This window comes from Lonchura striata (assembly GCF_046129695.1).
Source record: "Lonchura striata isolate bLonStr1 chromosome 14 unlocalized genomic scaffold, bLonStr1.mat SUPER_14_unloc_2, whole genome shotgun sequence".
Lineage (NCBI taxonomy): Eukaryota > Metazoa > Chordata > Aves > Passeriformes > Estrildidae > Lonchura > Lonchura striata.
Window position 1 is genome coordinate 109,345 of NW_027461075.1, and position 70,568 is coordinate 179,912.

The 70,568-nt window shown below is 52.1% G+C and overlaps 3 protein-coding genes across 3 annotated transcripts in view; 1 reads left to right on the top strand and 2 right to left on the bottom strand.

The window, feature by feature from the left end:
* Positions 1–8,715: 8,715 nt before the first annotated feature.
* Positions 8,716–9,753, bottom strand: LOC144248390 (uncharacterized). The gene has a single exon (XM_077790551.1). It carries the CDS (start codon positions 9,751–9,753, stop codon positions 8,716–8,718), a length of 1,038 nt encoding a protein of 345 aa, XP_077646677.1.
* Positions 9,754–23,639: 13,886 nt separating this feature from the next.
* LOC144248391 (olfactory receptor 14J1-like) lies at positions 23,640–24,572 on the top strand. The gene has a single exon (XM_077790552.1). The coding sequence runs from the start codon at positions 23,640–23,642 to the stop codon at positions 24,570–24,572; it is 933 nt and encodes a 310-aa protein (XP_077646678.1).
* Positions 24,573–68,582: 44,010 nt separating this feature from the next.
* LOC110480947 (olfactory receptor 14A16-like) overlaps positions 68,583–70,568 on the bottom strand; it is a 10,374-nt gene continuing 8,388 nt past the window's right edge. The window contains exon 2 of the mRNA XM_077790553.1: positions 68,583–69,532. Within this exon, the coding sequence (XP_077646679.1) occupies positions 68,583–69,532 (950 nt within the window). The remainder of the gene's footprint in view (positions 69,533–70,568) is intronic.

The window sequence follows — 70,568 nt, forward strand, 5'->3', positions numbered from 1 at the left end:
TGGGAGCAACCCTGCCCCAGCCAGCCCCTCTCAGCAGCAGCACCTGCCCTGCTCAGGGTGGCTCCTTCCCCCCACAGCTCCTGGCCAGCGCTGGGAGCAGCTCCAGGGCCGGCTGAGAGCTGTCCCTGGCAGGCAGCAGAGTCCCTGGCCCAGCACAGCACCCTGGGCTACAGGACCCTGCTCTGTAGGACAGCCCTGGGCACCCCTGGCTGCTCTGCACAGGAGATGAGCAGAGAATGCACTCACAGGGTCTGTGGGCACTCACAGGTTCTGTGGGCATTGGGATGTTCCAGCTTTAGGAGATCTCTCCAGGAGCTGCAGCTGCATTGTCCTGCAGCCAGAGGTTCCTGTGCCAAGGGCTGGCAGTGATTCTGCCCCAGGCACTTCTCAGCCCCTTCCCAGCCCTGACTGATTGAAGCTCTCTGTGCCTCTGTGCTGTGCCTGGGCTGGCTGCAGGCAGTGCCCCAGCCCTGCTGGGCTGGGAGAAGAGCTGCTCAGCAAGAGAAATGTGCTTTTGAAGCTCTGCTTGGTTACCAGCATCACCCTCTGTGCCAGGAGCCCGGCCCAGCTCAGCAGCACAGACACAGCACAAGGACTTTAATGACCCTCTGGGGCTTTGTGCTCAGGGCCTGAACATCAGGCCCTGAGAGGCAGCTGCAGAAACCTCTCCAGAACTCCAAGTCACAATCCAACTGCAAAGTTTCTCTGACCTTTAATGGGTCCCACTGAGGGACAAGACTGAGAAAGTGTCCCCAGGACCCAGGCAGAGCAGAGAACTGGAGGCACTGATGCCAGGTGGGGACAAAGAGAAGCCAAGTCTTGGTGCCCTTGGGCACAGCAGGGTCTGTGCCACCAAAGGCTGTGAGGAGACACCTTGTCCTGAGGCCCTGGGGCCTCCTGGCACAGTCCCAGCCAGGCTGGGCACTGTCAGCCCCTGGTCCTGCCCTCAGCATCCCTCCCTAGCCCACATCCCAATGGCCTCAAGGATCTGCTGGAAGGAGTCCCTGGGGAGCCTTGGTCAGGAATGGCCCTGGGGACTCCTTCATGCTCCCAGAGACTGCAGGTTTTTCAAAGTACTTTGGCTTTTCCTTTTGCCTTGGAGTCTCTGAGAGCTTTGTGCAATCATGGCCTCCAATTATCTGCTCTAATTAGTCCCTGGAGAGGCTTTGTCAGGAACAACACTCAGTGGGGCCCATTAATGCTTCAAGGTACTTCAGTTCTTTTAAGGTACTTGGTGTTTCCCTTTTGATACAGACTTTATGAGACAGTGCAGTCTCAGCCTCAAATTATCTGTTTTAATGTGTCCCTTGTGTGCTTTGAATTGACATTCAGTGCAGCTCATTAATACCCTGAGATACTCAAATTTTGTAACGTAATTTGGATTGTCCTTTCCACACTGAGAGGTATTTGTGGCATTTTGAGTCTCAGAGAGTTTTTTGTACAAACCTGGCCTCCAGCAATCTCCTCCAAGGAGTCCATGAGGAGCCTGTGTTGGGGATGGACCTCAGTGGGCCCCATTAATGCCTCGAGACACTTTGGGTGTTTCCTCTGACTCTGAGTCCTGGAAAGGTTTGTGCAATCTCCTCTCAGGCCCTGAGGTTCCAAGGCTCAGCTCCAAATGTACCACGGAGCTCATTAGGATCAAGCAAGTCCTGACAAACCATGGCTCTGCCTCAATTTCCCTCTTGTCCTGAGCAGTTCAACAGGAAGATTTCTATGGTAGTTTTCGTTTGCCTATTTTAGATTTCTTGGCCAATGCATCAATTAGTGTGGTGGGTTCAGTGCTTGCTAATTACCAGTGCACTCACTAGAATATACTTACTCATTTCCTGCTGTGAGATAGGATTAGGAGAAAGGCATATTGGGCTCAAACTTAAGGAGTGTAAAGAAAAGTTTGTTGACAGTAACTAAAAGAAGGAGTAATAAGGATCAGAACAAAATTTCAGAATACTTCCCCTCTCCATACAACCTTTCCTTACTTACTGATTATGTAAAGGGACAAAGCAAAAAATTTTCAGTCACTTTACCACCTCTTGAATAGTCTTTCTTTAGTTTACTTAGAGAGAGGAGTCTCTCTTTCTTGCTTTGGAGACTTCTCCACAAGAAAACAGTTCTCTTGTGGCTCTCAATTTCCACAAATAGCAGCCACTTGCAAAAATGAAATCGTGAAATCCCTCCCATTTTTTCACAGCCATTCGCACAGCTGTGTTTAGGGACCATCCAACTTATGGAATATTAGTTTCAAGATGAGCAGTTTAAGAGCAAAGATTGTCTTCATCTCTTTCTGAAATCATCTTAATCTCTGCAGATATCTTCTTCTCTCCCTGAGGGCACAGGGTCTCATCACTCTGCTCTCCTCTGTTCAAACTTATGGGATCACAGCTGCTTCAACATTTGCTTACTTCAGCATGGAGGCCTTTGCTGAAACAAGTCATCTCCCCTTACTTTTCAATGCCTTATAGGGAAAAAGAGAGTCTGATGTATCAATGACATCCTTCTCCATAGTTTTACCAGAGGATTCCAGCCCCAAGATCAAGGCATCTCCTCATCCCTCCCATCTGGGACTCAACTTGCTCTTCCCTGCCCTCAGTGTATTCTGTGTGCCTGCCCTGTGTCCTTTTCTCTCACGGGAGGGAGGATGGCAGTTCTGGAAGTGTCAATATCTCCTCCTGGGCCTGCAGATGGCTACACAACCCTGGCCAGACTCAGTGGCCAATTTTAATTTTGGTCATGGTCCCTGGACATGAAGACCAGTTTTTTTCCATTGAAATGAACAACAGAGCACCACTATTTTAGGGGCAGATGAGAGGTGACCACGAGAGGACAAAGCCAGCCAGAGCTGCCAGATTTTGTTCTGAGAGAGAACCTTGAATATCAGAATTTTTTTAGGCAGAGTGTCAATTTTGGCAATGAGCATCTGAAATGACAGACGGTTCTTTTCCATACAGAGGAAAGCAGTGAGCCCCAGTGCTCCAGGAGCTGATGAGAGGCAGCCCTTGGCATTCTAACATCAGCCAGACCTGTCAGGTGGCCCTTGGGAGGCCAAGCCAGCCAGACCTGGTCCATGTTCCCTCACTTCCATGGGGCCCCACAGTGTCCCAATGGTCCCTTGCTTCCAGGAGACCCTGAGGTGTCACAATGTCCCCTTGGTGACACCAGGCCCTGAAGGGTCGGAATGGTCTCCATGGTTCCACAAGGCCCCACAGAGTCATAATGGTCTCTGGGTCCATGAAGCCCCGCAGTGTCACCATGGCCCCTTGGTTCCATGGGCTCCAGTGGTGCCACAATGATCCCCTTGGTTCCATGAGGTGCCCACAGTGTCACAGTGATTTCCATGGGAAGGAATGAACCGAGCCCCAGTGTGGCGGGGGCAGCCACCAGAGGCCAAGACCAGACAGACTAGACAGTAGTGGGAAATTTTGCCTGGGAGTAACCCTTGGATATAGGGACTTTTAGAGGTGGAATCCCAATTTCAGACATGGACACCTGGAGTAGAAGGACTGTTCTTTTCCAAAGGAAGAAAAGGAAGGATCATTGCTGTTTCAAGGGCAGATGAAGTGTGGCCACCTGAGGCCAAGGCTAGCCAGACCTCTCTGTCCTGGTAGCTTTTGTCTGAAAGCAACTCTTGGATATAGGGAATCTGGAAGGTTGAATCCCAATTTTGGCCATTTCTGCATAGATAAGAAGGACAGTTCTTTTCCATAGGAAGGAAAGCCCAGAGCCCCAGTGTTTCAAAGGCAGAAGAAGAAAGAGGTGGCTCCTGGGTGTCTCAGCCAACCAGACCTCTTCTTCCTGGCAGCTTTTTTTATGGAGGAATCATTGGCTATATGGAATTTGGGATAAGGAATTTCAGTTTTGACCATGAACACCTTGAGAAGAGGGATGGTTCTTTTCACTGGAAGGAAAGCACCAAGCTCCAGTGCTTTGAAAGCAGATGAGAGGCAGCCTCCAAGAGGCCAAAGGAAGCCAGACCTGTCTGTCCTAGCAGGTTTCACTTGGGAGCAATCCTTGGATGTATGGAGTTTTGGAGGTGGAATCCCAAATTTGGCCATGGGTGCCTGGTCAGGATGAGCAGTTTTTTCGTATAGAAAAGAGAAGTGAAAACTCCAAGTGTTCTGAAAAAAGATGAGATGTGGCCACCCTTAGGCCAAGTCAGCCAGACCTGTCTCTCCTGGCACCTTTCGTCTAGGGGCTATCCTTGGACAAAGGGCATTTTGGAGGTGGAATCTCAATTTTGGCCGTGGTTGCCTAGACAGGAAGATGAATTATTTTCATTAGAAGAAAAGCACAGAGCCACATGTTTCAGAGGTAGGATGAGTGCCAGCCCTCAGGAAGCCAAGGCCAGCCAGACTTGTCAGGCCTGGCAGCTTCTGTCTGGGAGCTATCCTTGGATATAGGGAATTATGGAGGCAGATGCTGCATTGTGGCCATGGGTGCATAGTTGAGATGGGTGGGTTTTCTCCTAAAAGAAAAAGCACACAGTCCCAGTGTTGAAAGGCAGATGAGAGGTGGCCTCTGGGTGGCCAAGGCAGCCAGACCTGTTTCTCCTGGCAGATTTCATCTGAGAACAATCTTTTGCAATATAAGGAAATTTGGAGGAGGAATCCCGGCTTTGGCCATGGCCCCTGGGGAAGAAGGACAGTTCCCTCCCATAAGAAGGAAATCCCAGAGCCCCAGTGCTTCTGGGGCATATGAGAAGCAGCCCTTGACATGCCAGGGTCAGCCAGACCTGTCAGGTGGTCCCCAGGAGGCCCAGCCAGCCAGACCTGTTCCATGTTCCCTTGGTTTCCTGGGACCCCACAGTGTCACAATGGTCTCCTTGGTTCCATGAGACCCTGGAATGTCACAATGTTCCTCTTGCTTCTGCAGTGTCACAATGGCCCCGTGCTTCCATGAGGCCTTGCAATGTCACAATGCCTTTGTGGTTCCACAAAGCCCTGATGTGTCACAATGGCCCCTCAGCTCCATGTGCCCTCGCTGTGTCACAACGGCTCCTCTGTGACACTGCGGCTGCACAAGGTCACCATGGATCCTTGGTTCCTTGGGGTCTCTGAGTTCACAATGGTCTCCTTGATTCCATGAGGCAGCACAGTGTCACCCTGGCCCCTTGGTTTCATGAGGTTCCCCAGTGTCACCGTGGTGTCCTTGGACCTGCATTGTCACAACTGACCTGTGGAAATCACATATCCTCCGAACAGAGAGAGACCTCTCCCAGGATTTTCCTGGGAAGCTGTGAGAAAGCTCAAAGAAAAAAATGAGAAACAATTCTTATCTTCACTTGCTGCACCTGTTATTGTGTACGTGTGGAATGTGTTATGGAGATTTATTTACCAAAGGGTGATTTCTAAATTGGCCAATGGTGACAGTGTTTGGATTTCAATTAACCAGTCTGGTCTGTCTGTATCGGACTGTCTGCAAGAGCCATGAGTGTTTTTTCGCAGTATAGTACAGTATAATGTAATAAAGTGATTGATCAGTTTTCTGAAATCATGGAGTCAGTGCTAATTATTACCAGTCAGGGATGCCCTGCTACAATAATTATCCAAGTCAATCTTCCCTTACCTCTGAATGTTAAATAGAATAGGTTTAACAGGTATATCAGCAACACCAACCACTGTAGACCCAAAGAGCAGGCTGAGGGGTTGGGAGAAAATTTCCCTGGTGTCATTTCCTCACAGTGGGTACCATTATTAAAATCATTCCAAACACATACAGTCAGTGTGTGGTAGCCTCGAATGCATGTGCTCACTGTCCAGAGGAAATTAAAAACCCCTAAATTCCTCACCATATTAACCCATCAAACAAATTGGATAGCAGTCACAGTAGCCATAGGTATAGGATGGGAAAAATGTAGCCACAACCATGTGCCACCCAAACCAGGGTCAGCTAGACCACATTGTGACATCTAACAAGGTTTCTATATCCAGTACACACACACACACACAAAAAAAAAAATGTTACTCAAGAATTGTTATTTTCATTTCACCATTTTCCTCTTGACACCCTTGGGCTGCTCATTGGATGCCAAAATTGGTCTTGGTTTACAAGACAGGTCTGCCAGGGAAGGTGGAAAAAGCCTCCTGTGGAGGTGCCTCCAGCAGGACTCGAGAAAGCAGCAAGCTGGGCTGGCAGGATGTCTTAGCAGGCAGGGGGTGAGGGGCTCCAAGCAGGGCAGGGAGAGCCCAGCTCAGGATCCTGGGCACCCGAGCAGACAGGGATAGGTCTCTCGTTTAGTGGGGCAGGTGTTAATAAGGTCCCAGTTTAGTGGCTGTTCTCACAAGCAGAGGCTCACCCCATGACAGAAGAAGCAGCTCTGGTATGGGCTTTGGCAGCAGCAGTGAAAACTCCCTTCTCCAAGAGCAGTGTCTCTGATCATCCTCCCAAAATAAGGGATCAGCAGAAAATCATCAGCCAATGATAAGGAATGAACAGAAAGGAAAAACCCAACACTGGTTTGCTATTCTTAATCCTGTGGGACAAATTCTATAAAGGTTTAATTCCACCTTTATAATTGTTTACATATGAGCTCTTGAAAAGCTTTGGGCAGGGATTGGAACCTGCTGCTCCAAGGCTCCTCTCACAAAAGGAGTTCAGAAAGGCTGGAGGTCCTTGGAGGTATTTGGGGATCTGTAGGGGCTATTGGGGGTCCTTTCTGCACCTCCTGATGTGACAGGAGCTTCTCTAATGAACTTTGCCTAAAGCTCCCAGTCTGCCCATGACAGGAGCCCCTGTGAGTGCCTGTGACATCCCGGCTCTTTGGCAGCCTGGAGACACTTAGAAAGTCTCCATGGAACCCCTCTGAGTGCATGTCAAAAAATCTGATCCTTACTAGGCAAACTGTTGGCTGTTAACTGAAAGGTTGGTAGTTCAAGCCCAGCCAGGGATGCCATTTATGTCAGAATCTGTGGTATTTAAATGATCCCAAAATTATAGAAAGTTGCTGTCTTTCAGCCCCGCTGCCAAAGAAGTTGTAATTCATTTGTGCTGGTTTTCAAGGTTGTTTTTTCTTGCTTATCTATAACATGTTCTGCTGCCCTGCCCAGCTCTGTCCTGCAGGACAGCATTCGGGGCTCTGCCCTCAGTGAGATGTTACAAACATTAAATACCGGAAACTACGTGTGCTATATTTACAATAACGTGCCAATACCTATCACCTATGTTGCACAGTGTGTCCCCAGCCTAAACCAATAGAAAAATGCAAACACTACAGTGGAACATGGAAGGAATGAAGAAGAAAAAGGACAAGGCACACCCAATTTCCCCCATCTTGTCCCCTTTGAACCCCTTACCTACAATCCTAAAATTCTACTTTTGCACACATGTCACGCTAATTATTACTTAAAACAAACACTCAGAGCTTGTAATTCATCCTGTAACATTGAAAACTTTTTCCCATGGACAGAGATCACAGACAGTGTCTCTCGGGGCTCTGTACAGGGGGGTTCTTGAGCCCCTTCCCAGGGTCCCAGGTCTTCCAGGGCAGCCAGAGGGATTCCCTGGATTACCACAGCAAACCTCATCAGGACCCATTGCTATGGTCAGTTTCCATGGCAACCATCCCCACCCCTGTTGCTATGGTCAGTTTCCATGGCAACCATCCCCAGCCCCTGTTGCTATGGTCAGTTTCCATCATAACCATCCCCAGCCCCTCTTGCTGTGGTCAGTCCCTGGGCAGCTCCATGGAGACCCCATGCCAGGGGTGGTTGCCATGGACACCAGCTCAGGCCTGGAGCCAGAATCTGTTTCCATGGCAACTACTGACACTCCATCCCCAGGCTCATGGGATCCCAGAACCACAGAACTGGCTGAGCTGGGAGGGACCCATCAGGATCCTTGAGTCCAACTGCTGGCCCTGCACAGGACACCCCAACACTGCCAGCCTGGGCCTGGCAGCGCTGTCCAAACGCTGCTGGAGCTCAGAGAGCCCTGGAGCTGTGACCCTTCCCTGGGGAGCCTGGGCAGTGCTCCAGCAGCCTCTGGGCAAAAACCTTTTCCTGAGATCCAACCTCAGCCTGCCCTGACTCAGCTGCAGCTGCTCCCTCCACTCCTGTCCCTGGGCACCAGAGTGAAGAGGTTCCCTCAGCCCCAGCCAGGGACCCGCTCCCAAGGCTGCTGCCTTGGCTACCAGGGCTGGCACCAGCTGGGATGCTCGGTTTCCACAGGCTGGGGTTCAGGAATGGGATTCCTCAATTTCCTGCTCCTGCTAAAACCGCCCTGCCATTTGTTGCCCTCCCACTTACCATAGAAAGCACAAAAGGCAAAGATTCCAGGCTGGAATAAGAACAATTTACTGGCAACAGCAACAAGATGAAGAACAAACAGGAACAGAAAAAATATTGACAACAGAAGGGATAAGAAAAACTAATTACAGGGAAAACTACATCACTATCACTTGTATCTTCCTGGCCACGTGTTTCCTCCTGCATGGAAAGGACACCCTTCTCCTCAGGGAAAGACAGAGTCCCTTTCCTGCCCCTGGCAATGACCTGAGGTGGGAGTGAATGTAGTGACAGGGCCATGGCCAGACCCTCATGTCCTTCAATCCCACATAAGGTCATTGGCAGGGGCAGGAAAAGGGACAGGTGTCTTCCCAGCATGGATCACAGGGAACATGGATCACCAGGGCTCTTCCCAACAGGGTCTCCTCCAATGGGGGATGAAGCTGGAGCAGTGCACAAAGCTCTTCCTGCAGCTGGGGCATTTTCAGGACTTCCCTTACTGGTGGCTCCGTTGGTGTTTGGTCAAGTGAGAGCTCCAGGTGAAGCTCTTCCCACACTGGGCACACAAGTATGGCCTCTCCCCAGTGTGGATGCGTTGGTGGCTGACAAGATGGGAGTTGTGCTTGAAGCCCTTGCCACAGTCGGGGCAGAGGAAGCGCCTCTCCTCAGTGTGAATCCGCTCATGCAGGAGGAGATTTGAGCTGCTCTGAAACCTCTTCCCACAAGTGGGACATATGTAGGGCCTGTCCCAGGTGTGGATTCGCTGGTGCCTGATGAGGTGGGAGTTCCGCTTGAAGCCCTTCCTGCAGTAAGGGCAGCAGAAGGGCCTCTCATCCATGTGAATGCGCTGGTGCACAAGGAGATTGGAGCTGGTCTGAAAACTCTTACAACACTTGGGACACTCGTAGGGCCTCTCCCCAGTGTGGATGCGTTGGTGGATGATGAGGTCGGAGCTCCATCTGAAGCCCTTCCCACATTCCCCACACTTGTAGGGCCTCTCCCCAGTGTGGATGCATTGGTGGCTGACAAGGTGAGAGTTGGAACTGAATCCCTTCCCACACTCCCCACACTTGTAGGGCCTCTCCCCAGTGTGGATGTGTAAGTGCCTGACAAGGTTGGAGCTGCAGCTGAATCCCTTCCCACACTCCCCACACTCGTAGGGCCTCTCCCCAGTGTGGATGTGTAAGTGCCTGACAAGGTGGGAGTTGCAGCTGAAGCCCTTCCCACACTCCCCACACTCATAGGCCCATTCCCCTGTGTGGATCATCTGGTGTAGTTTCAGATTTTTGCTCTGGCTGAAGCTCTTCCCACACTCCAAGCACTTGTAGGGCTTCTCCCCATCAGGAAGCTGCTCAGGGACCACCAGCTCCGAGCTCTGGCTGAAGCTCTGCCCACCTTCCTGGCCCAGAGTGGGTCTTTCCTCCTCAGAGCATCCTGGGCTGGGCTTGCAGCCCCTCCTCCTGTCAGATCTCCAGGGATTTTCCTCCCTGGTGGATTCTTGCGCTGTGGAGTTGCTCACAATGGCCTCTTCCATGAGGTTCTGCTGCAGGGATTTGTCTTTCCTGGTTTCCATCCTCAGCTCCTGCTCTGGGGGAGGAAGGACAAGGAGAGGATGGGATTAGCCTCCATGCCACAGGGAAGGACAAGGAGATCCCCCCAGAGGATCCCTGGCAGGAGGGCATCGGCAGCGGGGCTGTCCTGCAGCCGGGGGCCAGGCTGGGCTGGGAGATGGAGCAGGAGAGAGGGGGAAAGGGGCACTGACTTCCTCCTCACCTGCCTTGGTGTCCCAGGGCATCTTCCTCTTCCTTGCAACCTTCTTCTCCATCTGGCGAATGTTTGGGCATGGGAAATCCTGTTTTGGGAGGAAAACAAGGGATGAGCACAGTGAGTTTTGTACTGGTTTGAACACAAACCAGGGGGAGAGTTTTAAGCCAGAATGACAATTGAATAAGAAAATTAAGATCACGGCAATGATACAGAAACACTGGCTTAATCTGACAGAGTCAGGATATAACCTGACACCCCGTTGGTCAGGGTGGTGGTAGCTGTCTGATGAAATGGTGGCTGCAGTCCAGCTGGAGTGATAAACGTGATTCTGTCAAAGCCGTGATCCTGGTCTTCCTCTGAAGGTCCAGTGGTGGTTATGGAGCTCTTGTCCTCTGGGAATCCAGTAGTCAAGGTGGTTGTGGTGTTGCAAATGGTGAGATTATATCCAGGCAGGAATTCTTGGTTCCTCCCCCTGGGCGGAGCATCCCACAATGGGATGATGTAATTTTATCAGTGCTGCAGTGACACTCAGTGGCCCATTAACAGAAGATGGCCCCTGGAGGGCGTTATCAGGGCTGAGCCATGGAAGAGATAAAGAACACTGTCCCACATGTTGATAACAGTTTATGGAGATGGTGACTGAAAACACTTTTGGTTACATCTGACACTGTAACCTGAAACAGTGAGGCAATCCCTGCTCGGGGTGGGGGGTGAACACCACCCCCCTTACCCAAACTGGCTCCGGTGTAAAACCCCCACCCTGGGAGGGCAACGCACACAGGGGACAATATCACACTTGCCCTGTCCCAGGGGAGATCTTTGTCCCTGTCATTCCCTTGCTCTCTCCCCTTTTCTCTTTCTTTCCATCTCTCTCTTATGTTTGTTAAAATCACTGGAAGAAAGGGAGCAAATGATACCAGCGAGACTGACAAGGATCATTCACCCCAAAGTGAAGAACACAATGCCACTAAAGTCCTACAAGATGCCCAGCTGAAGTACCTAAATTCCCAAATAACTCTTGAATTCAGGGGCTTGGGGGGAGAATCATTACTTTCTTGGTCCCTGTCAGCTTTGTGACAGCTGCACAGAACTTTCCCTTCCTTTTAATAATCTGTATTGGGACAAATTTCCATGTTTCTTTTTTTGCAACCTGTCAGCATCTGAGCTGGAACTGTGCTGGAACTGATGAAATTTGGAATTGCCACAGAATTCCTTCTGTTGTTGGTTTATTAATGTTTGGGATTTGTTTGAGTTTCAATCACAAGTGACTTGTGGAAAGAACAAATCTTCCTCAAGGCATTTTATGTAGGGTTAAGTTTAATTTCTGCTGAGTTTGTTTTGTCCAGTGCCCAGGGGATGCTCAAGGGGTCTCTGGTTTTGGTTTGGACCTAATTTTCTTCTGAATTGTCTTTATCACTTAAAAACACCTGAAAAATGACTAAAACGAGTATTGACCAGAGATGTCAAAAGTCCCACCATTTAAGAGGTATTTAAGGTGGAATTTACGGTTTGGGAACATATTGTGCAGGATTTCTGTGTTCTTGGGGGATATATGGGAGTATTCTCCATATTTTTGCACTCCAAAAGCCAAGGTGGATTTGTCTGTCACCGCAAAATGACTCAATCCCACCTCAAAATGGCTGGTTCCCATCTCAGTCACATGCCAAAATTAGTCGATTCCAGAGCCTCCAGCGTTATATGGGGTTGGAAGGAGATTGGGAGAAGTGAGATCCAAATCTCAAGTTGTGGGGTCAGGATTGTGTGGGGCTGAGTGGGTGTGATTTATTTTGATAGTAAATAAAACGATCAGAATGATTGATTTCTGTTCCATTCATTTTCTGTCAGTTCTGGTTTGCTTTTCAGAGTGCTGCCTTCTCACCTGATTTTGTTTATGACCTCCTGTCCCTGACTGAAAAGCAAGATGTGTTCTTTTTGCCATGTGTATGGCAGTTGTCCTGTGTTAAGTGGGCAGTTTTTCCTTATCTCTTCCACAATCAATCCTCCCTCAGGGGAGAAATCTGCTGATAATGAACCATTGAATGTCACAGCATGACTGATAAGAACTGTAACATCCCATTGTGAGATTCTCCACCCAGAGGGAGGAGCCAAGCATTCCTACCTGCATCTAGTCTTGAGATCCTGGCCCACCAACACAGCTTTTTCTGCGCTGGATTTCCCAGAAGAACAGCTGCCTCTTGCACTGCCTCGTCTGGAGAAGACACCTTTCTCTATAGGATCACTACTCCAACAGAACCACACCTATCACTCCAGGAGGACTGCAGCCACAATTCCAATTGGACTGTGACCAACAACCTGTTCAACAGAGTGTCAGGTTGTATTCTGGCTCTCTCAGTGTTGTTCTGGTTCACTGCATTGTTCATATTTTCATCTTCTTCCCTCATAAAAAACTGTTATTCCTCCTCCCATATTTTTACCTGAGAGCCCCCCTTAATTTCAAATTTATAACAATTCAGAAAGAAAGAGCCTACATTATTTCATTTCAGGGGAGGCTCCTGCCTTCCTTAGAAGACACCTGTCTTTCCAAACCCAAACACCTCCTTTCTCTCCTGCCTTCCTTTGCCTGCTCTGTTTCTCTCTCAGTGTCTCCCTTGAGCCAGGGAAGCTCCCACCAAAGACCCTGCCCTGATTTAATTCCCAGTGCAGGAGCTGCAACAACCATGGGTGAAGTTATGAAGGCTGGTAGTGAAATGTCACTGTAGGATCTTGCTCCACTTGGATTGTGGCTCCTAGTTAAGAGCTTTGCCTTCAAGAGCAGGAACATCTTTTCCTGTCTGGGAACTGGAATTCCAGCCCCTGGGAGTGTGTGCCATGGATCCCAGAGGGGCATTCCCGAGGCTCCCAGTGTGCTGCTCCTGCCGTGCCTCCCAAGGAGCTGTGTAGGGCAGGGGACAAGGTGCAGCAGCTGTGTTGGTGCTCAAGTGCCACAACAGCCCCTGGTTCCAGGAGTTTCTGCACTGCCAACAGCGGTTCTTGGGTTCCCATGATGCCCTGCTGTGTCCCCATGGATATTTGGTGTCATGAAGTTCTTCAGAGTCACAATGGCACCTCGCTCCATCAGCTTCTGCAGTGTACAAATGCCCTCCTTGGACGAGGAGTGTCACCATGGACCATTGGCTCCATGCAGCCCCGCTGGGTCACCATGGACTCCTTGGTTCCATGAGGTTCTGGGGGTGTCTCCATGGTCTCCTTGGATCCACAGTGTCACAATGGACCACTGGATCCACGTGGCCCTGCTGTGTCACCATGGCCCCTTGGTTTCATGGGTCCCCAGGGTCACAATTGACTCCTTGCTTCCATGTCACCCCCTCAGTGCCAAAATGGCCCCTTCGTTCCATGGGGAACACAAAAGATTTATAGAAACATTGAGCAAATCCTGCTTAACACAGCTGGGAACATCTGTTTGCATTCCAAAGAGAGGTTAAAGGTGAGGCTGGCACCAGCAGCTTACATCTGCAACAGAGATCCAGGGAAAGGACAGGGACAGATAATTCAGCTGGGAGACTCAGAGAATTCTGCTTCCAGAGATCAGCTCTGGTCACACTGTCCCTTGTAGAAAGGTGACACCATTCCAGGCAGCCTGTACTGAGCAGGTGGCTCCTGAGTGGGGTTTGTTGTTTAGGAAACCTGCTCAAGCTTTTCCATTCTTTCTTTCCCAACAGGAAAACTTCTCCTGGGCCTGTGTGCAGGCAGAGCCCTGAGGAGAGCAGGTGGGACACAGTGCAATGGGCTGGGACATGGAGCTGCAGAGCTCAGGGACAAGGTTCTGCTGCAGGGCACAGGGATGTCAGTGCCAGGTGGGCGATGTCAGACATGGTGAGGCTGGGGGTGAGGAGCAGCTTGTCCAAACAGGGTCAGCCCTCAGGGGGCTCATTCTTCTACATGCCCAGACCTCCTAAGGAGACAGTGAGCATCAAAATCACTTCTATCAGCTCTTCTCTGAACTGGAAAATAAAAAATACTCTGTTAAAATAAATAATTAATGTTCCATTAAATCTCTTTTCTTAAAGGATCTTTAAACTGACTCCAATCTGCTGTACAGGGCCTGAAAACTTGTAGACAATTGCAGGAAGAGGAAGCCCGCCCCACCGAGGGCTTTGTGTACTTTAATGAGCCCTACAATGGATCTTCAGCTGAGTCCAGGACCCTCAGGCACATAGAGAAGGCTGAAGAAGCTGCTCAAGGAGTCAGAAGCAAAACGCCAAGTCCCTTGGAGCATCACTGGGCTCCACTGAGGGCAGGGACTGCCAAAGGCTCCCAGGTGAGAGCAGGTCCTTGAGGCCAGGATTGCAGGGAGCCCAAGGCTCAGAGCAGGGAACTGCAATGCTGAGCAAGGCCTGGGCTGGCTGGGGGAAGCAGAAAGGCCAAGCCCTGAGCCCAGCCTGGCACAGCAGGGCCTGTCCCTCACGGGTGGCTCGGGGCTGTTTGTGGGGCAGGGGGGATGTGAGGGGCAGCAAGGACAAATGCCAAAAATCTGCAACCCCTGCCAGTCTCCTCAGGGAGGGGCACGGGAGAACCAAGGTGCAGCCCCTCTGTCGTGGTTTGACACGGAAAGAGAATTTTTTTCCCGAAGGAAGAGGTCAATTTAGATATTGACCAATTGAAGTTGAACACGCCTCTGAGAACACAGAGGAGTTAAAAGCAGAATTCCCAGGGGAACTCGCTCTCTTTGGTTCTGGTCAGCGTGCAGTGCAAACTCTCCCCTCCCCAGCCACGAGCTGGGTGGGAGAGGGGAAGGCCCATGGCCTGACTGAGGTAGGCCCAAGGGTGGTGGAAAGACTGGAACCGGGCTGGCCCCTGCAGATGGAAGGGTGGAAGAAATCTGGGATGTCTCCATTCCCCCCCCCACCCCAGAGTTTCTCTCCCGAGAGGGAGAGAGAAAAGAGACAGCGGCAGTCAGTGGCGGGGGGAAGCTGCAAGGTGCCCAGTTGCGTGGGAGTTGCTGGATGTCCGGGCATCGAGCCATCCCTGGGAGTTCGGACTTTTAACCCTTCCTTGAGAAATGAAAGCTTGTGAATTTTTCCTTCCCCTCCTCGGTTTGAAAGAGAGGAAGAGGGACACCTTGGACCCTGGGATGTTAGAAGGAGGAATTCTAGATGGGAGGGGGACAAGGAGTGGCTTTTGGCTGGACTTTTCCGTGTTAGCCACAACCTGAACCAATCTTCTCCTTCAAGAGGGACTGTGTTTTGGGAGGATGCCAGTGAGTCAAGAGACCTGCTTCGGCTGGGAAAAAGACAAAAGTGAACAGAGAAAAGGTTAGGGGGTTTGTGGTGTCGCCCCCTTGTCCTGGAAAGGAAAGAGAAGAGAAGAAGATCTCTGCTCTCGAGCCCTCGGCCCCAGGGGAAAATGGGGGGGACTGTGGTCCCAAACAATGAAAAACTGAACTGTTGTTTTCTCCCCTCTTGGCAGGGCATCCTTGAAAGGAAAAATCCTAAAAGCAGTCTGTCCATCCATGCATTGGTAGTGAGAGCACTGTGCATGGAAAGGAGAAGGGTCACCATGGCAAACTTTTCTCCGGGCGGTGCCATGTGTGACATGGAAACACAGCATGTGGAGTGTGTTTCTTGGGGGGTCTGTAGCACAGGGGAGACTCTGTTCCCTCGATGGACTGAGTATCGATTGTTTGGAGGGTGGAAACCTGATTGGGGTCCAGATTGTGTCTCACTGTGGTTTGTTGGAGTTGGGTGGTGGGGGGAGGAATGTTTTGCAAGGTTTTCATTTTATCTTTGTGTGGTTTTTTTTTTCCCTTCTTTAGTTTTCTCTTTTCTTTTGTAGTAGTAGTTTAATAAAGTTTTTTTTCTGTTATTAAGCTTGGGCCTGCTTTGCTCTGTTTAGATTCCACTTCACAGCATTCAAGGGAGGGATCACATTTTCATGGGGGCACTGGCATTGTGCCAGTGTCAAACCATGACAGCCTCCGAGGAAAGTTCCTTCTATGGGCCCTCCAGAGGTGCTGCCCGAGCCCAGGGACAAAGGCCTGGGTGCCTCTGGCCCTGCCAGCCCTGCCCAGCCCTGCCCAGCCCTGCCCAGCCCTGCCCATCTGTCCTGCGGGCTGTGCCCCCTGTGCGCTCTGCTCCTCTGCCCTGGCCGGCTGCACTCGACCATCTCGCTGTGCCCCAGCATTTCTCACCCAGCGTTTCTGTGCCCTCCCTGGGCTCCCTGCACTCAGCGCTGCCGGCTCCTGGCACACAGAGCCAGGCCAGGAGCCCACCCTGCCAAGGGTGCTTTGGAGCTGGGCAGTGGCTGCGATGGCTTCTGAGCTCAGCAGCTGCTTCTGGGATGGCTCCATGGAGACCCAGCCCAGCAACGCTGCTGTGCATATTCCCTGCTGAGGGTCACACACTGGCGGGGCACATTCCCTGGCTGCAGGATTCGTGCCCAACCCAAGCACTGCTCTTATGGCTCCAGCACTGCTTTCCAGCAGACACAGGGGAAGGCAAACTGTGTGTAGCTCATGGTATGTTAGAGTGTCTAAAACTCGCTAAGTCATTGATCTTAGAGGTGAGATGCATTTGGAATTTATGAGATGGAGAACAAGATGGAAAAGGGGAGCATAGATATAAATAGGGGAAAACATTTCAGATTGTTTCTTTTCATCTTCATTTCACTTCTGGAAAGCTGTTTCAGTTTTTCAGGAATCTTCTCCACAGTCCTGTTTCCTCTTCTCAAGAACCCTTCCTGGAGAACGAGGTCGAGCTCTTGTCACAAGATGTGCCACCAACTGCAGCTTCTCTTGGCTTTCCACACCCTGTGTGCTGCTGGACTCTTGCAGCAGAGCAGGACAAAGGTTTGGAGAAGTTGACAGCTTGTCCTTTCTTTAACTGGTGGTCTGGGGAGTTGTGCTGGGGGTAAGGTTTTCATTGTTACTGTTCTAGGCTAAAAAACCAGGAGGTGGTACCAGGAATTGTTAGAGAATACAAACCTGTCTGAATTCAGAGAAATAATCTCCAGAGCCTGCAGCCCAAAGTGGAGAGTTGTGTAATAATAATCATTCCAGCCTGTCAGTGGACATCTTGAAAATGATCTGGAATGTGAAAATGCTCTGACAGAGGGAGTTTGTTTCTGAATTCAGTGTAGATGATTCCACATCTGGTGCATTGATGCATAAATCAAGAGTACAATCAGTTCCTGATAAGCACTAGAACAAGCTGGACCTCTCAGAGTAGCCAACTGAAAGAATCTGAAAAGGAGAAATGCAGGCAATGACTTGGTGAACCTTGCCTGGAAGAAAGGTGTTTTTCTTCTAATAATTACTAGTCCATTCCCATGGCTTTTGGCTTTATTAACAAGCACATTTCCATCCCAGATTCACCATGAAATGAGAAGCCTGAGCTTGTGGAAGTGCCTGAAAGATGCCCTGTTCCTCTGCAGGGACACTCAGGCTGGAGCAGGAGCCAGAGCCCTCTCTGGGGAAGCCTCCTCTGAGCTGGAATTTGTGCCGTGCAGGGAGAGGAAGAGGAGGAGGGGAGAAGGCTGGGTGCTGTGTGGCAGGAGCAGGAGGTTTGGGCCGCAGGACATTCCGTCTGCGCCGCTGCCCCGCAATGGGCGGCCGTGCCCGGGGCTCTGGGCCTGGCCCCGCGTGCGCTGAGCTCCCTGGGCTGGGCTCAGGCTCCCGCTGGGACTGGGCACAGGCTGGGCTCTCACTGTGCTCACCAGCAGGAAAAACACCTCTGGGCATCTACAGTTCCTGCTGCTGGGAAGAATAAATGAAGCAAATTGAGAAGTTCTGGTTTCTGTTTCTTTTGGTGGATGTTTAAATTTAGTTCCACACTGCAGAGGCAATTTCTGTAATGGCCTCTGTCAGTTTATTCTATTTCATCAGCACCAGCAACAGGGCTGTGTTTGAGTACTGCAAATGTGACCTGTGTGGCTTTAATTCCCCTCACCTTAGTGCTCAGGAACTGGTGGGCATTCCAGTATCTGCTGATCTTTATGCCTGCAACAAAAATACTGACTTTGCTGTCATGAAAGCACTGTGGGTAGCACCAACTGAAAGAGGCACTTGCAGTTTTATGGATAAAATTCAGGTGGTAAGTAGCAGGGCAAGAGCAGCCGTGCTCTGCAATTCCCAAGGCGAAGGCAGCAGCAGCCTCCTGCTGTCAGCTCAGGGTGAGTAAAACAGCACTGAAAACAGCGCTGGAACCCGATCCTTCCTTCCCCTGGGGGCTGGCTCGGGGCAGCACAGGCGGGCCCTGGGGAGCCAGGGCTGTGTGCGGGTGCTTGTTGCTCTGCTCCAGAGTCCATCTGGAAAAGCCCTCGGCAGCCGAGGCAGGAGCAGGCGGGAAGGGGCCGGCGCTGCTGCTGCTCCTGCCGGGAGCCCCGGCCGGGCCGGGCCGGCGCCCGCTGCGCTGCGGCTGCTGCTGCTGCCAGAGCCGGGCGGGGTCGGGACAGGGACGGACACGGCACAGCAAAGGCCGGGGCTGCAGGGCTGCTGGTGCTCGGCCAGCGCCGGCACAGAGCTTCAGCCCGCAGCCAGCCCAGAGCGAAAGGCTGGGAAAGGCTCCATTCCAGCCGTTCTTTGCTCGGCACTGGGAAGGGACTGAAATTAAAGGAGAACAGCAGGGCCCGACCCCTTCTCCTTGGGGAGGAGCCCCACGGCTGGGGCTGTGAGGGGCCATGAGGGGCTGTGAGGGGCCATGAGGGGCTGTGAGGGGTCATGAGGGGCTGTGAGGGGCCATGAGGGGCTGTGAGGGGCTGTGAGGGACCATGAGAGCTGTGAGGGGCTGTGGGAGGCCAGGCACATCATGGAACCAAGGGTCCATTGTGACACTGCAGAACCAAGGAGATCATTGTGACACTACACAACCTCGTGGAATCAGGGCGCCCATGTTACGCTACTGAACCTCACAGAAGCAAGGGTCCCTTGTGACACTGTGAAACAAAGGAGACTGCTGTTGGCAGTACGAAAGCTTGTGGAACCAAAAGTCCATTGCTACACTGTGGGGCCTCATGGAACCATGGAGACCATTATGACATTTCAGGACTCATTGGAGCCAAAGGGGCCATTGTGACACTGCAGGGCCTTGTATAACCAAGGGGCCATTGTAGCACAACACAGCCTCATGGATTCAAGGGGATCACAGTGACAATGTGGGATTCCACAAGGGCCCGTGGGGCTCCATAAGGGGCTATGGGGCTCTATAAGGGGCTGTGGGGCTCTATAAGGGGCTGTGGGGCACCATGACACCACGGGGCCATTCCGACTGTGGAACCAATGACACCATTGTTACACTATGGGGCATCATGGTACCAAGGAGGCCATTGTGAACCAGTGGGGGAACCCGCTGAGACTATGGTGACACTTCAAGGGACACTGTGGAACTGCAGGGCCTCATGGAACCAATGAGACCATTGTGACATGCCCCAGCCTCATGGGAGCAAGGGGCCCTTGTGACACTGTGGGGCTTTGTAGAACTGAGGGGCCCTTGAGACCCTGTGTGGCACCATGGAACCCAGGAGAGCTCTGTGACACTGCAGGGCTCCGTGGCACTGAGGACTCATGTAACAGTGAGGAGCCCAATGGAGCCAAGGATCCATTCTGTACTGCAGGGCTTCACAGAACCAAGGTGCCAGTGTGACACTGCCAGGTCTCATGGATCAAGCGGACATTGTGACATTGCAGGTCCCCATGGAAGCAAGGGGCCAGTGCAACACATCCAGGCCTGGTGGAACCAAGGGGCCATTGTGATCCTGGGGAACCCAACAGAACCAAGGGACCATTTTGAGACTCCGTGACCTCATGGAACCAATGGACATTGCCCCATGGAAACAAGGAAACCATTTTGACACTGCAAGGCCTCATGGAAGCAAGGGGCCATTGTGCCACTGTGGAGCCAAGGAGACCATTGTGATATCACTGGGCCTCATGGGAACAAAGATCTACAAAGCTCTGTTGTGATCCTACAGGCCTCAAGGAACCAAGGAGCAATTGTGATGCTGCAGGGCACCAAGAATACAAGAGCATGGAACAGGTCTGGCTGGCTGAGCCTCCTGGGGGCCACCTGACTGGTCCAGGTGACCTTTGAATGTTGAGGGTTGTTTCTCATCAGCTCCTGAAACCCTGGAGTTCCATGCTTTCCTTCCTGTGGGAAAGAATTGTCCTTCTCCTCCAGGGGTTTATGGCCGAAATTGGGATGACTCCACCAAATTTTATTATATCCAAGGATTATTCCCATATGAAACTTGCCAGGGCTCACATCTCTGGCTGACCATGACCTCTTGGGAGCCACCTCTCATCTGCCTTCAAAATACTGGGGGCTGTGCTTTTCTTGCCATTTTAAAAAAAAAAACCAAACATCATTTACATCCTGGCACCCATGGCCAAGATTGAGAATCTGCCTCCAAAATTCCTTATATGCAAGGATTGCTCCCAGACAAAACCTGCCAGGACTGTCCAGGCTCCCTTGGGCCAGCTCTCATCTGCCTTTGAAACACTGGAGCTCTGTACTCTCCTTCCTATGGAAAAGAACTGTCCTTCTCATCCAGATGTCCATAAACAAAAGTGGGGTTTGGCCTCCCAAATTCTTTCTGCCCAAGGATTCTTCCCTGGTCTGGCTGGCAGGTCTGGCTGCCTTGCCCTCCTTGGGGCTGCCTCTAATCAGCCTTTGAAACACTGGGACTCCACCCTTTCCTTCCCATGACAGCTGTCATTCAAGCCCAGGAACCCACAGCTGAAATGGAATTCCAACCCCAAATCTCCCCATATATCCAAAGGCTGCTTTCAGACAAAAGCTGCAGGTACAGACAGGTCAGACTTGCCTTAGCCTCTGGTGACAGCTTCTCATCTGCCTTCAAAGCCCTGGGGCTCTGTGGTTTCCTTCCTGTGGAAAAGAACTGTCCCTCTTGTCTGGGTACTCTTGGCCTCGGGCACTTGACCACTCTATAAGGACAAAGGAGCTCTGTGCTCAGTGGGGTGGAGACTAAGGACAGCAGAGCAGAGCCCTGGGAGGGACTGAAGGGTGATTTCAGAGATGGCGGAGCCTTCTGACATAGAAGAGAGCAGCCAGAAAAAGAAAGAATTAATGCCAAGGGCAGCTGGTGAGGTCCAGACTGGACACAAGAGGAGAGGAATTTCCCTCCCAGGGCAGGGCTGTGGTGCAACACGTCCCCAGAAGGAGCCTGGAGCAGCCCAAGGTTTAGTGTGGCCAGGCAGGGACAGCAGGAGGCAGAGCTGCCAGCAAAGGAAGGGCCAGCGAGGTGGGGCAGCCGGGGGTGACGACAGCCTGCAGGGACAGAGGCGCAGGGCAGGGACACTGTGGGACAGCCTGGGCTGCAGAGGGATCAGGGATGTGCAGCAGCTGCAAGGCCCTGACAGAGCCAACCTGTGCAGCCCTTTGGCCATGGCTGCTGGCCCTGGGCCTGAGGCCACGAGGGGACAAGTGACCCTTGCAGCCCTGGGGCCTCAGTGCCTCCTTGTCCCTGCTCAGCAGCCTGGCAGGGGCCGCCCCATGGTCCTGCCCTTGGCACTGCACAGCCCCACATGCCAGTGCCCATCCCGGGAAGAGCCCTGAGCAATGAGGGAGGGACAGGATCTGCCTTGCCAGGGGCTGGGGCTCTGGCCTGGGCCCTTTGCATTCCTGAAACACATCCAGGTTTGCTCAGCACCAGAGACACCTTCCCCTTGCTTGTCCCTTGCTGTCATCTCTGCTCCAGCATTATGCTCTACTTGGGGACACTTTCTCAGTCGTTTCCCTCAGTGGGACCCATTAAAAGTCCAAGAAACTTCAGTGTTTCAATCACACTTTGAGTTCTTGAGAAGTTTTTTGAGCACACTCTCTGGGAATGAGACTAATGAAAACAACAGCAGCCCCTGAGAGGGTAATTAAAATCCTTGTGCTGTGTCTGTGCTGGTAAGCTGGGCTGGGCTCCTGGCACAGAGGGTGATGCTGGTAACCAAGCAGAGCTTCAAAAGCACATTCCACTTGCTGAGCAGCTCTTCTGCCAGCCCAGCAGGGCTGGGGCACTGCCTGCAGCCAGCCTGAGCACAGCACAGAGGCACAGAGAGCTTCAATCAGTCAGGGCTGGGAAGGGGCTGAGAAGTGCCTGGGGCAGAATCACTGCCAGCCCTTGGCACAGGAACCTCTGGCTGCAGGACAATGCAGCTGCAGCTCCTGCAGTGATCTCCTAAAGCTGGAACATCCCAATGCCCACAGATCCTGTGAGTACTGAGTATTTCTGGTGCAGGGGAGGTGAAATGCTCATGAAGCTCTGACATACTGAGGGCTTCTGATTAGTCACAGAATATTTCCAAGACAAGGATTTTGATAAAAATGTGGAAATTTCCTAAGAATTTGTAGTCAGCTGTCTACTATTGAAGAGTGGCAGGGAAAGAAGGATAAATATTAAAGGTTGACTATGAATATTGACAAGTGCATGAGACATCTGAACTGCTACTTTTAGTGATCTGTAGGTTCACAGGAGATCCCTAATGTGCTTTCAGCCACTCTGTCCATGGACAGCACCAGCATCACCTTTGCTGGAGCCATCAGGCTCAGTCTGAGCTGTCCTTTCTCCAAGCTGCAAACAGAACCTGCCCCCAGCCCGTGCCCTGCAAACAGGCAGGGTTCTGTCAGGCCAAGGAGAGTGCACAGAGATTTGGGGTCTGGAAGTGCTGGCAGGGAGATTTCAGGCACAGGGAAACAGCTGCAGGTGGAAAATCTCCAGGAAGCAGAGAGAAGATCAGGGAAGGAGAGAAAACAAATCCCAGAAATGCTGAGGCAGGGAGAGTTTAGAGATGCCCAGAGGATCCCCTCCAGTGCAGCCCCTCCCTCTGCACAAGCCCCCTCCCTCCTGTGCCCCAGCCAAGCCTCTGCCCTCAGGGCCGGGGCTCCAAGGCGTGCAGCAGAGCCGTGGGGCAGCTCTGCAGCCCCGGGCCCAGTTCCCTCTGCAGAGCACAGGGCTGGGAGCAGCTGCCCGGCACTGGGGGCTCTGGCAGGGGTCACAGCTGGCTCAGGGTGACACAGCTGTCCCCAGTGCCCGGCTCTGGGCAATGCTGGCAGTGCAGCCAGGGAAGAAGCTGCACCTCCCTTCATCCAGTGCCATCAGAAGGACACTTGGAAGTGTCCCTGAGATTTCAGTCCAAGCTGGGAGCTTCAATGCTGGGTGCCAACCTGTCCTAGAGAATCTCTGATTTATGAGATTTATGGGGAAAGGTAAAGGTGTTGTGACACTGAAAATGCTGCTGGGTTGGTGAAATGTGCAAGGTCAGTCCTTGGCTACAAATGTGGAGCTGGGCTGTGGTGGATCCATCTGCTCTTACCTGTACCTGAGGGTTTATAAGAGAAACATGGGAGTGTGAACATCCTTCATGTGAGAAAAATGAAAGCCAAGAGAAGCTCCAAACAGAATGAATAATCATCTCCTCTTAGTCTCCACTCATCATCTTTCTTCAGAAAACTCACTGTATTCATCAATGGGATGGAGATATGCAGAGGGTTTCTGATATCCAGTAATACCAGGAGAAACATGGAGACAGCATAAAAAGAAAATCACAAAACTCTCAAATACAGAAGTGTATACATCTGTGTTACAGAGGAGGGTGTATGGGAAATGGCTTTAACTTTCGTTACAGGCATCTCCTCTAACTCTTCACTGTCCCTTTCTCCATGAACAGGTGCCCATGTGCAGCCACAGCAAATGTCCAACAGCAGCTCCATCAGCCACTTCCTCCTGCTGGCACTGGCAGACACACGGCAGCTGCAGCTCCTGCACTTCTGCCTCTTCCTGGGCATCTCCCTGGCTGCCCTCCTGGGCAACGGCCTCATCATCAGCGCCGTAGCCTGCGGCCACCACCTGCACACGCCCATGTTCTTCTTCCTGCTCAACCTGGCCCTCAGCGACCTGGGCTCCATCTGCACCACTGTCCCCAAAGCCATGCACAATTCCCTCTGGGACACCAGCACCATCTCCTACACAGGATGTGCTGCTCAGATCTTTTTCTTTATGTTCTTCTTTGGAGCAGAGATTTCCATCCTGACCATCATGTGCTACGACCGCTACGTGTCCATCTGCAAACCCCTGCACTACGGGACCCTCCTGGGCAGCAGAGCTTGTGCCCACATGGCAGCAGCTGCCTGGGCCAGTGCCTTTCTCAATGCTCTGCTGCACACAGCCAATACATTTTCCCTGCCCCTGTGCCATGGCAATGACCTGGGCCAGTTCTTCTGTGAAATCCCCCAGATCCTCAAGCTCTCCTGCTCCAAATCCTATCTCAGGGAACTTTTGCTCATTGCAGTTAGTGCCTGTTTGGTATTTGGTTGCTTTGTGTTCATTGTTTTTTCCTATGTGCAGATCTTCAGGGCTGTGCTGAGGATCCCCTCTGAGCAGGGACGGCACAAAACCTTTTCCACCTGCCTCCCTCACCTGGCTGTGGTCTCCCTGTTCTTCACTACTGGTATATTTTATTATCTGAAGCCTCCCTCCGTGTCCTCCCCATCTCTGGATCTGGCCCTGTCAGTTCTGTACTCGGTGGTGCCTCCAGCCCTGAACCCCCTCATCTACAGCCTGAGGAACCAGGAGCTCAAGGCTGCACTGAGGAGACTGATGGTTGGTTGCTTTAAGGGACATTAAACTGCTAGTCAATTTATGCAAAGCACTTGTAGTAAAAGTCATCTTTGGTACTTCTTCTTGGTTTAGTTATGGGGATTTTTTTCCTCTGTTTTTCTTTTTTCATATTTTCTACAATAAATGTCATTTTTTTGTGCCATTTCTCATTTTGTTTTTCTACACCTTCCCTGTGCCAGACTGTGTCAATGAGGGGCTGCACTACTGGTGGCTTTCAAGGAACTAAAGAATCTCCCAGCAGTTTTCTCCAGAGAGACCCGTTTATTGCCTTCTCTGGAGCTGCAGCAGCAATGTTTGTGTGCAGAGCTGGGGGCAGATCAGTGCTGGCACAGCAACTCTGTTCCTGCTGGCCACAAAATTCCTGATCCAGGCCAGGAGCCATTGGCCTTCTTGGCCACCTGGGCACACTGCTGGCTCATGTCCAGCCTGCTGTCCATCAGTCTCTGCAAGTCACTTTCTGCCTGGCTGCTGTCCAGCCCCTCTGTCCCCAGCCTGTAGCACTGCAGGGGTTGTTGTGGCCAAAGTGCAGGACCCGGCACTTGGACTTGTTAAACCTCACCTTGTTGGATTTGGGCCCTGGGTCCAGCCTGTCCAGGTCCCTCTGCAGAGCCCTCCTACCCTCCAGCAGATCCACACTCACACCCAGCTTGGTGTCATCTGCAAAGCTGTCCTTGGTTCCATGGGCCCCTCAGTGTCACAATGTCCCTTTGGTTACACCAGGCCCTGCACTGTCACACTGGTCTCCTTGGTTCCGTGGAGCCCCAAAATTTGACAATGGACTCCTTGGTCCCATGGGGCTCCACAGTGTCACAATGTTCTCGTTGGTGCCGCAGTTTCACAGGGGCCCCTTGGTTCCATGGGGCCCCAGGGTGTCACAAAGGCCCCATGGTCACACGAGGTCCCACACTGTCACAATGCTCTCTGTGGTTCCACAAGTCCCGTCAGTGTCACAATGGACTCCTTGTTTCCACGAGGCCCCCCAGTGTCACCATGGCTTCTGTGGTTCCACCAGGACCCAGTGTCACAGGGACTCCCTGGTTCCATTTGGCCCCAGACCACCCAATGGAGCCCTGGTTCTATGGGGCTGCACAGTGTCACCATGGTCCTCTTTGTTCCATGAGGCCCTGCAGGTTCACAATGGCCCCAGAGTGTCCCAATCATCACAGAATGACAGAATCAAATAGGCTGGAAAATACCTTTGGGATCACCAAGTCCAACCAATGCCCTAATACTGCCTTGTCACCCAGACCATGCCACTGAGTGCCACTGGAGAGGGACAGTGACTCTGCCACCTCCCCCCTGGCCTGCCCATTCCAATGCCCACTCACCCTTTCTGAGAAGAAAAGACTCTTGAGTGCCAGGGGTAGTATGAGGGAAATGGTGGGGAGTTGGTGCGGACAAAGTCTGATTGATTGTCAGCCATGAAGTGTCTTGATTTTCATATCTGTTCAGACTGCATTAGAAGATGCTGGGGTTCAATATCAATTGGACATTGCTGATATCAGTCCATAAACAGGAAAAACAGGAAAAGAAAACAGGACAAAACTGTTCTCTCTGCATTGTTTTCAATACAGTATATTCACTTTGAATACACTTCCGAAATCTGTTTCATTTACCACAGAAGTATTGAAAACTTAATATATTCCCAGCAGCTTTTTTTTTTTTTTTTTTTTTTTTTTTTTTTGCATTTTGAACAATTATTTATGGGCTTTTCTCACTGAATTCTGTAACTGAAGAGCTCAAGAAAGAAGAGGCCGCTGGAGCAGTAAAATTCATCAGCAACCTCCAGGAGGCTGAGGATGCATCCCCATCAGAGCAGCAATGAGCAGAAATGGGCACAGCTCTGTGGCTGCCCCAGCTCTGGGATGGGCCCTGGGCCTGGAGCAGGAGCAGCTCTGGAGGGCCCCAGGGCCGGGGCTCTTGTGCTGGCCTGGGCAGATGGGATGGCAGGAGGGGCTGCAGAGCTCTCAGCACCTCAGGCAGAGGGGAGCAGGGCAGCCAGGGAGCTCCTTTGGCCTTGGCCAAGCCCCTTCCCCCATGGTGGGGCTGAGTCCTGGCTGAGCTGCAGCTGCTGCTGTGCCCTTGGCAGGGGCTGAGGCCGTGGGGCAGTGCCCAGAGCAGCCTGGGCTGAGCAGAGCTGTGGGGCCAGAGCCGGCTGGGCTGTGCTGGGGAGAGGCCCTTGGTGCTGCCCAGAGCTCAGGGCAGCTGGCAGAGCTGGCAGGGAGCTGGGCTGGGCTGGGAGAGCCTGGCACAGAAACCATCAGTGTCCATCTCAGCCCGGCTGAGCGGGCAGGGGCAGGACTCAGCCCAGGCCTTGTGGGGCAGGGCCAGCGCCTGGGCAGGCATTGAAAACAGGCAAGAGCCCCAGAGAGGAGGCTGCTCTGTGCCCTTGGGCCATGGACAGAGCAGGGAGGGGCCCAGGACATTTGTCAGCGCCAGCCTCTGTCTGTGCCAGCCCTGGGCAGCCCTGGCTGCTGAGCCCAGCTCTGCCCTGGGCTGAGTTTGGCTGTGGCCCAGCTCCATCCTCCTGCGGGGCTCAGGGCCTGTTCCCGGCCATGGCCAGCCCTGGCCGCCTCTCTGCTGGCCCCGAGGCCGGCAGAGCCCGGGCAGGGCTGTCTGTGCAGCCCCACAGGTGCCACGGGCTCTGCAGGAGCTGGCAGAGGCTGCCCAGCAGGGAGGCCATGGGGCACAGAGCCCCAAGGCTGCCCAGGGCCCCACGGCACAGGGGCTGTTCCCAGCCCCAATGCTCCTGTCCTGGGCTGGGCTGCACAGGGGCTGTGGCACCATGGCTGGGCCAGCACAGGGCCACCGAGGGGCCACGCAGCCGCTGCCGGGGCTGGCAGCAAGGCCGGGCACAGACAAGGAATTGCTGAGCATGGCCTGCGCTGGCCAGGGCTGCCTGTGCCCAAGGCAGAGCTCAGCTGCCCTTGGGGGCTGCAGGAACACTCAGGAGCCCAAAGAGCCTCCATGGCTGTGCTGGAGACCAAGGCTGGAGCAGGGAAATGCAGGGCTGCTGTGCCATGGGGAGGGCATGGAATTCCAGCACACACCTCAGCTCTCTGATGGTCCCGGCACCGTGCTGGGCCCTGTTCCAGACTGGAGCAGAGCAGATGTTGATGGCACAAGAGCCCTGCGGGGCTGGCAGGGACCTGCAGCTTGCAAGGTGCTCTGCTCTCCCTCAGCTCCTCTCTGAGAGATCCAATCCCAGCTCGGCACCTCAGGGCACAAGTGGCACTGCCTGTTCATGGGCACACAGCTGATGTCTGTCTGGAAAGGGACACAGGTTTAATACTTGTACTTTTCATATTATGGAAGCAAATTTTTATTATCTAGGTTACTTCAGTGCTTTTAAGAAATGGCAAAGTTTTCCCACCTTGAGCAGGAATTTTCTTCAAGTGTACTAATGGCAGGAGGAGAAATTACTGACATTGCCTTCTACTTTTGTCACCAATTTTATGTTTATTCTTTCCTCTCCCTCTTCCTTCAGGTGTTTCCATCTCTCCTATTGAAATAGCCATGTCTAAGGACATCTCTTAACTAGTTCATCTGGATCTATGTCCTTCCTGCTGCTCCCAGATTTCCTCCACCTGATGCTATCTGGTCATTCAAGTACCTCTCAATTGACTGTTTTCATGCTTTGAGCTTCAGGGAGTTGCCGAATCTTCCCGAAATTAATATAAATATTATATAAGTCAACATCCTTATTGTTCTTAAATCTATCTAAGAACTACCTTTTTTTATGTCTTTATCTGAAGCTGTTCCTGTATGGAAATCCCTTGGGGTGGGGGACATGTCAGATGCTGCTGGGACATCCCAGAGAGCTGAGGGAAGAGCTGTGATGGTTATTAAACTGTTCAAATGTTCAACTTGTGTTTGTTGGCAAGAAACCTTTCTGTGCCTCTGAGTGTCACCATCCCTGAGCCCAAAGGACACAAACCTGATGAGTTGTGGTTCCCACTGCAGGGGCACTTGGACCTTGGCTCTGCACAGGAGAGCTCTTCATCCGATTTCCCTCTTTTCCCCCCTCTGGGCATGGAGGGAGCTCCTGACTTCAGCCTGTGACTCGTGTGTGCAAAGAGCAAAGCTGGGCAGAATCGGGGCAGGGAGGGTCTGGGGGGGCCTTGGGATCAGTGCTGGGCACAGAAGGTGTTTTCCATTGCTCTGAGACTGTCTGCTGTGCAAAGTGGATTTAATAGTCAGCAGAGGAATTACTTTTGCATTTGATGGAACTGTGCCTTCCCTTGGCTTTGTTGGCTGGCAATAAATGAACATCCCTCTTTGTCTGTGGCAGCTCCTTCTCCAAGGAAAGCAGGTGGGAGTTGGAGCCCAGGAGCTGAAACCTGCAGGTGCAGCCTGGGCTGGAGGGAGCTCAGATTTGCACAAGGCTTCTCTGAGTGCCAGGGCTTGGATGGGGGAAATGGTGGGGTGGGGGTAGGGACAGAGTCTGATGGATTGTCAGCCACAAAGGGTCTTGATTTTCATATCTATTCAAACTGCATGAGGAGGTACTTGGATTCAATGTCAATTGGAGATTGCACATATCAATGTATTAACTAAAAAATCAAACAGGGACCTGAAAAATGGTTTCGCACTCCCTGTGTAAATAAAATTCATTCATTTCAACTACACTAATGGAATCCGCCTAACCAACCACAAAGGATTTGGAAACTTAAATCAAATTATTCCCAGAGGTTTGGCTTGTTAAGGTGTTCTGAATGTTAATGAGCCCTGGGGCACTGAATTCCTGAACTGAAGAGCTGAAGGCTGAAGAAGCCTGTGGAGCAGGAAAATTCAGCAGCAGCCTCCAAGTTGCTGAGGATGTCAGCAGCCCCCACTGAGGCCATCCCTGCCCAGAGGCCCTGGGGGAATGGGAAGACAAGGAGAGTGTCCCTGGGGCTGGGGCAGCAGAACTCAGAGGCACCAGCAGCTCCAGGTGGGAAATGGAGTGTGGGATGGGGCTGTGAAAGCCCTGCCTGGGCTGTGCCAAGCAGGACACACAAGCCCTGACCCCCATCCACTAAAAAAACTCTCTCAAGGAGATATTTGAAAGGAATGACAATTGTTTGTGTCCTCTGAGTTGGATGCACTGGAGAAATACCAACAAGAGATTATCAGGAGCTCAAAACAACAAAACAGCCATTACTGGCAACATAGAAGATCTGAGAAACTTTGAGAAAAGGTTTAATAGCATATTCAGTCAACAAAAAACACTTCTCAAAGCATTGAATTGGCCCATTCAACATCACTAACTATAAGCCATTTATGTTACTCAAATTTGGCAAGGGTACAGAAATAGATGAAGAAGACACAGAAGGAGAGAAAGACATAAAAGGTGTAGAGAAGTACACACAGAGCTACCATCTCCTGGATTCCAGCAGTGTTCAGATAGAAATTCCAAGAGGAGGTAGGGTCAAGATGTGTGCTTGCCTTGTGGTCAGCCTTAAATACCCCTTGGTCTTCCTGGGACCTTCCCCCAGGTGGGACTTGGGGTGATTTGGTCACTCAGGAGCTGGGCTGGGGATCCAGAGGTGGCTGTGGAGCATTGCCTGTGCTGTGCCAGGGACTGGCAGACACTGCTGGGCTGGGATAGAGGCTCTGGGGGGATTGGGGTTCCAGGGCAGGGCAGTGCTGGGGTTCCAGGGCAGGGCAAGGCTGGACCTGCCCCTTCCTCCCCCACACATGAAATGTTTCCAGCCAACAATCTACTCCAGTCTGTCACAACAGGCAGTGCTGGAGGTGAAATCCCAATATGGCCATTGGCACCTGCAGGAGAAGGACAGTTCTTTTCCATAGGAAGGAAAGCACAGAGCCCCACTGTTTGGAAGGCAGGTGAGAGCATTTCTAGGCCAAGGCCAGTCAGATTTGTCAGGAATGGCAGATTTTGTCTGGAGGCAGCCTTTGGATATAGGGAATTTTGGAGACAGAATCCCAGTTTCACCCATGGGCACCTGGAGAAGCAGGACAGATTTTTCCCATAGGAGGGAAAGCATGGAGCCTTCCCCAGTGTTTTGTGGACAGATGGGAGGTGACACTCATGAAACCATTGCCAGCCAGACTTGTCCTTGCAATATTCTTATGGGAACAATCCATGCATATAAGGAAATTTGGAAATAAAATCTGAATTCTGGCCACGGGTGCCTGATGGAGAAGCAGAGTCCTTTTCCATAGGAAGGAAAGACCTGAGCTGCAGTGTTCCAGTAGGAGATGAGAAGATATCCTCAACATGCCCAGGTAAGCTGGATCAGTCAAGTCGTCCTCCGGAAGCCAAACCATCCAGACCTGTTCCGTGTTTCTTTGGTTTTATGGTGCTCCATAGTGTCACAATGGCACCTTGCATCCATGGGGCACCACAGTGTCATAATGGTGCTTTGGTTCCATGGGGTCCCACAGTGTCACAATTGACCCTATGTTCCACAAGGCCCTGCAGTGTCCCAGTGGTCTCCGTGGCTCCCCAGGCCCCACAATTTCATGGGACTCCTCTGTTCCATGAGCCCTGTAGGGTCACAATGGACATTTGGACCATGGTGGTTTGCTGTGTCACATTGGTCTCCTTTGGATCCACAGTGTCACAATGGACCACTGATGACACGAGGCCCTCCAGTGTCACCCTGTAGTTTTTTGTTCCATGCAGCCTTGCAGTGCCACAAAGACACTTGGTTTCATAAGGCCCCACAGTGTCACAATGGTCCCTTGGTCCCACAGGCCCCACAGTGTCACAATGCTCCCTTGGTTCCATGGTTCCTGTGCTGGTGCATTCCCCCTCCCCTTCTCAGGCCGCCCTGCCAGATGAGAAATGCTCGCTGGCCTCGGCCTTGGCCAGCAGCCCCTGGGCTCAGTTCCTCTGGAGCTCAGCACAAACACGCTCTGCTCCAGGCACTGCTGCTGCCCAGCCAGCTCCTGGCTGCTTTAGGAGCAGCCCTGGGAACTGTTTGTGTTCCCTCAGTGGCACAACATCCCTGTTCTCACCCTGCCAAAGAAAGCTGCTGATGCCAAGTGTGGCCAGGGTGAAACATGGCTGGGACTGCAGCCCCTCTCTTGGGGCCCTACAAACAGCGCTCCAAAAGGAGCCCTTGGAGCTCTCCTGGGCCAGCGACTCCCTCTGAGTGGGGCCTCTCCAAGCCGGGAACTCTCCCGTTTGCTGCACTCGGGGATCCCCAACAACGAGGGAGCCTGGGCCGATCCCCCCACTCCTCCAGGCTCAACCCTTCCCTGCTGGGGAGATGCCAAAGCATCCCCAGGGAGCATTTCCCTGCCCTCAGGGGAATTTCTCACAGGTGCCTTGCACTGACTCTCTGTGTCTGTGTGCACACAGGAGTGCCTGTGCTAGGGAAATGTGGCAGAAATGCTGCTCTCTGAGGGGTCTGAGTGCCTTGGATAGCTGAGCCAGTCAGTCCTGTAATAAGTTCAAGTCATGAGGAATAACCTAAATTAAATGCTTCTAAGAGTTTTTCTTTTGCTAAGTTGTTAGGTTTAATATAAGTTATAAGCTAAGTTGAATATTGTTAAATGTTATTCCTCTGTTAAATTGCAAAGTTATAGGTAATTAGTTAGGTTAAATACTGTTAAGTGTTGTTCTATTGCTAAATTGTGAAATTAAAGGTAGAAGTTAACCTTAAGGGATGTTAAGTCCTGTTAAATTTGAGCCCAGTAAAGCTTTGAGGCTGAATTCACTCCATCCTTGTCCTCACTGTCCATGTGTATCACACACACACAGGGATGGTTCTCAGTTAATTTCTGGTTTGATTGCCTGGATTTGGTTTGGTTTTGTTGTTGCTTTGTTTCCTTGCTGTGCCTGAAGTGTCCAGTCAGGAGCAGAGTGACTCTTGCCAAGGAACTTTGTGCTGCTGTCACTTTAATATTAAATCTGGTTTTTGCTGGGGATTTTTTCAGCGCTCTCAATCCCTCGTTGGTCACAGGGTGAAGGAGCCCTGGCCCAGGCTCTGGCCCTGGGGGACACGGGGATGCTGCTGGGGGGTCCCTGTCCCCCTGTCCCACCCCCCATGGCTCCAGCCCCCGTCCCCGTGTCAGGCTCTGGGGTCGATCTCGTGGAACATCATCTGGGGGAGGCTGCGGCGCCGGGGGCAGGGGGACCCGGGAGGACAGGGGACCCCGCTGTGCACGAGCAGCGTTGGACTTCTCTGGGGGAACTGGGAGGGGAATGGGGCAGAGTGACCTCCCCAGTGAGCTCACACAGCCCCTGTGATGTCACACAGCCCTGAGATGTCACACAGCCCCTGTGATGTCACACTGCTGCACTAGGACACAAAATAACTCACGCACTGATTTTAAAATTAAAAAGAGTAAAAGGAAGTAACTTTTATTTTTGATTTATGTAATATCTGATTTTTTTAAAAGAGGCAGTGATTTGGAGGATGTAATTGCTACTTCTCTAACTTCACAGGTTAAACTCACAGTCCACCAATACTCTCTTCTTATAAAGAAGAATGTACAACAATTATTATTTACATAAACAGTGCATGAGAATTCTAGTAGAAATATGTAAACATTAGGAGACATAGAAAACATTAAAAAGTACGTTAAAGCATTCAAATAAGCATGGTGATATTACACAACCTTCCTTTGCTGTCACACAGACATCTCTGTGATGTCACACAGCTCCTGTGATGTCACACAGCCACAGTGAGGTCACACAGCTTTTTGTGATGTCACACAGACCTCTCTGTGATGTCACAGTGACACCTCTGTGATGTCACACAGCTCTCTGCAATGTCACATGGAAATCTCTGTGATGTCACAGCGCTCACTGTGATGTCATATGGCCATCTCTATGATGTCAGAGAGCTCACTATGACATCACACTGACATCTCTATGATGTCACCCTGACTTATCTGTGATGTCACACAGCTCTCTGTGATGTCACATGGACATCTCTGTGATGTCACAAAGCTTCCTATGACATCACAATGACATCTCTATGATGTCACACTGACATCATTGTGACATCACACAGCTCTCTGAGATGTCACATAGGCATCTCTGTGATGTCACAGAGATAACTGTGATGTCACATGGACATTTCTGTGACGTCACAGAGCTCACTGTGATGTCACATTGAGATGTCTGTGAAGTCACACTGACCCTGTGAGGTCACAGAGCTTATTGTGATGTCACACAGACATCTCTGTGATGTCACGATAACATCTGTGTTATGTCACACAGCTCTCTGTGATGTCACACAGACATCTCTGTGATGTAACACAACCTCCTGTGTTGTAATCCAGACATTTCTGTGATGTCACACAGCTCTCTGTGACATCACTTGCACCTGTAAGTGACGTCACACAGCTCCCTGTGATGTCACATGGACATTCTGTGATGTCACAGTGACATCTCTGTTATGTCACACTGACCTTGTGAGGTCACATGGCTTTTTGTGATGTCACACAATCAACTCTGTCACTTCACATTGATATCTCAGTGATGTCACACTGACATCTTCATGATGTCACACAACCTCCTGTGATGTCACATTAACATCTTTGTGATGTCACACAGCTCTCTGTGATGTCACACTGAGATATCTGTGAAGTCACACTGACCCTGTGAGGTCACACAGCTTTTTGTGATGTCACACAGACATCTATGTGATGTATCACAAACTGCTGTGTTGTCACCTAGACATTTATGTGATGTCACACAGACTTCACTCTGATGTCACAAGGCTCTCTGTGACGTCACACGGACATCTTTGTGATGTCACACAAACTTCTGTGATGTCACACAGCTCTATGTGATGTCACACTGACACCCCTGTGATGTCTCACAGCTCTCTGTGACATCACACTGAGATTTCTGTGATGTCATAATGGCGCTGTGAGGTCACACGGACATGTCTGTGATATCACAGTGACCTTGTGAGGTCAATGGCTTTTTGTGATGCCACACAATCAGCTCTGTGACTTCACATTGACATCTCTGTGATGTCACACAACCTCCTGTGATGTCATATTAACATCTCTATGATGTCATACAACTCTCTGTGATGTCACACAGACAGCTGTCTGTGATGTCACACTGACATGTCTCTGATGTCACACTGACATCACAGCCTGGAGTGGAGCCCGCGCGGCCTCGGGCTGCAGCAGCGGGCAGGGGCACAGCTGCCAGCCCGCACACCGAGCACCGCGCTCAGGGGCTGCTCCAGGCTGGGGCTGTGGCTTCCCGGCCCTCCTTACCAGGATCTCAATGAACCTCCACAGTTTCTCCTTCTTTACAGACTTTTCAAGATCTCTCCTGTTCAGGAATTTGGCCACACAAAGCAGGGTTTCCCGAGAAGCCTGGAGAGCAATAGAGACATGGAAATGTCCCCGCAGCCCAGAGCCCAGGTTCAGCATGCCTGTGCCAGGGCCAGGAGGAGGCTGCAGCCCGCCAGGCGCCAAGGCAGGAGGCAGCCGAGCCCCCTCGCAGGGGGACAGCAGCAGCCCATGAGTCCTCACCTCTGCCACACACTGATTCTCCTCATGGCAGTGGAAGAAGAGTGGCAGCAGGCTCTGACACACTTGTGTCATCAGGGGCTTTTTTCCTTCTTCTGCTACAGCAGACAGCAAGGTTCGAAAGACAAACATGGAGAGCTGCTGCACGTGGCTATCATCCTGTGGAACAGGAAGGAAATAAGACCTTGGCATCAGCTGATTCTGGCCCACGTGGGTGCAGGCCTGCATCTCCACAGGGCACCAAGTGTCTGGGCAGCAGCCAGTGGCCGTGGCTGAGGGCACAGAGCCTTACGTGTTCAAAGAGTGGCAGGAGCACCTTAGCCAGCTGCAGGGCGATGGGGCTGGGTATTGGGGCGTCATTATCCAGGAACAAATCACTAAGTAGAACAATGGCCATCCTGACCACATCACTATCATTTTCCTGCAGGAGCTCCCCGAGGCTTTCGGTCAGGCTCCACATTCTTTTGGCCTGTGCAGAGCAAAGGTGTGTGAAAGGCCACCCTGCTGCCACAGGGCCCAGAGGCCAAAGGCCTGTCCCGCAGCACTCGGGCAGCTGAAGTGGGAGGCAGGAGAGCTGGGAGCGGCTGCCCCAGTGCCTGAAGCCCAGCCAAGTTCCAGCGACTGCGTTCCCCAGCCCCACGCTGCCTGCACGGCTTCAGCTGATGCCCCTCCTTACCAGCGAGGGATTATCCCTGAGCAAGAGGAGGGCCCTCAGAACCTGGCGGCGCATCTCTGTGCACTCACTCAGCAAGTGCCTCGACAAGAGATCCATGATGCTGTCACTGCATGCAACCAAGACCAGGCAATGCAGGACCTGAAAGGCACAGGGCAGTGACAGGGGACCCGGCCGGCAGGAGCCCAGAACCGCACAGGGCGGGGACCAGGCAGCAGCACAGGGCGTGGGCACCGTCCCAGGCAGCTGCGGCTACGAGAGGGCAGAGAGCCGGGAGGCAGTGCCGGCCTTCAAACTCACCTCCACAAGGAATGCCAGGGCAGGGAAGTTCCAGTATGGCATCTCTTTGCTGAGCAACTGAAGGAGACAGCCTGAGATGCTTTTACACAAATCGATGGATTCATTGTGCATCTCCCTGGAAGGCGGAAAATGGCACTAAGATGTGGCAGCAGCTCTCTGGCCTCAGAGAGAAACAGACAACTTTCCCAGGCATCACCTGAGAAAGTCTGAGAAGATCAGAGGAAAGAATGAAAAAACATTCTTATCTTAACATGCTGCACCTGGTATTTTGAACACGTGGAATATGTTACGGAGATTTGTCTACCAAAGTGTTAGGAAAATAAGGCCTTTTTGTTCATATAGAGTCTCTCATATTCACAGAATAGAGTTTTAATTAGAGCTTGTACTTGTCTGAACATGTTCTCATCTTGTCAGGCATTCCAGTGTCTATCTCATGCATTCCAGTGTCTATCTCATGCATTCCAGTGACTATCTTTCAAGGTTGACTTCGTTACGAAGTTTTTAGGGAGTTAGAACTGTTTTGAAAAGGCTGCTACTAGACACCCAAACACCTAAGCAAATAGATATGTTTCAAGGATAGTTCCGTTACAGACTTGGCAAAGCATGTAAACGTGCCTCGAGATAACATTTCTTGTTTTTGAGGGAATTTCCAGGTCGCAGAGACAACCTTAAAGAAGACCACTGGCGCCATCAAGAGGCAGAGAACGACCACCTAACAACAGGGTGCGCCTGTGCAGAAGAGACACTGGAGCGTCACCAGAGCGTCACACACCCGGAAGAGACAACCCAATAAGTGGGGGGGAAACGGGGAGCTAGGCGCGGTAGTTGAAACGACTGCCGCCCAGCGCGCGCTGGTTTGCTTTCGCTTTCTGCTATTAATAAATCCTTTTAATTGGATTTGACAGCTATTGTGCTCGTTTATAACAAAAGGGTGCTTTCTTAATTAACTAATGGTGATAGTGTTTAGACTAGAAAACCAATTCAATCAACCTATATCATAACTATCTAAAAGAACAATGGGTTTCTTAATAAAGATTATTATTAATCAGACTTCTGCAATACATGGAGTCAGTGATAATGATTACCCTGCTGGGGGCCTGCTCCTACAACACTAAGACCCTGAGCTGGGGGGGGAAGCCCCTCCCAGGACAGACTGATGCAGTTCTTGTCTTTACCCCCCACCCTGCAGGGGGACCTGGGCCCTTTGAGATGTGGCTGCTACTGGGCACCTTCCTCTCCCAGCCTTTCCCAGTCTGCTTGGCCATCCCTCGTGCCTCTGGCCCACAGCCACAGGGACTGAGTGGAATACCCCAGACACAGAGCACAAATGCCGGGAGCAATGGGGAGAAGGGGGTCTCACCTGGCCAGCAGACCCACGGCATAAATGTGGGTGTCAGCACAGAGCAGCGTGTCCCAGCCACGCTTGCGTTCCATTGACACCACCACATCCTCATAGTCCATTCGGCACAGCAGGGACTTCAGGGTCCTCACTGCAAACCTGAGTGCAGAGCAAAGCCCGGATCACACTGGGAACACTGGCTCCTGCCCTGGCTGTGTGGCAGGGACAGAAGGACTGGGATGGAGCACCTGTTGGGGCTGGTGGCAAGGCCGTGTTCTTCCTGGCATCCCTTCCAGAAAGTATCAACCGCCTCTGGCATCTCCTTGGTGCTGAAGAACACTTGGAAGAGCAGATGCACAAATAACTGTGGAAAATGCTCCATCACTATATCTGGGACACAGGGCTCCTGGAGGATCTTCCACATCACCACAGTTGCCTGCAAAGGACAAAGCCCCCCAATACAGTGCTCAGTGCCGAGGTGTCCGTGTGACAGGGCCCGAGCGTGGCAGGGAGAGGCCCAGAGAGACACAGGGGAAGCAGCGGGCCTGGTGGCCCTGCAGCTGTCCCTAGGCCAGCTTTCAGGCCAGTGCCTGAGGCAGGGAGATGCAGTGGGGGAAGGAGGATGGAGAGCTGCTGGACAGGTGACCTTGGGGCCAGCAGAGGCCACTGGCAGAAACTCACAGTCAGGACAAAGACACCCATTTTGTCCCCATCGGAGGTGCACGTGCTGTGCTCTGGCCAGCTCCCCAGCACATCCAGGAGTATCTGCTGTGCCAGCTCTGCAGTCCAGGGCGTGCACATGATGGTCTTCCACATGGCCATGGCAGCTCTGTGGGGTTAGAGCTCTGTCTCAGGGGATCTCAGACACAGCACCATGGCCTGGGCATCTCTAGGGGCCTGGGTTGACCGATGGCTCTGCCTCTGCCCACTGCCCCTCTCCAGCAGCAGCCAGGCAGCCCAGCCCTGTGGGGACAGGCCCCTGTGGGGCAGCGAGGGAGAATGGCAGCAGGCTCAGGGGCTGACGTGCCAGGGCTGGCAGAGGGAGCAGCCAGAGGGCCCTGGGACTCTCTGTGGGTCAGACACCTGGGACAGGCTGTACAGGGCGATGGGTTGGGGTGAGCCCTGAGCCCTCTGGGCAGGTGGGCCCCGTACCTGTCACAGGATGGGGCCACAGGCAGGAGTGTCATTACTGCGTCATTTGGCTGCGCTTCTGTGAGATACAGCAGGGCGTTGTCCAGCCTGTGCTCTGCAGAATCATTGGCCATGAGCCACTGGTGGATGTACCTCACCATGGCGGGCACCTGGAGAAGGCACAGGGAGACTTGGAAAGCTGCCAGAGGGAGCAGTGTTCCCAGGGTCCCCAGAGAAGTGCTTCCCTTCCCACCGCACTGTGATGGCCTCAAAGGCTCACAGGGGCCAGCACTTTGGCTTGGGAAGCCGTGTGACTCATGGGGGAATTGAAGCCTGGCCACAGCTGCCTACATGCTCTGCTCTGGAAACACCCCTCTGCACAAGCAAATCCAGCAGGGCGGCACTGGTCTCATGTCCGAGGAGCTCTGAGTATGCTCTGAGCCCAGGGCCCATGGCGCTGCTCTCTTCCTGCCGAATTCTCTTGATGAATTTGCAAACGAGCTGTAGAAGGGCAAGAAGCCATGGAGTGCTGCAGGCGTGCTGCTGGGCTGAGCAGTGCCAGCAGGCCCAGCCCAGGTGGGGATGGCGGCAGGTACCTGCGCTGTTCTGCGGAAGCGGCCACGGGTGCGTTCCTGCTCTCGTGTGCGCTGCACGGCTGCACCTGGCAAAGAGCGAGTGCAGCCCGAGCTGAGGGGCTGCGGGAGAGGCCGGAGAACACAGCCCAGCCCTGCGCTGCCCAGGCAGGGACAGCCCCGCGACGGCCCAGGGCACGGAGCACGGCTGTGGGGTGTCTGCCCGGCCCCAATTCCATCCTGTCCATGGGCATGGCCCCAGGGGATGGGATGGGGTGGGATGGGATGGGATGGGATGGGATGGGATGGGATGGGATGGGATGGGATGGGATGGGATGGGATGGGGGGGGGGGCAAGCTGGCTGCAGGCACCAGCCCTGTGGCCCAGCTCTGCCACTCACCCTTCTACGGTGGCTGGAACTGGTCCACCTCTTCAGGCTGCTGTGCTGGGGCAGCTCCAGGGCCTTCTTTCTCCTCCTTCCCCCAGGCCAGCTTGGGCACGCTCGCAGGTCTGTGCTCTACGTCACTGCCTGGATTCATGGCTGCTTGCAGAAGGTGTAAAGGAAAAGGTCCGAGTCAGCAAGTGCTGCAGTCGTGCCTTGAGGGCACCTGCAAGAGTGAAGTCTTGGCAAGGCTACAGGACAGCAAGTCCTGCATTCTGGTCCTGGGGGCTCCAGCCAAAAGGACAGGGGAGTCCTTGTCAAGGACCATGCTAATCAAATTCCATGGTTTGCCCTCGAGGGCAGCTGCAGAAGAGATGCCTTGGGAAGGCCAGGGGTCACCAAGTGCTCTGGTCTGCCCACGAGGTCACCTGCAGGAGTAACACCTCGGGAATGCCTCGGAGTCAGCAAGGAACGAGTGGCTGTGCGAGGGCTCCTCACAGCACCGCTCTCTCCCGTCCTGTCCCGTCATGTGCACTGAGCACTCTGGCGTGGCCTCGTCACTGCCAACACCTCTGCCAGAGCGTGTCACCAAGGGCCCTTGGAATCCCCTGTCCCGTTCCATTCCATGGTGACCATGCTGCACCGTGTCACCAAGGGCCCTTGGATCCCCTGTCCCGTTCCATTCCACGGTGACCATGCTGCACCGTGTCACAAAGGGCCCTTGCACGCACTGCCACCTGCCCTGGGGCCACCCCCAGCCCCCCAGAGTGGCCCAGGTTGGAAGGAATGCCTTGCCCCAGGTGTGTCAGACAGCCCAACAGGATCTTTAGGAAGGGCTCAGCCCATCAGCAAACGCTGCCCTGCTCTGCGGGCTCAGAGCAGCAGGAGCCCCCGCAGCTGCCGACGCAGCCGTGGCGGGAAGGGCACGGGGCCTCCACAGAAGCTGGCACGGCCTCCTCGGGACACGTCCCACATGGTGGCCATCCTAAGCACAGCCGTGGGACACAGACCGGGAACGTGTGGGCCAGGGCAGGAATGCTGCTCTGAGCCCTGGGGCCCGGGCAGCGCTGACAGCAGCAGGTGAGGCACAGTCCCCGCCCAAGCAGAGTTCCCCCGAGCCCTGGCTGCACCAGTGCCCATCTCCAGAAACCCGTGCCCCAAAAGGGCTTCTCTGCCAGAAGGCAGCCAAACCTGGTTTCTGTTGGAGCAGTGGTCCTGTAGAAAAGGTGTAGTCAGTCCAGTGGAAAACCCCAGCTGTGTCCTCTTGGAAACCTGTGGGAAGGCTGCCTGTCTGTGTAGAAATCGCAGGATATATCTAGGTCGGAATGTTTAGCTCTTCCCCCTGGGTGGAGCATTTCACCATGGGCTGATGTCATTCTGAGTAACACAGTGGGTCCTTGATAAAAGCCAGGGACATCAAAAAACGGGAAAGCTGGCAGACAGAACGCACATCTAACCAATATTATTAATGCCACGTTCTCCGCTTATTTGAGAGAAGATGGCAGTTTTTATACACATCTACATAGTTTACAATTTACAAAGGCACTCTGATTGGCAAGCTAACGTTGTTTATCTTTGTCTTAAGGTGGCTGAAAACTTACACTATAAACCTCTACTACTTCACACCCAGACAGCCCAGTGCTCCCCATCACACCTTAATACAATTTCTAACTGCGCCAGAAACTCTTAATTTCTAACTGTGTCAGAGGCTGGAAGGCCTCACAAGGCCCAAATCTGAGGCCCAGACTGGAGTAGCTAAAATCTCATTCCAAACATAAATCATGACCTCTGTCTCAGAAATGCTTCAACACTTGATCCCCTGTTAAACAGAAATGGCTCTGGAGGGAGTTATCTCTGAGCCATGTGGGGAGACATTGATGGGCCCATTCACAGGAGATAAGGAAAACAGTCCAGAGGCAGCTGCTACACAGATGGCAATAGAAAACATCTGGACTCTCAATCTCAGACAAGAAACGAACTGTAGGTTTACTGATAAATGAAATTGGATATTGAAAGATTAAATAAACGATGGGGAAAAAACATAGATTCCATGAAAATTAAAATCTAAAAGTGAGTGTCATACATTAGAGGGGAATCTTTGGTATCAGACATATCAGGAAGTCTGTACCACTTAAGTACCTCATCCAGTGTGGAAAGACAGAAGGGAAATTAGGATAAAAAGGAGACTGTGTCCTCCAAAAATTGGAAAGACCTCAAGAGAATGCCCCATGGCCTCTCCCTTTATTTGAATAAAATAAAAGGACTCCTCTGTCTCTGTTTAGGACATAAACCTGTGGCAGCAGCTCTCTGGCCACAGAGAGAAACAACTTTCCCAGGCATTGTCCTGGGGGCAGGCTGTGAGAAGATCATAGAAAAGAATGAGAAACAATTCTTATCTTCACTTGCTGCACCTGCTGTTGTGAACATGTGGAATGTGTTATGGAGATTTGTTTGCCAAAGGGTGTTTTTTTAATTAGCGAATGGTGGTGGTGTTTGGATTAGTGGACCAATTAGGTCCAGGTGTATTATAACTGTATAAAAGCAATGGGTTTCTTAATAATTATATATAATATAATGAAGAGGTTGATCAGCCTTCTGTGAATCATGGGGTCAATGCTAATTATTACCCAGCTGGGGGCCTGTGACAATGACATAAACCTCTGGTGTTTGTGGATTAATTTTCCTGACAAGTTCTTCCCAAACTGTTCCAATGGGGATCACTCTTCCACACAGCACAGTCCTTCAAGGACAGCCTGCTCCAGCTCGGGTCCCCCCAGGATCACACGTCCAACCAGGAAACCTCCTCTGGGGTGGGCTCCTCTCTCCACAGGTCTGCAGGTCCCTGCCAGCAATCTGTTCCAGCACAGGCCTTGCACGGGCTCACAGCCTCCTCTCAGGCATCTTCCTGCTGGGGCATGTGCTCCTGAAGGGCTGCAGGGCAATCTCAGCATCCCCGTGCCCTCCCTGTGCTCAGGGCTCAGCTGCCTCCCCAGGGCTGCCCCAGGGCTGCAGGGCAATCTCAGCATCCCCGTGCCTGGAGCACCTCCTGCCCCTCCTGCACGGACCTGGCTGTCTGCAGGGCTGCTCCTCTCACACATCCTCGCTCCTTTCTGGACACAATTCCTTTGCTGCACTTGCTTTTCCCTTCTTCAGTGAGTTTACATATTCACAGCAATAACAGAGGCATCAGCACATCCCTGACGGGCCCAGCCCAGGCCAGTGGGCCTCTCCTGGAGCCGGCTGGCATTTGCTCTGTGGGCATGGGGGAGCTTCCAACAGCTTCTTACAGAAACCATTACTTCACCTACCAAAACCTGGCCATGCAAACCCAACAGACTTTCTTATCTATTTTCCACCTCCTCACTACACTAAGAATTTAATTCTAGTGACGATAATCATCAAGTGGTGACGGAAGAGGGAAATTTAATATGTACGTCTGCAGGCACTGAAGTTCACACTACAGACTAAATGAAAAAATGCCTCAAACCTACTCATCAAAGAGTCTAACTGCTGGCACATTTGTACATGTGCATCTATTCAATAAAACTCATAATTAGTTGTAATGATTAGGCTGAATACTAATTTCGCACCAAGATCCTCCTGCTTTTGGACCCAATTCCAATTGAAAAATATTACAATAAGCATTACATTTTTGGTAAAGACACATGCCTAATCCACAACCCACTGGAGCCACTGGTGGCACTGAATTTTAATGTTAAGAGGGAGCATACTACATTCTTTATAATGATTTACATTGACAGTTCACCCTTACTGCTTATGTCACAGCCCTCAGGTATCCATCTGACACTACAGACTGCCTTTCTCAGGTTCAACACCTACACAAACAGAGAGATGGCCTCCCAACACATCTGCATAGGTAAGATGGGAAAAACGAGAGAAAAATTTCCTTTTCTGATTGTCCAAGATTGGAGCACCAAGATGTTTCTTATTACCATCTGAGTAGGAGCTGCCTCTGGGCAGTTTTCCTTATCTCCTGTTAATGGCCCATCAATGTCTTGCCACATGGCTCAGAGACACTCTCCAGGAGCCAGTTCTGTTCAACAGGTGATCAAGGACACACCTCGTGACTCAGAATAACATCAGCCAATTGTGAGATGCTCCGGCCAGGGGGGAGGAGCTAGGCATTCCCACCTGGATAAAACCGGGACTTTCTAGACAGAGAGGCAGCCTTTCCACAGGTTTCCAAGAAGACACAGCAACCACATCTGCAATTCCAAGAGGACTGCAGCCACTCCAATTTGGACTGCACCAGCATGCTGGCCAGAGGGGTGTTAGGTTGTATTCTGACTTTGTCAGTGGTTTTCCTTTTGTAGTATTGCACGTATTTTTGGGTTTTTTCTCTTTTCCCAATAAATTGTATTTCTGACTTAGAGTCTCTCAATGGTTTTGCTTTCAAATCAGAACATTGATACAAAATAAAGAGGAAAGCTGGCAGTCCTCACCCAGAGCTCTGCAGAAGGTTCTGTGGGGAGCACACCTGACGTTATTGAAGCTGTGTGTTCAGCCCAGAGCCCTGGAAAGATGGGATTGGCCTGGCTGCCTCAGCCTGTTTGGCGCTGGCTCTTGCACCGTTCTGGCCGTGCTGGTACAGCACTCACTGCTTGCCCAGCTTCCCTGCCATGTGTAGTACATGTTCCTGACCCATAAATCCTGTGAGACTATTGCTGATGGAATAGGGAGGAGTCACACTTTGAAAGAACCCTCTCCAGTTCCCTTGTGTTTGAACAGAGGTAATTCAACAAATCTATCCACAAATGCTGGAAGATATCCTCCAGTTCTGCCCATGGAGATACAAATGGCCCTGAGCAGCCCAAGGGCTTTGTCAGGAAGGCCACTCCTTTCCAGGCTTTCCCAAGAAGCCCCGGGTCAGTTTTTCTTCTCTGTGCTCCCCTCTGGCTCCATTCCTACGCTGCCTCCAGATCATGAACGTGGCAGGGACAGCCAAGCAAACCACTGTGCATGTGTGCCATTGGATCTTTCCTCCAGTTCCCACAAAGGCCATGCCAAACACTCCTGTCTGGCTTCCAGGTCTGCAATTTCCTTCTCCGAGTGCAGCTGGTGCTGCCAAAGGATCACCTCCTGCTCCTTCATAATCTGGACAATTCCTTTATCATCCTCAGGAGAAATCCCATTCTTTCCAGAGGGCTGGTTGATGCTGACAATGTCCATCAACACCAGGTACCTACGGAAAATCCCTTCAGCCATGGCTGATCCTTCCCTGAAAGAGAAAGGAGGACAGAGCCAAGATCCAGACTATATTGCCTCGGGAGGAGAGAGGAAAGAGGCTCGCCCCTGGCAGGAAGGCTCTGGCCAGCCCTGCAGAAAGGCTGGAGGCCAGAGGTGCTCCTCAGGGCTCGCCTGCTGCCGCCAGTTCCAGTCCAGCTGCCCAAAGAGGCTCCATGAGCACGTGGTGAGGAGGAAGAGGAGGAAGGTGTGAGACACAGGGACATGAATCTGAGCAGCCAGGTTTGAGGAGAGAGAAGCTCAGCATTGCAGATGGCAGAAGAAACCAAGCCCAGTCCCCCAAGCAGGAGGAGGAGAGGAAGGGCCCCCCAAGCTGGCTGCAGGCAGACAATGGAGACCTTTCCCAGATGTTCCCAAATGGGCTGGGGGGAGGGAATACACAGCCCTGTTTTCCAGCTGCTCCCACCACTTCTGACCCTGCTACTGTCGTGAGACAAAGCCCGATGAAATCCTGCCCAGCATGGGCATCTGAGCCCTTGAAGGACTTAGTGTCAGGTCAAGGCTTGCTTTCCCTCCCAAAGCCTTCCCTTGGCAGACTTGGGCAGGGGATTCATCTTCCCTCCCTCCTCCTTCCCACAGACCTGCTTGGAACCACTCTGTGGGCACTTTCCATTCTCTGTGTCTGTTCTCAAGTGCATTGCCAACCTGGGTCAGTCCTGGCTCTGTCCTGAGCTCCCAGGAGCTCCCAGGCTGAGATGGCAACGCTCAGCCACACCAGGGCCCTGCCCCTGCCAGCAGCACCCCCACAAGCAGCAGCAGCAGCAGCAGCAGCAGCAGCAGCAGCAGCAGCAGAAGCAGCAGCAGCAGCTGCAGTCGCCTCTCAGCTGTTGGTGCCCCTGCACTGCAGCCCCTCCCGCTGGCACCAACGTTCAATTGTGGCCTTGGAGACAGTCCTGAATCCATCCATGGGGTCACAGAGCCATGGAATCCCAGAGTTCCAGGTTCCTGTAATCCTAGAGTCATTGAATCCTGAGAACCTCACTCAGAGGAGGAGGAGGAGGAGGAGGATGAGGAGGTGGAGGATGAGGAGGAGGACGAGGAGGAGGAGGACAAGGACGAGGACGAGGACGAGGAGGAGGAGGAGGAAGAGGAGGAGGAAGAGGATGAGAATGAGGATGATGAGGAGGACGATGAGGAGGAGGAGGAGAAGGATAAGGATGTGGAAGATAAGGAGGAGGAGGAGGAGGAGGACGAGGATGAGGATGAGGATGAGGATGAGGAAAAGGATGAGGATGAGGAGGACAAGCAGGACGAGGAGGAATAGGAGGAGGAAGAGGATGAGAATGAGGATGTGGAGGAGGACAAGGAGGAGGAGGAGGAGAAGTATAAGGATGTGGAAGATAAGGAGGAGGAGGAGGAGGAGGACGAGGATGAGGATGAGGATGAGGAAAAGGATGAGGATGAGGAGGACAAGCAGGACGAGGAGGAATAGGAGGAGGAAGAGGATGAGAATGAGGATGTGGAGGAGGACGAGGAGGAGGAGGAGGATAAGGATGAGCAGGACAAGGAGGAGGAGGGGGAGTAGGAGGACAAGTAAATGGAGGAGGAGGACAAGGAGGAGCAAGAGGATAAGGAGGAAGAAGAAGACCAGTAGCAGGAGGAAGAGGAGGAGGAAGAGAAGGAGGACGAGGAGGAGGAGGCGGAGAATGGGTTGTTAAAAGAGCAGTTAAATAATGAGTGCTGGGAACCTGTCCCCATGGAGAACCCATCTCCCAGATGTGCTCCATGCCCTTAACAATGGCCCCTGGGGAAATGGAAACCCCCTGGCTGTGCACGGCTGCTCCCAGTGTGCAAATACAGCCCTGGGCAGTGAGACTGGGACTGCCTGGGAAATTGTTCTGGGTGTGATGGCCCTGGCAGGGCCAGCCCAGAGGCTGCAGGGCTGGACCTTCATGCACTGGAATTAGTTAGGATAAATCAGAAGCAAAGGAGAGTTAACAATAGAGGAAGAGGAATCCAGATTCCTCCAGGACACTTTGGTTTGGTAACTGCTCACTGGAGCTTGGCCTTGCAAAGTGCTCATGTCATGGGAGGAGGAACTGATGCAGATTATCAAGGGGAAAATGAAGTAATTTGGTTAAAGAATAGTGAACAACATTGCATTATTCAAACCCATGTCAGGGTAGCACAAGTATTGACACTGTCAGTGTTTAAAACAATTGGGGAAAAAAGGAGATCCACCTCAAATCACTGCTGTTGGTAGAGATAAAGGGTTTGGATCCAGCAGTGCTAATATTGGAGCCAGAGTGTGGGTCCAGAGGCCAAAAGGCCTCCCGAGGCAGCTGAAGGAACAGCTCCTGGGAAGGACAGCACTGTTTGAATCCTGAAACCTGGGCAGGAACGATGGGAATGTGTCCCTGCAGCCAAGTGCTCTGTGTGAGAACAGGTAGATATTACAGGGGATTGTTTTACACATCCTGCCAGACCAAATCTCCCTGTTTGCCCCAGTGAAAACTCGTGACCTGGACTCCATTTAGGATGGAGCCAGGGCCAGGCTCTTGTACTGCCCAAGGTGTATCCCTTGAAGGTCTTTTAATGAATACCTGCTTTATTCCTTTAACACTGCCTAGCTCTGTTCTAGGCAGCCTCTCAAGGCATCACCACCAAACCAAGGGAACATGGACCAGGTCTGGCTGGCTGGGCCTCCTGGAGACCACCTGACCACCTTGGCATGTCGGGCTGCTTCTCACCTGCCCTGAGGCACTGGGGCTCTGGACTCTCCTTCCTATGGGAGAGAACTCTCCTTCTCCTCCATGGGCCATGGCCAAAATTGGGATTCCTCCTCCAAAACTCTGTACATCCAAGGATTGCTCCCAAGTGAAAGCTGCCAGGACAGACAGGTCTGGCTGCCCTTGGCCTCCTGGGAGCTGCCTCTCATCTGCTTTTGAAACACTGGGGCTTGGTGATTTCCCTCCAGTGGAAATAACTGTCCTTTATCTCAAGATGACTGTTGTCAAAATTGAGATTCCTCCTCCCAAATTCCATCTATCCAAGGATTCCTCCATGACAAATGATGCCAGAAAGAACAGGTCTGTTTGGCTGAGCCTCCCAGGAGCCACCCCTTTCTTCTTCTGCCTTTGAAACACTCGGGCTCTGTGCTTTCCTTCCTATGGAAAAAACTGTCCTCCAGGTGTCCATATCTGAAACTGGGATCCCACCTCTAAAATTCCCTATATCCAAGGGTTGCTCCCAGCCAAAATCTGCCCGTACCATCAAGTCTGGATGGCTTTGGTCTCTGGTGGCTGCCCCTGCCACACTGGGGCTTGGTTCTTTCCTTCCCATGGAGATCACTGTGACATTGTGGGCACCTCATGGAACCAAGGGGATCATTGTGGCACCACTGGAGCCCATGGAACCAAGGGGACATGGTGACACCACGGGGCTTCATGGGCCCAGAGACCATTATGACTCTGTGGGGCAGATGGAACCATGGAGACCATTCTGACCCTTCAGGGCCTGGGGTCACCAAAGGGGCATTGTGACACCTCAGGGCCTCCTGGAAGCCAGGGACCATTGGGACACTGTGGGGCCACATGGAACCAAGGGAACATGGAACAGGTCTGGCTGGCTTGGCCTTCCAGTGGCCATCTGACAGGTCTGGCTGATGCTGGGATGTCAAGGGCTGCCCCTCATCAACTCCTGGTGCAATGGGGCTCCTTTGTTTCCTTTGTATGGAAAAGAACCATCCGTCTTTTCAGATGCCCATTGCCAAAACTGACACTCTGCCTAAAATCTTTCCTATATTCAAGGGTATCTCTAAGAACAAAATCTGGCATCTCTGGCTGGCCTTTGCCGCTTGTGGTCACTTCTCATTTGCCCCAAAAGCAGTGGGGCTCTGTTCCTTCATTCCTATAGAAAAGAACTGGTCTTCATGTCCAGGGACCATGGCCAAAACAAGAATTGGCTACCGAGCCCGGCTGGGCTCACGGAACCATCTGCAGCCCCAGGCAGATATTGACTCTGCCAGTGCTGCCATCCTCCCTCCAGTGAGAGAAAAGGACACAGGGCAGGCACACAGAGGAGCAACATGAACACACCGAGGTCAGTGAAGAGGAAGTTGAGTCCCAGATGGGAGGGATGAGGAGATGCCTTGATCTTGGGGCAGAAATCCTCTGCTAAAGCTATGGAGAAGGATATCATGGATACATCAGACTCTCTTTTTCCCTATAATGCATTGAAAAGTATGGGGAGATGACTTGTTTCAGCAAAGGCCTCCATGCTAAAGTAAGCAAATGTTGAAGTAGCTGTGATCCCATGAGAAGTTTGAACAGAGAAGGAGAGCAGAGTGATGAGACCCTGTGTCCTCAGGGAGAGAAGATCTCTGTTCCCAGAGATGATGATTTCAGAAATAGATGAAGAGAACCTTTGCTCTTAAACAGCTCATGTTTATACTAATACCCCATAAGCTGACATGGCCCATAAACACAACTGTGGGAAAAGCTGTGAAAAAATGGGAGGGACTTCATGACTGCAGATTTTTCCAGTCAGCTGTTATTCACGGAAATGAAAAGCCATGAGATAACAGTTTTCTTGTGGAGAAGTCTTCATAACATTAACAAGAGGTACTTCTCTCCCTAAGTGAAGTGAAGAAAGACTATTTTAGAGGTGGTAAACTGACTGAAAATTTTGGGTTTTGTCTCTTTACATTGTCAAGTTGTATGGAGAGAGGAAGTGTTCTGAAAGTTTTGTTCTAATTCTTATTACTCTTTCTTTAGTTATTGTAAATACAATTTATTTATACCCTTTTAATATTTTTTGACTACTTTGCCTTTCTCCTAATCCTATGTCACAGCAGGAAATAGTAAGTATATTCTAGTGAGTGCACTGGTAATTAGCCACCAAACTATTGAAGCATTGGCCGAGAAATCTCAAAATGATGACCCAAAATCACTACAGAAACTTAATGACAAGCTGCACGAGAGCAGAGAGAAATTGAGGCAGACCCGTGGTTTGTCAGGACATACTTGATCCTAATGAGCCCCGTGGTGCATTTGGAGCTGAGCCCTGGAACCTCAGGGCCTGAGAGGAGATTGCAAAAACTTTTCCCAGAGTCAAAGTCAGAAGAAAACCCCAAAGTGGTTGGGGTCTAAAGCATTAATGGGAACCACAAAGGTTCATCTATACCACATTCTCTTCATGGAGTCCTTGGAGGAGAGAACTGGAGGCCAGGATGGCACAAAAACCTCTCAGAGACTCAAAATGGCACAAAGAACTGTCAATGTGGAAAGGAAAATCCAAAGTACCTTACAAAAGCTAAGAATCTCAAAGTATTAATGAGCCCCACTGAGTGCCTGTTCAAAGCTCTCAAGGGACTCATTAAAGCAGATAATTGGGGCCATGATTGCACAAACCTCTCACAGAGTCTGTATAAAAAGGCAAACACCAAGTACCTTAATAAAACTGAAGTACCTTGAAGCATTAATGGGCCCCACTGAGTGTTGTTCCTGACAAAGCCTCTCCAGGGACTAATTACAGCAGATAATTGGAGGCCATGATTGCATAAACCTCTCAGAGACTCCAAGGCAAAAGCAAAAGCCAAAGTCCTTTGAAAAACCTGCAGTCATGAAGGAGCCCCCAGGGCCATTCCTGACCAAGGCTCCCCAGGGACTCCTTCCAGCAGATCCTTGAGGCCACTGGGATGTGGGCAAGGGGGGGATGCTGAGGGCAGGAGCAGGGGCTGACAGTGCCCAGCCTGGCTGGGGCTGTGCCAGGAGGCCCCAGGGCCTCAGGACAAGGTGTCTCCTCACAGCCCTTGGTGGCACAGACCCTGCTGTGCCCCAGGGCACCAAGACTTGTCTTCTCTTTGTCCCCACCTGGCATCAGTGCCTCCAGTTCTCTGCTCTGCCTGGGGCCTGGGGACACTTTCTCAGTCGTGTCCCTCAGTGGGACCCATTAAAAGTCCCAGAAAATTTGGAGCTGGATTGCGACTTGGAGTTCTGCAGAGGTTTCTGCAGCTCCCTCTCAGGGCCTGATGTTCAGGCCCTGAGCACAAAGCCCCAGAGGGTCATTAAAGTCCTTGTGCTGTGTCTGTGCTGCTGAGCTGGGCCGGGCTCCTGGCACAGAGGGTGATGCTGGTAACCAAGCAGAGCTTCAAAAGCACATTTCTCTTGCTGAGCAGCTCTTCTCCCAGCCCAGCAGGGCTGGGGCACTGCCTGCAGCCAGCCCGGGCACAGCACAGAGGCACAGAGAGCTTCAATCAGTCAGGGCTGGGAAGGGGCTGAGAAGTGCCTGGGGCAGAATCACTGCCAGCCCTTGGCACAGGAACCTCTGGCTGCAGGACAATGCAGCTGCAGCTCCTGGAGAGATCTCCTAAAGCTGGAACATCCCAATGCCCACAGACCCTGTGAGTGCATTCTCTGCTCATCTCCTGTGCAGAGCAGCCAGGGGTGCCCAGGGCTGTCCTGCAGAGCAGGGTCCTGCAGCCCAGGGCGCTGTGCTGGGCCAGGGACTCTGCTGCCTGCCAGGGACAGCTCTCAGCCGGCCCTGGAGCTGCTCCCAGCGCTGGCCAGGAGCTGTGGGGGGAAGGAGCCACCCTGAGCAGGGCAGGTGCTGCTGCTGAGAGGGGCTGGCTGGGGCAGGGCTGCTCCCAGCTCCAGACCAGCCTGGGCACAGCTCCGGAGGACACTTCCCAAAGAAGGTAAGCCTGGGATTGCTGTAAAGATCAGGAGCTTTCCTGAGAGTGTTTTCAATTTCCTGCTTGGAGCAGGATGGGACAGTTGGTTCGGTGACAAAAAGATTTTTGCTTTTCATATATTTTTCACATATTTTTAGTTCTGGAACTTACTATGAAATTGTTATAAAACTATAGTTCTTACCTAACTCTATTAAACTCTTAATTAACTCTAACAACTATTATAGAGATAATATAATAATAATCCTTAAATAACTGTAGTACGTTTCCTTACCTTTCTCCCAGATTTAAGAACAATAAGCTGATTTTCTAAATACATTTTTAAAATACTAGATTGTCTTACTATCAGGAAGTGGACGTACAAGAAAAGCATTTTGGTTTTAGAATGTGAGCAGTGATAACAAAAAGCTGGGCAAAGAAGCCTTGGACCTACTCCAATGGGTTGAGCCAGGGGTGTGTAACTGGGGCAACTGAATCTCTTCTTGGATGGTCCTATTAAATATCCTAATTAATCAACCATAATAAATTGTTTAAATAAGAGTTTGAATGTTCCTCATCCCCGCTGGGACACCTGGAAGCTTTCAATAAAGGTCTGGTTTTTACTTTACTGCTCTAACACTATTACAAAGATCCTTTTTTTCTGTTTTGATTATAGACAACAGGGGGATGAGAGAAGCAAAACAGGAATTGTAATCCCAGAATCACAGAACATTCTGGGTTGAAGGGATCATCAAAGGAATGTTTGAACATTTACAGAGACTCCAGAACTGTGACTTTGGGTGGTCAGTGTCTCTGCTGGGAGCCTCCCAAAGGGCCTTCAGCCACTCCTCAGCCCTGGGCAGCAGCAGCATCACCTCTGCAGGTGGGGTAACAAGCCCATCCAGCCCGTCACCTTCTCTCAGCCACAAGGAATCCTTTGCCTCTCACATCTCTCAGTGCCAAACTCTGAGTGCAGCAGGAATATTGGGGATTTCTGACCTCAGAGAGCCAGCAATGTTGTGTGGGTAGGAAAAACATTCCCTACATATTTTCCCTGCTGTCCATGTCCTCCAGACATGGTAGTGCAGATGGTACCAAACCCTTCTGCAGTATGAGCAATTCCCCTGACAACTCCTGAATATCCAGCCTTGTCCCTCTGCCACATGGCCACAAACCCACGGCAGTAGGGCAGGGATGGCTCCTTGAGTGCCCCCACACACAGCCCTGCCTGCTCCTGGCACACTCAGCCAGCACAACTGGAGCTCAGGCAGGGACCTGGGTGAAGGTTTTCCCAGAGCAGGAACAAGGGTGGGTGAGTCCCAGCAGGACAGCCTGCAGGGAATGGCCCAGGTTTGGCTCCAAGCAGCCTCTCCTGACTTGTCCCTGTCCTTTCTCCATGAACAGGTGCCCATGTGCAGCCAGAGCAAATGTCCAACAGCAGCTCCATCAGCCACTTCCTCCTGCTGGCACTGGCAGACACGCGGCAGCTGCAGCTCCTGCACTTCTGCCTCTCCCTGGGCATCTCCCTGGCTGCCCTCCTGGGCAACGGCCTCATCATCAGCGCCGTAGCCTGCGGCCACCACTTGCACATGCCCATGTTCTTCTTCCTGCTCAACCTGGCCCTCAGCGACCTGGGCTCCATCTGCACCACTGTCCCCAAAGCCATGCACAATTCCCTCTGGGACACCAGGAACATCTCCTACACAGGATGTGCTGCACAGGTCTTGTTCTTCATGTTCTTCATCTCAGCAGAGTATTTCCTCCTGACCATCATGTGCTATGACCGCTACATGTCCATCTGCAAACCCCTGCACTATGGGACCCTCCTGGGCAGCAGAGCTTGTGCCCACATGGCAGCAGCTGCCTGGGCCAGTGCCTTTCTCAATGCTCTGCTGCACACAGCCAATACATTTTCCCTGCCCCTGTGCCATGGCAATGACCTGGGCCAGTTCTTCTGTGAAATACCCCAGATCCTCAAGCTCTCCTGCTCTAAATACTACCTCAGGGAACTTGGGCTTCTTGCTGTTACTATGTCTTTTGGATTTGGTTGTTTTGTATTCATTGTTTTCTCCTATGTGCAGATCTTCAGGGCTGTGCTGAGGATCCCCTCTGAGCAGGGACGGCACAAAGCCTTTTCCACCTGCCTCCCTCACCTGGCTGTGGTCTCCTTGTTCCTCAGCACTGCAGCGTTTGGCAATCTCAAGCCCCCCTCGATGTCCTCCCCATCCCTGGATCTGGCCCTGTCAGTTCTTTACTCAGTGATGCCTCCAGCCCTGAACCCCCTCATCTACAGCCTGAGGAACCAGGAGCTCAAGGCTGCACTATGGAGACTGATGAGAGGAAGGTTTCAGGAACATTAAACTGCTGGCCAATTTCTGCAAATAACCTGTAATAAAAGTAATCTGTGATGCTTCTTATTGGTTTCATTTTGGAGGTTCTTTTTCTTTGTTTTATTTCTTAATCTTGTCCACAAAGGAAAGCCATTCCATGTGCCATTTCTCATTTTGCTTCTTTCCACCTTCCTTGTGCCCACAGACTGTGTCAATGAGGGGCTGCGCTCTCAGTGGCTTTAAAGGAACTAAAGGATCTCTCAGCAGAGTTTTCTGCAGAGATGTGCTTTTGTTGACTTCTCTGGAGCTGCAGCAGCATTGCCTGTGTGCAGAGCTGGGGCAGATCAGTGCTGGCACAGCAGCTCTGCTTCTGCTGGCCACACCATTCCTGATCCAGGCCAGGAGCCATTGGCCTTCTTGGTCACCTGGGCACACTGCTGGCTCATGTCCAGCCTGCTGTCCATCAGTCCCTGCAGGTCCCTTTCTGCCTGGCTGCTGTCCAGCCACTCTGTCCCCAGCCTGTAGCACTGCAGGGGTTGTTGTGGCCAAAGTGCAGGACCCGGCACTTGGACTTGTTAAACCTCACCTTGTTGGATTTGGGCCCTGGATCCAGCCTGGCCAGGGCCCTGTGCAGAGCCCTCCTACCCTCCAGCAGACCAACACTCCCAGACAACTTGGTGTCCCCAGGGTTCTATGAGGCCCCAGAGTGTCCCAATGGTCTCCATGATTCCATGAGGCCTCCCAGTGTCACAATGTCCCTTTGATTCCATGGGACCTCTTGGTGTCACAAGGTCTCTTGGATCCTTGGGCCCTGCAGTGTCACAATGTCACCGTGGTCCCCCAAGGCCCTGCAGTGTCACAGTGGATCCTTGGTTCCATGATGTCTGGCAGGTCAGCAATGCTCTCCTTGCTCCCAGAGTGTCACAAAGGCCTCTTGGTCCCAAGGGACACTGTCAGTCTGTGGTGGTGGCGGGCACAACTTTCCCTGGGAGTGTTTTGTGCTCACGGGTAGGAGCCACGGGAGCCCAGCACACACACAAACACACACACACACACACGGAGCTGCTCAGCAGTGAGGACACGGGAGGGTCCAGGCATGGAGCTCCAGCGAGGGTTTATCTGGCGGTCAAGGGGTCTGGGGGTTAAAGACAAAAGAGGGTTTAGGGTATAAATACAGGAACAGAGGGGGTTGAGGAGAGCATCAGGGATGTCAGGGTTTAGGGGTGGTACACAGGAAAAGGGACTAATAGGGAATGCCAGGGTGGATAGGCGGGGACATAAAGCAATGAGAAGACAGGGAAGGGAGAACTTGCTAGAACATGAACATATGAGGGTAAAAAGGTTAGGAAAGGCCAACAGGCCAATTTGGAGGACAGATCTGGGACAAATTAACACAGTGCTGCAGAGTACCATGGGGGAAGCTTCTGTCCTCACCCTGAGCTGTGAGGAATGCCCAGAGCCTAAGGTGCATCTCTCCAGGGCATTGCTGTTGTCCTCTCCTGTTGAGGCGCGGCATGCGCTCCTCGCCGCGGCACCCCGAGCGGTGCCAGGCTGGGCGGTGAGGGAAGAGAACGGGCGGCCGCTTTCCCCCGCAAGCTCTGCAGTTTCAGTTCGTGGCGCGCAGGGACAGACGAAGGCGACACGGGACTTGGGGGGGGAACGAGATGGTTTTATTCCATGAGCCCCAAGACCCCGGCGGGCGGGGGGGCAAAGGTTTTATACAGAACTCAGGAGGACGGGTGTAGGAACAGTAACCAATGAGGGAATAGCAGGGGAGGAGTTTAGGGCAGAACTAACATCTGGAAGCTGAGGAGGGGGCTAGAATGAATGACAGGGAAGGTTCTAGGGAAAGGGGCAGGGAAAGGGGGGTTGGGGGGGGGGAAACAGATATTAAACAAATATCAAATGAAAGAAAAACACACCACCGCATCTCCCTCTTTTTCTTTACAAAAAGAAGGAGAATTTTGTGGTTTAAGCAAATTAATAAAACATGCAAATAATATAAAATCATATGATAACATTGTAAATTACTTAAAGGACATGAAAGACACATTATTGCATTTATAGGGCAGGAAGAGTAGTAATATTTTAAATTAGACATAAGACTGTATAAAACTTGCCGTTTTGCTGCTTTGAGTAACAATCTAAAATAATGTAAATAATGTAAATAATTGAAATAGAATGAAATAATTGACAGAAATTAAACTAAAAAATTTAATTAGAATGATTAAAATTACAACTATCTAATTTGAATAAAATAATTAAATGGAATTATTGGAATTAAATATAATAAAAGATTAACTAAATATAACTAATAAATTTTTTAAATTTCGCAGCAATGCAGCAAGCCTGAAGCGATATAGTAGCTGAGTGATTCCTGTAGCAATAATGGTTAAACACAGCCTTTAAGTTAAAAAATATCAGAAAAGACTGAATTAATTATAATTACAACAAAACAACTTAATATAAAATCAAATTGTAACATTACATATTATTAAAAAAACATAAATTGAAAGACATTAAAAAATGATAAACTAATTGTGATTACAACATATGAAACATATAAAAACTTTATCTGGAATATATAAAATTGTCCTAAATTAAAGTCCAAATTAAGGGTACAAAGCACAGCAGGATTTGTGACTTCATTTGATTTAGAATTTGCTTCGTCGCGGCGCTTGCGATGTTTAGCTTCTCAAATTCTTAAAGCAGAGTCAGCGGATAACGGCGCTTGTCTTAAAGCAGAGTCAGCGGACAGCGATGTGGTTTGTTCAATTTGAATGTCCGTTTGAGAGGTGGGCATAATATCTTGAGTAATAATTAACTGGGATGATTTTTTTTTCTATAAAATATAACTCAACAAACAGATTATTCAAAAATAATCAAAAGCAAAAAGAGGAATTTGTAGTTAAATAAAAAGGAATATTGGGTAGGGTACATTAAGGAATAGGATAGGGGAATCAGACAATCACTTAATTAGTGATTGCCATGATTAACAGGGGGTATCGGTAAGGGGTGGACCGGGGTGCCGCCATTTCAGGGGGAAGACAAAATGACGGATCCCCAGACCCGGGTTTCGGCTCCATTTCCTCGGGAGAAGATCCCTCCCGACCTTCCCCCCGGAGGACGAGCCCGAAGAAGGATGGGGGAATATCCAACCCCGCCTCCCCACAATAGGGACTAGCCTCGTGCAGGGACGGTGCAGGGCTATTGGGAGAGAAATGGGACTGGCGGGAAGCCAGGGGCGGAAAAGAAGGGTCAAGGCGGGAAATGGGTCCCGAGCGGCGTGGCCAGCGCCATCTTGGGAGGGGGTGCTAGATACACTGCACTTGGCCTGAGCAGTGTCCGGCAGGGCACTTGGGGCGGCTCGGCCACAGCAATCCCCAAGGGAGGATAGGAAAGGGTTTTAGGAAAGTCCGAGGGGATGGGGATATAGGGAGCTTCACAGAAGCAAAAAGGGGAAATTTATAGGAGGGGGGGGGGCCGCCCGACGCAGCTGGATGTCGGCGCAATGCGTGGGTGTAAAGGGCCCCTTTTAACAACTCTCCTATAGCTAACGTGTCGTCTTCTTAGCTGATCCCTACTGGTGTCTTTTCTACCCCCTCCGTCCAGCCCAGAATGGGGAGGGGAGGATAGAGAAGACAACTTTTTCGAGGAGAAGAAAAAGCGATCCAATCTAGGTCCCCACAGAAGACTAGGCGAAGGATAGCACTCAGTGCTAGCTTCCCCCAGAAAAAGAAAACCCACCCGCTTGCCAGGGACATGCACGGCTACAGCCCCAGTCTGGGCGCAGACGGGGGTTAAAACGCGAGAAAAAAAAAAGGTGGCAGACCCAGCCGTCCGTCGGGGCGACCCCGCACCCGTATAGCCCACCTTACCTTGCAGGCTCGGACGGAGATGGCTTGAATCTTCTCTTCGACTCGATGGAAAAGTCGCGCTAAAAACTGGGGATGTTCCTTCCCGGTTTTGGCCCTTCCGGAAGCCTGGGTGTTCCCGTTAAACCAAGACTCGTCCCCGAAGCCTTGGTTTCGGCCACTATCAGCCTCCGGTGGTCTCGCTGCAGATGCTGACCGAGGAATGAACCTCTTCTCGGTCAGCCCCTCTTCAAGCTCCCCCGAGCCGCTGCCAAAACCGCCCTCTGTGTTCTCGGGTAAGTCTGCCCGCCAAAAAGCTCTGCAGCCCGGCTGCCCGTGCAGCGCGGCTGCTCCCGGGCGGGAAGATGGCGAGAACAAAGAGGGTCCTGGAGCCTCAATCTTTTTCGCTCGGCGCTCAGCTCCTCATAGCATCAGGCAGAGCTTTTACGGCCGTAGATGTTCCTCTTCCCTCCTTCTTCTTCTGTGAGGCGGGCGCCCCCACAAATTTGCCCGTTTTTTTTACAAGACGAAGGAGGGAACCATCCTCTGCTACCATATGTTGAGGCGCGGCATGCGCTCCTCGCCGCGGCACCCCGAGCGGTGCCAGGCTGGGCGGTGAGGGAAGAGAACGGGCGGCCGCTTTCCCCCGCAAGCTCTGCAGTTTCAGTTCGTGGCGCGCAGGGACAGACGAAGGCGACACGGGACTTGGGGGGGGAACGAGATGGTTTTATTCCATGAGCCCCAAGACCCCGGCGGGCGGGGGGGCAAAGGTTTTATACAGAACTCAGGAGGACGGGTGTAGGAACAGTAACCAATGAGGGAATAGCAGGGGAGGAGTTTAGGGCAGAACTAACATCTGGAAGCTGAGGAGGGGGCTAGAATGAATGACAGGGAAGGTTCTAGGGAAAGGGGCAGGGAAAGGGGGGTTGGGGGGGGGGAAACAGATATTAAACAAATATCAAATGAAAGAAAAACACACCACCGCACTCTCCCCAGTAAGCTCACAGGCCTCCACACACACACACTGGAGATGTCTGGGGCCATTCATCATTTCTCTGCTCTCAGCACCGAGGCAATGGACTCTGGCACAGCACTGAGCTCATGCCTGTGGCAACCACCCCTGGCCATGGGGCTCCATGGAACTGCTTTCAGGAAACCCCCCAAGAGTTTGGAAGTGCCCCAAAACTGCTTCAGGAATGTGAGATACCCCAGCATCTTTTCATGAATGTAGACTATTCAAAAACTCACTCAGTAACGGGTTCCCCCTATCTTAATCATCCCCAAACTTTGGCTGTCTATTCCAGACCCCACCTCACCTCCCCAATGCCAACCCCAACTCACCCCAGCCATCCTGGACATCAAGACCTCTTCCCAGGCTGTACTTCCCCCATTTCACACCTCCCAAACCCCATCCCACCCATCCCGCCCCACCCAATGCCCATCCTGATTTGCATCCCACTTTGCCCAATCTCCTTGCAACCTAATTTCACCCTGAGATGCAGTGGAAGCAAGTAGTTTTGGGGTGGGATTCAGTAGTTTTTAGTGGCACTGAGTGGTTTTGAGCTGACAGATCTGTCCCTCTCACCTTTGGAGTGCCAAGAAATAAAGACAACTAAACCAAATACGCTCAACACCCCCATTTCCTCACAGATATCTCCTGGAATCGAAGATTCCCCAAAACACAAGTAAAATGTGAGGCTTTAGATGCCTTTGATGAATTTGTTGATTTTTACCACAATTTTCTGTGTTTTGAATGGAGGAAGAGAAAAGATAACTGGAGCAAAAATAAAAGGAACACCAGCCAATTCCCTCTGTGTATCACAGGGAATGTGGTCACCAGGGCTCTGACCAGGGCGGGTCCTCTGATGGGGATGGAGCTGGAGCAGCACACGAAGCTCTTCCTGTAGGCGGGGTTCTCGCAGGGCTTCCTTTACTGGTGCCTCCGCTGGTGCTGGGTAAAGAACGAGCAGTCTGAGAAGCTCTTCCCACACAGGAGACACTCGTAGGGCCTCTCCCCAGTGTGGATGGGCCAGTGGGTTACAAGGGCAGAGCTGCAGCTGAAGCCCTTCCCACACTCCCTACACTGTGAGGCCTGTGAGACCAAGGGACCATTGTGACACTGTGAGGTCTCATGGAATCCTGGAGAGCACTGTGACATTGCTGGGCCTCATGGAACCAAGGAGACTGTAGTGACACTGTGTGACTCCAGGGAATGTCGGGATCATTGTGACACTGAGAAGCCCCATCAAACCAAGGGTCCATTGTGACACCACGGGGCTTCATGGAACCATGGAGACCATTATGACTCTTTGGGGTGTCATGGGACCAAGGGACCATTGTGACACGGTGAGACCCCAGGGAGCCAAAGGTCCATTGTGACATTGGAAGGCCTCATGGAGTCATGGAGACACCATGAAGAGACTTCACAGCCTCATGGAACCAAGGGGCCATTGTGAAACTGTGGGGCACTTTGGAACCAAGGAGACCATTGTGACACTGAGGGGACTCATGGGATCATGGAGACCATTGGGACACTATGAGGCCCCATGGAATAAGCAAAGCATTGTGACACTGTGATGTGGCTGCAACTCTCTGGCCACAGAGCTGCAGGCACAACTTTCACAGGCATCATCCTGGGGAAGGCTGTGAGAAGCTCACAGAAAAGATTGAGAAACCATTCTTACCTTCACTTGCTGCACCTGCTGTTGCGAACATGTGGAATGTGTTATGGAGATTTGTTACCAAAAGGTGATGTCTTAAATGGCCAGTGGTGCTGTTGTTTGCATTCAAGGACCAAACTGGTCTGAGTGCATTGGACTGTCTGTAAGCACAATGAGTTTGTCTGAGTAAGTATAGTATAGTATAGTATAGTATAGTATAGTATAGAATAATATAATAAAGCAATTGATCAGCCTTCTGGAATGATAGAGTCAATGCTAATTATCACCACGATGGGGATATTATGCTACAATACTGTGAGGCCTCACGGCACCAGTGAGACCATTGTGACTATGGGGGGTCCCCACAGAACCAAGAGGGTCATTGGGACACTGTGGGGCCTCGTGAAACCAAGAGGCCTTTGTGGCACTGCAGGGCTGCAGGGAACCAAAGGTCCATTGTGACACTGCAGGGCCTTGTGTCATCAGTGTTCCATTGTGACCCTGTGGAGCCAAAGGAGACCATTGTGACATCGCAAACCCCCAGGGTCCAAAGGTCCATTGTGACATTGCGGCCTCATGGAACAGAAGAGTCACATGTCATTATGGGGCCTGAGAAACCACGGAGACACCTGGGACACTGCGGGGCCCCAGGGAACCAAGGGAACATGGAACAGGTTTGGCTGGTTTGGCCTCCAGGGGCTGCCTGACAGCTTGGCACCTGGAGGGTCTCTTCCCATCTGCTATTGAAGCACTGGGTCTCGGGGCTTTCCTTCCTATGGAAAAGAACTCTCCTTCTCCTCTAGGCACACATGGCCAGAATTGGGATTTCACCTCCATTTCCTTATATCCAGGGATTGTTCCCATGGACATATTGCCAGGACAAATCTGGCAGGAAGTTGTTTGGAAAGGGTCACTGCTTATCTGCCTCCAAAACACGGGGAAAGGCTCCACAATTTCCTTCCTTTGGGAAAGAACTGTCCTGCTTCTCCAGGTGCCATGGCCTAAATTGGGATTGTCTCCAAAGACTGCCCCTGGACAAAATCTGCCATTCCTGACAAGTCTGCCTGGCCTTGACCTAGTGAGGCTCTCACCTGCCTTCCAAACACTGGGGCTCTGTGCTTTCCTTCCTATGGAAAAGAACTGTCCTTCTCCTGCAGGTGCCAATGGCCATATTGGGTCTCACCTCCAATGTTGACTATTGTGACAGACTGGAGGAGATTGCTGGCTGGAAACATTTCATGTGTGGGGGAGGAAGGGGCAGGTCCAGCCCTGCCCTGACCTGGAACCCCAGCACTGCCCTGCCCTGGAACCCCAATCCCCCCAGAGCCTCTATCCCAGCCCAGCAGTGTCTGCCAGTCCCTGGCACAGCACAGGCAATGCTCCACAGCCACCTCTGGAGCCCCAGCCCAGCTCCTGAGTGACCAAATGACCCCAAGTCCCACCTGGGGGAAGGTCCCAGGAAGACCAAGGGGTATTTAAGGCTGACCACAAGGCAAGCACACATCTTGACCCTACCTCCTCTTGGAATTTCCAGCTGAACATTGCTGGAATCCAGGAGTTGGTAGCTGAGTGTGTGCTTCTCTGTATCTTATTGTTCTCTCTTTTTGTATCTACCTCTTCTATTTTTGTACTCTTGCAAATATTGATTAACTTAAAATTGAACAGGCTTAGAGTTTGTGAAGTTGAATGGGCCAAGTCAATACTTTGAGAAGTTTTTTTTGTTGATTGAATGCCATATTAAAACGTTTGCCAAAGTGTCACTGATTTTCTAAATTTCCCAGTAAAGGCTGTTTTGTTGCTTAGAGCTCCTGAGAAACTCTTGATAGTATTGCCCCAGTGCATCCAACTCAGAGGATACAAATTATTGTCACTCCATTTAAATGTCTCCTTGAGAGAGTTTTTTTAGTGGATGGGGGTCAGGGCTTGTGTGTCCTGCTTGGCACAGCCCAGGCAGGGCTTTCACAGCCCCATCCCACACTCCATTTCCCACCTGGAGCTGCTGGTGCCTCTGAGTTCTGCTGCCCCAGCCCCAGGGACGCTCTCCTTGTCTGCCCATTCCCCCAGGGTCTCTGGGCAGGGATGGCCTCAGTGGGGGCTGCTGACATCCTCAGACACTTGGAGGCTGCTGCTGAATTTTCCTGCTCCAGAGGCTTCTTCAGCCCTCAGCTCTTCAGTTCCGGAATTCAGTGCCCCAGGGATCATTAACATTCAGAACACCTTAACAAGCCAAGCCTCTGGGAATTATTTAAGTTTTCAGATCCTTTCTGGTTGATTACACAGATTTCAGGACCCTATTCAAACTGAATACACCGTATTTACAAAGACCATGAGAAAAGATTTCTTAGGTCCTGTTTAGTTTTATTATTTTTTTTACTGTTAAGAAATTTATGTGTGCAATCTCCAATTGACATTGAATCCAAGTACCTCCTCATGCAGTTTGAATAGATATGAAAATCAAGAGCCTTTATGGCTGACAATCCATCAGACTCTGTCCCTACCCCCACCCCACCATTTCCCCCATCCAAGCCCTGGCACTCAGAGCAGCCTTGTGCAAATCTGAGCTCCCTCCAGCCCAGGCTGCACCTGCAGGTTTCAGCTCCTTGGCTCCAACTCCCACCTGCTTTCTTTGGAGAAGGAGCTGCCCAGACACAGAGGGATGTTCACTTCTTGCCAGCCAACAAAGCCAAGGGAAGGCACAGCTCCATCAAATGCAAAAGTCATTCCTCTGCTGGATATTAAATCCACTGTGCACAGCAGACAGTCTCAGAGCAATGGAAAACACTTTCTGTGCCCAGCACAGATCCCAAAGTCCCCCCAAACCCTCCCTGCCCCAATTCTGCCCAGATTTGCTCTTCGCACACATAAGTCACAGGCTGAAGTCAGGAGCTCCCTCCATGCCCAGAGGGAGGGAAAGAGGGAAAGTGGATGAAGAGCTCTCCTGTGCAGAGCCAAGGTCCAAGTGCAACCCCTGCAGTGGGAACCACAACTCATCAAAGAGGAGAGCTGGAAACACCTGAAGGAAGAGGGAGAGGAAATAATAGATTTAATATTGGTGACACTAGTCAACAGGAAGATTAATATTTCTTCTCCTGCCACATGCAGGAAATTACTGTCTCTGGTGGGAAAAAATTGCTATTTCTTAAAATTACTCAAATGACCCAGATAATAAAGATGTCCTTGAATATTATGAAACTAACAGGTATTAAAACCTGCGCCCCTTTCCATGCAGACATCAGCTGTGTGCCCATGAACAGACAGTGCCACTTGTGCCCTGAGGTGCCGAGCTGGGATTGGATCTCTCCGAGAGGAGCTGAGGGAGAGCAGAGCACCTTGCAAGCTGCAGGTCCCTGCAAGCCCCGCAGGGCTCCTGTGCCATCAACATCTGCTCTGCTCCAGTCTGGAACAGGGCCCAGCACGGTGCCGGGACCATCAGAGAGCTGAGGTGTGTGCTGGAATTCCATGCCCTCCCCATGGCACAGCAGCCCTGCATTTCCCTGCTCCAGCCTTGGTCTCCAGCACAGCCATGGAGGCTCTTTGGGCTCCTGAGTGTTCCTGCAGCCCCCAAGGGCAGCTGAGCTCTGCCTTGGGCACAGGCAGCCCTGGCCAGCGCAGGCCATGCTCAGCAATTCCTTGTCTGTGCCCGGCCTTGCTGCCAGCCCCGGCAGCGGCTGCGTGGCCCCTCTGTGGCCCTGTGCTGGCCCAGCCATGGTGCCACAGCCCCTGTGCAGCCCAGCCCAGGACAGGAGCATTGGGGCTGGGAACGGCCCCTGTGCCGTGGGGCCCTGGGCAGCCTTGGGGCTCTGTGCCCCATGGCCTCCCTGCTGGGCAGCCTCTGCCAGCTCCTGCAGAGCCCGTGGCACCTGTGGGGCTGCACAGACAGCCCTGCCCGGGCTCTGCCGGCCTCGGGGCCAGCAGAGAGGCGGCCAGGGCTGGCCATGGCCGGGAACAGGCCCTGAGCCCCGCAGGAGGATGGAGCTGGGCCACAGCCAAACTCAGCCCAGGGCAGAGCTGGGCTCAGCGGCCAGGGCTGCCCAGGGCTGGCACAGACAGAGGCTGGCGCTGACAAATATCCTGGGCCCCTCCCTGCTCTGTCCATGGCCCAAGGGCACAGAGCAGCCTCCTCTCTCGGGCTCTTGCCTGTTTTCAATGCCTGCCCAGGCGCTGGCCCTGCCCCACAAGGCCTGGGCTGAGTCCTGCCCCTGCCCGCCCAGCCAGGCTGAGATGGACACTGATGGTTCCTGTGCCAGGCTCTCCCAGCCCAGCCCAGCTCCCCGCCAGCTCTGCCAGCTGCCCTGAGCTCTGGGCAGCACCAAGGGCCTCTCCCCAGCACAGCCCAGCCGGCTCTGGCCCCACAGCTCTGCTCAGCCCAGGCTGCTCTGGGCACTGCCCCACGGCCTCAGCCCCTGCCAAGGGCACAGCAGCAGCTGCAGCTCAGCCAGGACTCAGCCCCACCATGGGGGAAGGGGCTTGGCCAAGGCCAAAGGAGCTCCCTGGCTGCCCTGCTCCCCTCTGCCTGAGGTGCTGAGAGCTCTGCAGCCCCTCCTGCCATCCCATCTGCCCAGGCCAGCACAAGAGCCCCGGCCCTGGGGCCCTCCAGAGCTGCTCCTGCTCCAGGCCCAGGGCCCATCCTAAAGCTGGGGCAAGGAGAGGGACCCTGCGGGACATGAACAGAATTGGACTTCTTGGGAGAAACTGTGAGGGGGAGCTGGGACGGAGTGACCAACCCAGTGACCTCACACAGCCCTCCTGGTATGTCACACAGCCCTTGTGTGACATCACACAGACTGTCTGTGATGTCACAGCCCATTTTCTTACGTACACAAAGGCCTCTGATGTCATAGTCTGCCCTATGATATACAACCTCTGCCCTATGATATCACAGCCAGCTCTGTGATGTCACAGAGATAGTCTATAATGCTGTAGCTGCTCAATGGCCTCACATAATCCACTCTGTGATGTCACTCTGTGAACTCATGTTACCAGATGATAAATTGTCTCCACCAGGTGAGCTGACACCTGGTGCTTGTTCTCCAAAACCCCAGGCCTATGGAAACCACACAATGCCCATTGTGGGACAAGGGGAACTGGAAGTTCACCAGCCTCAGTGTCCTGCCAGCTCAGCCAGGCCCACGGGAACATTGGGGTCCAGGACCACCAGGGATAACCAGAGAGACCCCCAGGACAGAAGAACACATGGGTAAAGGGGAGGGGAAATATGTTAATGATTCTGGGGCAATGATTATCAGATGTGTGTTTAGTCCAGCACAATCAATGAATATGTGTGAAAAATACAGAAAATGAACAGAAACTTTCCTGCACTCAGTATGCTCGGCTTTGGGAGGAGCTATCCCCCGTGCATCCAGCTGAATAAAGAATGCTGCTTCTTAATGCTGCACTGGTGTTAAGGAGTTTTCTGTTTTACCAAATGTTTGGTAACACTCCACTCCCAAGGAAAGCTCTGTCTCCTGCTGTTCACAAACAGAGAAGGGCTGGTGGCAGATGTGGGGGTCGGAGGCTGCCTGGGGCACAGGGACCATGAAATAATCAAGTTTTCAATGATCTGTGACAGAAGGAGGGGCAGCAACAAAACTTCCACACTGGAATTAGGAAGGGCAGACTTTGGCCTATTTAGGATGCTGATTTGAGGAGTACAAAATCAGGGACTGATTTTTTTATGGGTAACAGCCCTTAAAAACAAAGGGGTCCAGGGAGGATGAACACATTTCAAGAAAGTAATCATAAGGGGGAAGGAGTGGCCTGTCCTAGTGTGTCAAAAAATGAGGTGGTGAGGAAAATGACTGTTCTGACTGTCCGTGGAGGTTTTGTGGGATCTCAAGGGAAAAAAAGGACTGACAACTCAGGAAGTGTTTAAAGATGTCAACAGGTTATAAAGAAAGAAAAGTTGAGAGGTGAAAACTCAATTAGTGTTTAAACTGGCAACTTCTCTGAAAAATAACATAAAATGTTTCTATAAATAAATTGTTAGCAAAATGTGGGATAAGGAGAACCTCTACTTTATATTGGATACAGTGGGGAATATAGTAACTATAAAGATGAGGAAAAGGCTGAGCTAGTTAACATCTACTTTGTCTCAGTTTTCAATATTAAGACAGATTGTCCTCAGCACAAAAGTTCTCCTGAGCTGGTAGATGGGCACAGGGAACAGAATAGGCCCCTGTAATCCAGGAGGAAGAAGCTGCTGACCTGCTGAACCACTCCGATGCTCACAGGTGGATGGGATGGGATGGGATCCATCCCAGGGGATGAGGGAGCTGGTGGATGAGCTCCCCAAGCTGCTCCCCATCATTTGCCATCAGTCCTGGCTCACCAGGGAGGTCCCAGAGCACTGGAGTTGCCAGTGTGAGCCCATCCCCAAGAAGGGCTGGAAGGAGGATCTGGGAAGCTCCAGGCCTGTCAGCCTGACCTCGGTGCCCGGCAAGGTTATGGAACAGATCACCCTGAGAGCCACCACAGGGCAGCCACAGGATGGCCGAGGGGTCAGAGCCAGCCAGTGTGGATTTAAGAGGGGCAGATCCTGCCTGAGCAACCTGATCTCCTTTTATAACCAGGTGACCCACCTGTGGATGTGGGAAAGGCTGTGGATGTGTCCATCTGGACTTCAGCAAAGCCTTGGACACTGTCTCTGACAGCATTCCCTGGAAAATCTGCAGCCCACGGCTTGTGCAGGTTCCCTCCTGGCTGGGAGATGGAAGAGCTGGCTGGAGGCTGGGCCCAGAGAGGGGTGGGGATGGTGCTGCACCCAGCTGGTGTCCAGTCCCTGGTGCTGTCCCCCAGGGATCTGTGTTGGGCCCAGTCCTGTTTGACATCTTCACCGATGATCTGGGTGAGGGGATCGAGCCCACCATCCCCAGATTTGCAGGTGACACCGAGCTGGGTGTGAGTGTGGATCTGCTGGAGGGCAGGACAAGAAGACACAGCCTTCAGCTGCACCAGGGGAGGTTTAGGCTGGACAAGAGGAAGAAGTTCTTCAATGAAAGGGTGAGTGGGCATTGGAATGGGCAGGCCAGGGGGGAGGTGGCAGAGTCACTGTCCCTCTCCAGTGGCACTCAGTGGCATGGTCTGGGTGACAAGGCAGTATTGGGGCATTGGTTGGATTTGATGATCCCAAATGTCTTTTCCAGCCTATTTGATTCTGTCATTCTGTGATGATTGGGACACTCTGGGACCATTGTGACACTGCAGGGCCTCGTGGAACTAAGAGGACCATGGTGACACTGTGCAGCCCCATAGAACCAGGGCTCCATTGTGGTGCTCTGGGGCCAAATGGAACCAGAGAGTCCCTGTGACACTGGGTCCTGGTGGAACCACAGAGGCCATGGTGACACTGCGGGGCCTCGTGTGACCGAGGGGTTTCACCACTGTGACACTGCCAAACCAAGGAGAGCATTGGGAGAGTCCAGGGCCCAGTGGAACCAAGGGGCCCTTCTGACACTGCGGGGCCTCATGGAACCCAGGGGACATTGTGACACTGCAGGACCTTGTGTAACCAAGGGGCCACTGTGACACTCTGGGGCCTCAGGGAATCTGGAAGGCTGTTGTGATACTGTGTGGGCTTGTGGAAACAAGGAGTCCATTGTGACACTGAGGGGACTTGTGGAAGCACAGAGAGCATGGTGACAGTGTGGGACCTCATGTGACCATGGGGCCTTTGTGACACCCTGGGGCCCCATTGAACCAATGAGACCAGTGTGACAGTGCAGGGCCTGGTTTAACCAAAGCAACATTGTGACACTGAGGGGATCCATGGAACTGAGGGCAACTTTGCAGAAGTTCAGCAAGTGGGATGTGAGTGTTGACCTGCAGGAGCAAAGGAGGGCTCTGCAAAGGGCCCTGGACAGGCTGGATCCAGGGCCCAAATCCAACAAGGTGAGGTTTAACAAGTCCAAGTGCTGGGTCCTGCAATTTTGTCACATCAACCCCTGCAGCGCTACAGGCTGGGGACAGAGTGGCTGGACAGCAGCCAGGCAGAAAGGGACCTGCAGGGACTGATGGACAGCAGGCTGGACATGAACCAGCTGTGTGCCCAGGTGGCCAAGAAGGCCAATGGCTCCTGGCCTGGATCAGGAGTGGTGTGGCCAGCAGGAGCAGAGCTTCTTGGCCAGCAATGATCTGTTCCCAGTTCTGCACACAGACATTGCTGCTGCAGCTTCAGAGAAGGCAACAAAAGGGCATCTCTGCAGAAAACGTTGCTTGAGGTACCTTTAGTTTCTTTAAAGCCACCAAGAGTGCAGCCCCTCATTGACACAGTCTGTGGCCACAGGGAAGGTGGAGAGAAACAAAATCAGAACTGGCAAAAGGAATGGGTTTTCTTTGTGGACAAGATTAAAAAAATAAAACAAAGAAAAAGAACCTCCAAAATGAAACCACCAAGAAATATCAAAGATGAGTTTTATTAAAAGTGATATGCAGAAACTGGCTGGCAGTTTAATGTTTCTGAAAACATCCAGTCATCAGTGTCCACACTGCAACCTTGAGCTCCTGGTTCCTCAGGCTGTAGATGAGGGGGTTCAGGGCTGGAGGCACCACCGAGTACAGAACTGACACTGTCAGATCTAGGGATGGGGAGGACATGGAGGGGGGCTTCAGGTGAGCAAACATGACAGTGCTGACAAAGAGAGAGACCACAGCCAGGTGAGGGAGGCAGGTGGAAAAGGCTTTGTGCCGTCCCTGCTCAGAAGGGATCCTCAGCACAGCCCTGAAGATCTGCACATAGGAGAAAACAATGAATACAAAACAACCAAATCCAAAAGACATAGTAACAGCAATGAGCCCAAGTTCTCTGAGATAGGATTTGAAGCAGGAGAGCTTGAGGATCTGTGGGATTTCACAGAAGAACTGGCCCAGGGCATTGCCATGGCACAGGGGCAGGGAAAATGTACTGGCCGTGTGCATGAGAGCATTGAGAAAGCCACTGGCCCAGGCAGCTGCTGCCATGTGGGCACAAGCTCTGCTGCCCAGGAGGGTCCCGTAGTGCAGGGGTTTGCAGATGGACACGCAGCGGTCATAGCACATGATGGTCAGGAGGGAAAGCTCTGTTCCAAGGAAGAACAGAAGGAAAAAGAGCTGAGCAGCACATCCTGTGTAGGAGATGTTCCTGGTGTCCCAGAGGGAATTGTGCATGGCTTTGGGGACAGTGGTGCAGATGGAGCCCAGGTCGCTGAGGGCCAGGTTGAGCAGGAAGAAGAACATGGGCGTGTGCAGGTGGTGGCCGCAGGCTACGGCGCTGATGATGAGGCCGTTGCCCAGGAGGGCAGCCAGGGAGATGCCCAGGAAGAGGCAGAAGTGCAGGAGCTGCAGCTGCCGCGTGTCTGCCAGTGCCAGCAGGAGGAAGTGGCTGATAGAGCTGCTGTTTTGCTGTGGCTGCACATAGGCCCCTGTTCATGGAGAAAATTACAGTGAAGAGTTAGAGGTGTTACCTGTAACAAAAATCAAAGACATTTCCCAAACCCCCTCCCCTGGAACACACATAGACAGCATTTTTTGTTCTACACTTCTGGGGTTTTCTTCATAAACACCCTTATATCAGTCCTGCTGTTCCTGGAAATCAGAAACCCTCCACATTTCTGCTGCAGTCAGGGAGAACAGAATAAGTTCTGTGCGGCGAAGTGATGAGAGGAGAGTGAGGGGAGATGCTCTGTCATTCTGACCTCTTTTGAATTTCTCTGGGCTTTAACCTTTCTCTGGGGGAGGATGATCACCTTTCCACATTTTCCCTAAAAATGCCCCAGGTACTGCTGAGAGCAGATGGATCCACCACAGCTCAGCTCCACATTTGTAGGCAAGGACTCACATTGCTCATTTCACCCACCCAGCAGCATTTTCAGTCTCAGAACACCTCTGCCTTTTCCCATCAATCTTATAACTCAGAGATGCTCTAGGACAGGTTTGCATCCTTGATTGAAGCTCCCAGCTTGGACTGAAATCTCAGGGAGACTTCCAAGTGTCCTTCTGATGGCACTGGATGAAGGGAGATGCAGCTCCTTCCCTGGCTGCACTGCCAGCATTGCCCAGAGCCGGGAACTGGGGACAGCTGTGTCACCCTGAGCCAGCTGTGCCCCCTGCCAGAGCCCCCAGTGCCGGGCAGCTGCTCCCAGCCCTGTGCTCTGCAGAGGGAACTGGGCCCGGGGCTGCAGAGCTGCCCCACGGCTCTGCTGCAGCTCTGCCTGCACAGGAGGGGCTGCACGCCTTGGAGCCCCGGCCCTGAGGGCAGAGGCTTGGCTGGGGCACAGGAGGGAGGGGGCTTGTGCAGAGGGAGGGGCTGCACTGGAGGGGATCCTCTGGACATCTCTAAACTCTCCCTGCCTCAGCATTTCTGGGTTTTGTTTTCTCTCCTTCCCTGATCTTCTCTCTGCTTCCTGGAGATTTTCCTCCTGCAGGTGTTTCCCTGTGCCTCATCTCTCCCTGCCAGCA

Bases quoted from the DNA above. Each gene is read 5' to 3' on its own strand.
- LOC144248390 (XM_077790551.1), bottom strand. From the start codon at position 9,753: ATGGAAGAGGCCATTGTGAGCAACTCCACAGCGCAAGAATCCACCAGG.
- LOC144248391 (XM_077790552.1), top strand. From the start codon at position 23,640: ATGTCCAACAGCAGCTCCATCAGCCACTTCCTCCTGCTGGCACTGGCA.